The following is a 72,089-nucleotide window of genomic DNA, read 5'->3' on the forward strand; positions in this document are numbered from 1 at the left end:
TGGAAGACAAAGAAGACCAGCTTTCCCTTTGCAACAAGTCAACATTGAACAACCATTTGAGCAATGGGGATTGGATATCATTGGCGAAATTACTCCACTTTCTTCCAAACAGCATAAGTATATCCTTACTACTACTAATTATTTTACTAAGTGGGTTGAAGCAATTCCTTTAAAGACAACAAATTCTGAGGCAATTATTGAATTCATAGATCAATTCATCATTACCAGGTTTGGTGTCCCAAATGCTCTTGTTTTTGATAATGCATCTTATTTCTCAGGCAATGCTATGATTGATTTTGCTATTAAAAGAGGATTTAACTTAAAATATTCTACTAATTACTATCCCCAGGGTAATGGTTTAGCAGAGTCTACAAATGAAAATCTGATTAAAATTATTAAGCGAACTATCGAATAGAATCATAAAAAATGGCATAAATCCTTAATATTTGCACTATGGGCTGATAGGATAACACAAAAAGCTCCCATAGGTTCTTCTTCATTCAACCTCGTATATGGAAAAGAAGCAGTGCTACCATCAAATCTTGTCCTTCCTTCTCTAGCCCTAGTTCAGTTTATTGAGGAAAGCCCTTCTTCTTCTATTCAACTTAGACATGACCAAATTTTAAAATTAGAAGAAGAAAGAGAAAAAGCCAAGGTTATTCATGCAAAACATCTGCAAATCATCAAGTCATCCTTTGATTCAGTCTCATCTGGTTCAAAACAATTTCAAGTCGGTGATTTAGTTCTGAAATGGGACAAAGCCCATGAGGACAAGGGAAAACACACCAAGTTCCAGAAGATGTGGCTTGGGCCATTTCAGATCTGTGAGAAGATAGGCCATTCGACCTTCATATTACAAGATTTATCAGGTTTGAGAGATTCTCTCCCTGTTAATGGCCTTCTCTTAAAAAAATTCTTCAATTGAGGAGGTAACCCCTTCTCCTTTTTTTAATATAGAATTTTGTAGTTTGTAGGATCATTAGAAAATAAAGTTGTAAGGTATCTTCCGTTGACCTTTGCTGTACTTAAAAGTTGCTCAAAACAAGTAGTGTTGATATTTGCTTTTAAAATAATAGAACTCTTAAACAAAAGGGATAATTTCTAGGAAATTAGGTGTAATTGCATTCTGAAACCACACTTCAATTTTTGTGAATGCTTCTCAAAGTTTAGAAATATTGTAAATCATTTTATGTTTTCATATTGGTCACAAAAAAGGTTATCAATATCAAAATAGGAACTAATCCAACTTCAGCATCTTTAACTCTTACCTTGTCATCCATTTACTCTTAAGGAGAAAAATTGTCCATCCCACTCACCAAAGCTTATGATTACTCAGAGTGTAATTCCAAAATATTTGATATAAAAGATAAGAGGTCTTATTACAAGCCTGCTTACCATGATCATAAGGAAATAGTTTAACCGACATTACCAATACTGCATACCAAAACAGGGTAATGGCTTAGAATTATAAGACAAGGGGTCTCATCACGAGCCAGCTTGTTCGGTTAAATTACTACCAGTGAATGGCATTGTCACTCAGCTGGTCACCAAACCAGGACAATGGCTTTTTATCTTACAAAATAACAGAAAAAGTAGAAAAGAAACGAAAAATATGAAATGAATTCATTGTGTTAATCATACTCTGAAATGAATGGGACAATGGACAAAAATATGGTTAAAAGGTATCCCTGTCGAAACTATGAATGTTTGCTGGCAGCAGAGGCTCTACCTATGACAAAGGAGTCAATTCTAAAAGCTGATTTGGAAAGGTTTTCTGTTTTATCATTATCAACCAATAGAGGCCTATTTAAAACTTAGAATGTATCTAATTTTGAACAAGAGAGGAAATTAGCAAAGATAGTTTCATTTTATTTGGAATGCATATATACCTAGTTATATTAGAATTTTCCCCTTTGATGAGAACTCTATTTTGAAAAAGTTTAAGTATTTCCGTACTTTTCAGAGATAACTGTTTCTTCCAGCGAATCGCCAATTGTTGTGCTCTACAACAAACACCCATTTCATATCATTTTATTCACAAAACTATAATATGAAATGGGTCCCTTTTTATTTTAATTGGTATCAACTTTGTATTATTCAAAAAGGTCCGAAAACAAAATGAAAACATTATAAAACCTTTTTGATAAACCAATTATTTGGTCTTATAATATAAATGATTAATCTCTTATCATTGCAATAAAGCGATCGCAAGATCGCATGTCGCAATGAAAAAGGAAGCATAATTTAAAGACCCATTGGTTTTCTCCGACGTGACAACATGCAATAGGCTATTGGATATCGGCAATTATAAGTTACCATAACAAAAGTACCTTTCGCTTTGATACGATGCGATAAAGTCCCTTTCACTCTGATGCGATGCGATATCGCTATCGGCGATTGGGGATGTACCATGCATGATTTTCAAAGTGCTCAATTAATACCCCCAATGCAATGCGATATCGCTATCGGCGATCGGGGATTCCAAAAGGAACCAATATAACGATTTAATTTTTCCCCTGACGCCCGATTGCGATAAAGCCAAAAGCACAAACTTCAAAATTTGTTAAAGCGGGGATATTATGATTAATTCATATTAAAGGCCTTATCTTCCAAACAGTGATTCACTTGCGCTCAACCGCCAAAAAATCCAAGGCACACTTAAACAAATCATTCGGCCAATAAAACAACATGATGGGCATTTAAAGGATTGGCAGGTTTTAACGGCCATTTAATGAAATAGTAAGCTTAAAAATCTTTTCACAGATTGTATCCGCGACCACTTTAAGTTAATCCTTCATCGTGCATTGATCAATATATCTCGCTCGTATTTGGTTTTCGCTACCAATTCTCTATATTACGTTCATTTTCACTCTTGTGCAGAACTCTTCCGAAGTAATAGATTCAAGCAGAATGGGGAAGAAGTCTAAGAAAACTGCAATCGCTTCCGCTTCACCAGCCCCAGGACAACCCGTCGCTGATCCAGGAACTAAAAAGAAAGGGTTGATATCTGATACTACATGTTCAGGACTCGGCAGAACTACTTGGAAAAGTACCTATAATTTGATTGAGGCCGAAGGACCAGAGGTGACAACAGTACAAGCCACAACAGATACCAATCGAAAATCTGATGCTACTTTAAAGGACTTAGCCGACTCTTTCCTTCATCAGATAGCAGCTCGGGAACAAATTCTCCCATATACGGATGTAGTGAGGTGGGCAATTGAGGAAATCCCAATCACAGACAGAACCTTCTGCACCAGAGATGGGAGAATCTTCGGTTCATTTCAGGCTAATGATTTGAGGAAAATGTATCATTTGCCTGTGCCAAAGAAGAAGTACAACAAAGCATTTCTGGAGAAATTCTGAAATGAGAATGAAACTGAATCCGAACCCATTCGTGATAGGAGGCAAAATCCAACAAAACACAAGCATGAATCTTCCAGCAAGTACTCTGTTGATTCCCTATGTTCTCCTTATTGTTATGTTGGGATAATGATGTGTAGATTGTGGGGGTTGCACAATTACGCTAATTTCACTATAGAAATGGTTCCCTTGATGGAAGCAACATGTAATAGTGAAATAATGGATTGGGCAACTATACTGTCAGATAAGCTAGCAACAGAAGTTCTTGATTTTAGAACCAAAACCCGCGTCACTGAAAGGCTTATTCCCCCATTCTACTACAGGGCTTATGTACTAGACACCCTGTGTTTTAATTCTGAATTTCCCGTGCTCGGCTGGAGGCGGACTTCACAAGACTCCATGCCTATTCACATATACCATCATAAATTGTGGAAAACTTCCTATAAGCACCATTTATACCAAGTCTGCAACAACTTTATGTTACCCATTCATTACTCTATTTTTGATAAACCTGCTCCCAAGATTTCTTACCAAGCAGGGATTGATTTGACATCAATAGGAAGATGGTTCGGAGAGGAAAAATTTACTTATATAAGAATTTTCGGCAGCCAAGCCAAACCTCATGTCCTTCCCTTGTACATACCTGATAAACTGCTGGCGAGGGAAATAGCCTATCAGATTATCTCCGAAGGAGTTACACAAACTCTAAAGAAAAATAAGAAGCAGGTCTGGCCCTCTTTTCCTCTGAGATGTGGTGTCTACACTTTGCATGATTTCAAACATGCAGAGAAAGAATCTACAAAGATGAAGTCATTAACTCTAGAAACTCTCCCTAATAGGCGATTTGATCCCAACAAAGTCGCCTATAATGCACTTGAACAGGCCAAATTGACAAAGTTTGACCATAAAGAAGATAAGTTTGATGACCTGTTCTCCTCAGCTGAGTCGATGTCCCAAGTTAGATCGCTGGCCATAATGGAATACAAAGATGAAGGGTTAGTTGAATTCAACAGACTTAGAGAACAGAGGTTGCAAACTCTGCCTCTAGATCTGTTCGCGACAACCTCAACAACAGAATCAAGGGAGCCTGAACAACGACATACTAAGGAACCTCCAGTTACATCAAAATAACAGGAGGAAGTGCATATGAAAAGACAAGAGGAAACCCAGACGAAAGAGCAGGAACAGAGCAACATAGAGGTGAATGTAGATACTCAAATTGACCAGAAATTGCTCCAGAAATGGCAACAATTCGATTCAATTATCAGTAATCTTGAATGCTCAAAAGATGCCGAGACATCAAAAGCAACAAATACACAGGAGACCACTTCAAAACAGGTTCCAAGTGGAACCAGCGGCCTACCCAGTTCGAAAGAAGTAGAGATAATCCCAAAGGATCCCTCCGATCAGATTATTTTGCAAATAGAATAAATTCCTCCCTTGGATGTCTTCTATAGCCCAAGACACAAAGCTGTGGTAAAACGACAGAGGAAGAGGAGAAGGACTGATCAACCTTCCCTATTCCCAGAACAAATGGTGACGGGAAACGTGGTTTGGAAGGAGCAATTTGACCCCTCTGATGACCTAACAAAACTATCACAATATGCTGGAGCCTATTCGGCAGCAACAATAGATAAGGAATCAAAGGTGAGTCTTTTATTGAAAACAAAAGACCAAGAGATCTTTTCATTGCAAGCGCAACTATCAGAAGCACAGTAGAAGGCGGAACATGCAGAGCGACAATTGTTAACACAACATCAAATAAATAATCAATTAACTCAACAATTGCAGGAAGAGAAACAGAGGATTGATCACAGTGCAGTCCAAAAGCAGAAAGAGCTGTCTGAGGCATTGGAACAGCTGAAAGCAGCGAATGAACAAATGCTGAAGTCAAAAGATGAGCAAATTGCTCAACTATCATCCCAGCTAGAGAAAACCAAGAATCTTCCACAGATAGCCGAATTCAAAGTAGAGGCATTACAGATAAATAAGGCATTAATAACACAAATCAAGCTTTTATGTCAACAAATTGCCCAGGCGAAACCATTATGCGATTTGACGACATCAATAAGTGTAAAATCAAAAAAAGCTAGAACAGACTTGGATCAGGCTGATGAAACATTAACTAATTTTCTTGAGTGGCAAGATACCGATCAGGGACAGGCGGCTAATTTACCAAAGATTTTAGAATCACATAAGGAAATATTATTTATAGAATGGCAGTCCCAGTTAATGAAAGAAGAGAGAGCAATTTCAATATGCAAATCAACCACAAGTAATTTGGTTGAATTGGTCAATAATACTCTCTAGTTATCTAACATGATTTCCCAATGTACTCCAGGTAAATTGACAGCGGCGAAAACATTGGTGCAGTCATGTTATCCAGAACTAGAGAAAAATGGGAGATTAATCTCAGGAATTAACTGTATGACATGGGATGCCTATTGGTTCTTCTTAGTCAAACCACACAGCCAGAGATCTGCCCTCAAATTCCTTACAGATGCAATTGAGTATATCATTCCCGATATTCAGGATGCCACCTATGCCGCCGAACTCAAATCTCGCCTCAACAGACCGCCCGAAGTGGAGCCAATGCTTGTGATATGTCAGCTCAGGTTTAAAGGCAAACAGCCTAAATGATGATTCATCTCGCTGACTTCCAGATTGCTGTGAAGGAGATATTTAAGATCAAATTGATACCAATTAAGTAGGATTTCAGTTTCATAGATAGTTAGCTTAATTAAGTATTTATAGACCCTTTCATTGTATTTGGAAAGGGTCGTAAGTTTTGTACATGACTTAAAGCCTGAAGTTGCACTACTATACTTCAGGCATATTCTTTTATAAAACTGGACCAATTATTCTGATTTTGACAAAGAAGCTTTTATGGGAATGTGCACTACTGTCTTTGTTTGAAAGTATTTCTGCGTTGGAAGAAGAATTTCAAATAGCGATTGATATTGGGAGTGCTAAGCAGCTCATATGGTACTATTATCTATGTCTGAATTCATTCTTTTTATATGAATTGTCATTTGATCGCTTTTGCTATCATCAAATATATGTATGTGTTTTAACAGCATTCTTTATTCTTTCCACTATTGGATGTTTATATTATGCTTTTCTTTTGATCATATATGTATCGATGATATAAATGATAAGTGTAGCCATATTGTGTTAATCACTTTGCTTAACTATTTAAACAAAGTAATCATTGAATGAATAAATGTCTATGTTTATTAGATAGAGTCATCTATATGCGTATCAATAGACATAGATCATCAAGCAGTACATTTCAAAGTACAATAGTTCTCGGGATTAGTAGTAATTCTTTTATTCTGCTGATAGATTAAATTATTCGCCTATCATAAGATTAGATAATCAATCATTCATCCACCCCTTTTTCATTACTGGAAAATTGGTCCCATTATCCCCAGTCGGAGCCACCATTCCAAACGGAAAAGGAGTTGTATTAAGGTCCGAACCGGGTGGTTATCCCACAATGTTGTTGCAGCGATTTTTGAGGCATCAATAGGGCCCTACATGCTAGGACATATGTATATAGAGAACAGAGAATATCCGTTTGACTCCTGACTATTTTTAGTCTATTCCTTACCTCTTCAACTTTTTCTTCTGCCTTCTCACATTTATTGAAGGCTTCTTCCTCTGCTACATTGATGTCCCTTAATTGCTGCTGTAACGCTTGGTATTTCTTCTTAGGAACAATCTCTTCTTTAAGCTTTTCTATAGTCTGCTGAGCCTTTGCCAGATCCTCTTGTAGTTTTACTACACCAGGGTTGTTATCCAACAACACACTTTTGGGTTGAAGAACTGCCTGGGCTTTCTTATTATGATGTCTAGTCCCTACAGTTTATGTCTCTTTATCATGAAATTTCGGGTTGGCCATACAACTGGAGGACAATGCCTCGGTCTAAACATATTTATTGCAAACTTGTGCATTTTCTATTTGGGTGGCTATCTATGACAAATGTGTGTTGTTCCTTGCTGTCTTGAATGAATATTGGCCGGTTTGAGTCTCTGTGGCCCTTATATTATGGGGTTCAATTTGGATGGATGCATCCCCTATTTTTGGGGTTCTTTTAGAGATTCCCCCCCTTTTCAGGACGCTTATATTCTGTCTAAGTTGTTTTACTAAATTTTAGAATCTTTTGTTGTTCCTTCCGTAGCTTATTAATTTTATTCGTATTCTTCTTTTTGTTCTTGGGAGGAACAACTATTTCCTTTTCTGGGCTTGGCTGCTCATCTCGGTTTTGTTCTTCTGGGACTGTGCCCTTGCCCTAGCTTGCCTCCATATTCTCTGTTTGGAACACATATTCAGTGTTTGTGTTATCCTGACTAGGTTTCTCAAGGGAGTATCCCTAGTTTTCTCTGCCACTTCCTGGGAGGCTTTTGCTTCTACTTCTTCCTCCTCATGCATTTCCTCAATTGTTTCCTTGCTATGGGTAGAGTGTTCCTGTGATTGCTCTGCCTCAATATTGAGGTTGAGCAGGCTCTGGGGTTGAATATAATCACCCATATTGGCAAAGATTTGGGCCAATTCGTCCTCCTTCAATGGGTTCTATGATGGACTTGCACTAGAGGTTATAGGAAGTTCCACTTCCTCCCCTTCTTCTTCACTGGTGTGCTCAGTTTCTTCCTCTTCCTAGTCTCCTTCTTCTTCGAGTTGCGGGGGTCACTCATCTCTAGAACTATGTGATTCCAAGGGTTCGCTCTTGCTACCCTGGAGACTCTTAAACATTCCCCTGCCTGTTCTTAATCTAGAGGACTATCTGCTTTTTTGAGGTCTCGATGTTGTGCTGGTGGTTCTTTTTCATTTCGGGGCAGGTAGGGCCATTCCCCCATCTATTGAAAATACCAATTCTTCCCAACTAGTTTACTGTTGAGCAAGACTATAACTATCGAATTAAACAATGGTGGCTTACTATTGTTCCTATATGATGGGATTTCCTTATGCTCCGAGCAGCGTCATGCAGTAAAAAAATTAAGTACGCAGGTAAATTTACAACACATCTCTGTTTTAGTACTGCTAACAATTTGAGGTGGTGTGGTCTTACCACATCCCTTCTCCCATCGTAGGTGATGTAGCTCTACACTACTCTAGCTAGTTCTATCCATGGTTCTCCTAGAGTTGCGGGTTGGACTCCTTTTCCTTTGACAGTTAGGTTCTATCCCTCGTCCCAAAAGATGGCCATGGCATCTTGGAGTCTCAGTTTCTTATGTGTCCATGTGGGTCCAACTGCTGGTAGTCCAAATACTTCTACAATTACTACATCTGTTACTGTTATTCACTTTCCTTTTACTATGGAATGGTCGTCTTGCAAATTCTGCAAAAATTCGATGGCCACAGTTTCATGGGGCTACTGTAATTGTGTAAGGTAGGCAATCCATCCTGCTCTCACCAAAATTTCTCGTGCAGTGTCGGAAACTGTTAGTACTTGTGGTTCGCTGCGTACTGATCGACCTCCCATTTTGTTTAAGCTCTGCACACTATTAATTCTACACAGCAATACATAGAAATGACAATGGAAAAACAAACTATGCATATCGGAAAATATCAATACTGTTAAACTTGCTATTTCCAAGATCTAATGAAGTCATAGTACCTCCAAATAGGGAATTGACACATATGCTAGTGTATTTTGGAATTCACCTGTGCCCCCTGAAATATGATAGGTCATCCTCGACTGGAAAATGGAGGAGCAGCGTACTGGACAACAATCGTACAGTATATAAAAAAAGGAAAGGTGTACGTATCCATGACATGATTGCAAAAAGTAGCGAATTGTTGAAATCAAAGCTTATGATGAAAATTGTGAATAGGTATGGAAAAGCTATGAAATGATGTGAAAAATAGGGAAGAGGACAGTTGAGGTAAGTAAAAATGCTTATGCCGTCATTATTCACTTGAACCATTATGATTGATTTTTAAACAATATTTCATGTGTAAGAGGTTCGAAAGGGTTTCGAAGCATAATCTCATTTGAAATCAAGATAGCGATATAATAAAAGGGTTTATAGTTGCTATTGATGTGTGAAAAATATGACTCCAATACCATTAGCAGAGCTTTTTTCCCACAGGTGTTTATAACCTTGACAAATTTGCTTTTTACCCTTGGAACCATAATCCTTTATGTATGCCTAGGAAAGTGCTTTGTGCTGTGAGGATGGAGGTCATTGTGTTGGCTTGGTAACCAGATGAATCACAATGCCATTCACTAGGAAGGAGTGAAAGGTGGGCAGGTTGGCTTGTGATGAGACCTCCTGCTCCAAGGACATTTTATTTTTCTGATGTGCCCCTTCGATCATATCCCTGGTGTGGTGGCCATAGTGGGAATGCCACTTCACTGATTCCTTATGATCATGGTAGGCTGGCTCTTGATGAGACTCCTATCCTTCATCTGACAGATCATAGAATTGTTAGTAATCATATAGATAAATTTTTTCTTTTATATAGCACTTCCTATTTATATATAGACGATGGCTCAACACTCCTTAAGGGTAGGGATGGTGGAAGAAGTATAAACATCTCAATAGAGGAAAATATGCCCTTATTCTTATTCAATAATAATAATCAAAGAGAATTATGAAGATTTGGGGAAGAACCAACATGATAAAAATAATCAATCAAATTAGTTTTAGTGAAAATAAAGCCAACAAAGTAATATAGATAGTTGTGTCCTTTCCTTTTTTCTTATCAAATACAAAGCAATTTTATTTAAAGATTAAATTTTTTCTTTGATTTGTTGATTTCAGTAGCCTCTAATTTTTGTATCCTTGCATAAATTTGTATCTTTGCCTTGAAAAGATAATGAAAAGTGAAACATTATTCACAAGGAAATCTTAAAAAAGTGTTGTTCCTTAAGAGAAACAACGAAAAATGCACTAAAAGAAGTGTTGTTCCTTATATGGAATAGTTGTTGTTCCTTAAGAGGAACAACAAAAAACATCTACATGCAAAACTGTGGTTTCTTTAAGAGGAACAACAAACTAAAGAAAATGATACAGGCAAAACTGCTACTCCTTAAAAGGAACAACAACTGTTCCTTAAGCGGAACAACAAATAAAGCAAGCGAAAAATAAAATGTTGATCTTTTGGTAGAACATCCTAAAAAAATACAAATCGAAACTGTTGTTCCTTAGAAGGAACGACAGAAAGTAAAAAAAATGGCGGAAAGGTTGTTCCTTTTGAAAGGAATAGCAAAAAGCAATTGGGCGGAAGTGTTGTTCCTTAAGAGGAACGACTACTGTTCCTTAAGAGGAACAACAAAAACAATCGGTAGGAGTGCTTTTACTTTAAGAGGGACGACTGCTATTCCTTAGGAGGAACAATTGTTGTTCCTTATGAGGAACAACAAAAACAATGGGCTGGAGTGCAGTTCCTCTAAGAGGGACGGTTGTTGTTCCTTAAGAGGAACAACAACTATTCTTTAAGCGAAACAGTAATAAGGTAAACACGTAAAAGCACTGTTCCTTAAGAGGAACGGTTGTTGTTCCTTAGGAGGAACAACAACTGTTCCTTAAGAGGAACAACAAAAATAAAAATGCAGAGATGTTGTTCCTTAAGAGGAATGGATGTTGTTCCTTAAGAGGAACAATAGTTGTTCCTTAAGAGGAACAACAAGAAGATAAACATGTGAAAATGTTGTTCCATAAGAGGAATGGCTGTTGTTCCTTAAGAGGAATAGCAGCTGTTCCTTAAGAGGAACAACAGATGTTCCTTAAGAGGAACAACAGTTGTTCCTTAAAAGGAACAACAAACAAATATAAGCACGCAAGATTACTATTCCTTAAGAGGAACGGTTGTTGTTCCTTAAGAGGAACAACAGTTGTTCCTTAAGAAGAACAACATGAAAAATGAAGGCACGCAAAATTGTTGTTCCTTAAGGGGGATGGTTGTTGTTCCTTAAGAGGAACAACAACTGTTCCTTAAGAGGGACAGCATGGAAAATAAAAGCACACAAAATTGCTATTCCTTAAGAGGAACAACACGAAAAATAAAAACCTTCTACTATTTCTGAAATGGAACGATTGTTGTTCCTTTGAGAGGAACAATCGGTGCTCCTTAAATGGAACAATAGTGAAAACCTGTACAAAAAAACCCTAGTTTATACAAGCGAAATTAAGGAAAAAAACTTATGTACAAAACTCAAAAAGAAAGGAATTGTTTAGTGAATTAATGCTGAGGAGGGGTGATCTTCCTCAACAAGAATCTGCATAGTGGAATCTTCCCATAATTGATGGTAAAAGGATTCCCAAGTAAGCGGTTTATGGTAAAGTCGCACTCAATGACCATTTCCTTTAAAGGAATGTCCAGATCCATCAATGGTAGTCAATGTAATGGTGCCATTGTCATGTACTTTTCGTATCTCATAAGGTCCAAGCCATCGTGTCTCGAGATTTCCGGGGAAATCCTGAAACTTGGAATCGTATAGGAGTGCACAATCTCCTTCGTGGAAGATTTTATTTTTAATAAGGGCGTCATGCCATTTTGCTTTTTGTTGTTGAATTAATGCAGTATGTTGAAAAGCTGAGAGCCTAATTTCATCTAACTCGTTGATTTGTTGTAATCTGTTAATCTAGGCCTCATTTAAATTCAAACCCACCTCCTGCATTGTTCTTAATGTTTGAATTTCAAATTCTATTGGAAATATGGGTTCTTTTCCAAATGCTAACTGATATGGTGAATATCTGGTGGTATTTCTCCACATTGTTCAGTATATCCACAAGGTTTCCGGCAATCTTGAAGCCCAATCACGTCTATGTGATGCAACTATTTTTGTAATTATTGACTCTATCACCTTATTTGTGCTCTCTACTTAGCCATTTTCCTGTGGGTGGTATGGGGTTGTAATTTTGTGCCGAATGTGGTAATTCTTTAATGTTGCAATGATTTTATTACTTACAAATTATGGCCCTCCATCTGTAATTATGTCCCTCGGGAGGCCATATTGCACAAATATTTGGAAAAGGAAATGTATTACAGAGTCCTCTGTAGCTCTTGGAAGTGCCTCTGCTTCAACCCATTTGGTAACATAGTTTGTTGCAACTAGTATGTATGTTTTCTGATTTGATGATGGGTTAATAGGGCCAATAAAATCGAGCGCCTAATGCTCAAATGGCTTGATTACTAACTGTGGATTCAAAGGCATTTCATCAGACTGTCTAGGGCGTCTTGCCCTTTGGCAACTATCATAGGCTTGAACAAACATTTTAGCGTCTTTCAAAATTGTAGGCCAGTAATAGCCTGTTTGTAAAACTTCGTGACCAATCCTGTGGTCTGCAAAATGTCTGCCACATAGCCCGTCATGGCATGCTTTCAGAATGTCAAATATTTCGTCTTCTCAGACGCATCGTCTGATGTGCATATCTGGCCCTGTATGAAATAGGTAGTCCCCAATCCAAGAGAATCGGGTACTGTGCTGCATTATCTGTTTCCGTTCATTGGGTGTTAAATTTTTGGGTAATTTACCTACCAATAAATAATTTGCGACATCATCATACCATGGTGTCCTGACAGTAACAACAAACAAATATTCATCTAGGAATTGATCTTCGACTGCTTCTACGCCCACTGGTTTTGGCATTCGTGAGAGAAAATCAGCTACAGGATTCTCTTTTCCAGGTTGATCCTTTATTATGATGTCAAATTCTTGCAATAAAATCAACCATGTTGTTACTCTACTGTTTGTAACAGGTTTATTTTCCAATTATTTTATGGCAGAGTGATCTGTACATAAAACTACAGGATACCCAATTATATAATGTCTAAACTTATTTACAGCATGTATTACAGCTAAAAATTCTTTTTCAGTCACAGTACAGTTTAATTCAACAGGAGATAGATTCTTGCTAATATAATAAATTGCATATGGTTTTTTATCTTCTTCCTGCCCAAGAACTGCTCCGATAGCTGTGTCTGAAGCATCAGATGAAATTTGGAATGGAAAATCCCAATTTGGGCCCCTTAGCATGGGGGTTGTTGATACAAGCTTTTTCAGATCCTCAAAAGCACGATCACACTTATATGTCCAAATAAAATCAACATTCCCAGTTAGTGTGTATAGAGGTGCAGCTACTTGAGAAAAATGCTCTATGAATCTTGTATAATAACCAGAAAAACCTATAAAACTACGTACCTCTGTTTGTGTGGTAGGAGTAGGTATTAACAAAATTATCTGAATCTTAGCCAGATCTACCTGTATTCCAGCTGCTAAGATATAATGACCTAGGATGAGTCCCTCGGTCATCATCATATGACAATTTTCATGGCTCAAGCAGAGCCTGGTGGCAATACATCTTTGCAACACCTTTTCCAATGTTTCTAATGTTGGTTCGAAATCATCTCCATAAGGTGTGAAATCATCCATATATACTTCAATCCCTTCATTTATTAAATCTAAAAAGATGCTGAGGATGGCCCTCTGAAATGCGGCAAGGGCATTGCATAGGCCAAAGGGTAAGACTCTGTAAGAAAATGTTCCCCAAAGAAAGGTAAATGTAGTTATATCCTGATCTTTAGGGGCAATCTGAATTTGATTGTATCCACTGAAGCCATCTAGGAAAGAAAAGAATTTCTTTCCCACTAATGTGTATAATACCTGGTCAATGAATGGAAGGAGAAAGTGGTCTTTCTGGGTTTCTTTGTTCAATTCTCTGTAATCTACACATATCCTCCACTTTCCATTCTTCTTTGGCACCACTACTAGTGGAGAGACCCACTTGCTATTAGATATTGGATAAATAAAGTTTACAACTAAATTTTTTTATAATTCAGCTTTCACAATATCCTTATGATGATGGTTTATTCTTCATTGGGGTTAGCGAATGGGTCTAGCATCCTTTACTGTATAAATGTGGTGTGTACATAGCCGGGGATCAATTCCTTTCATGTCTGGGTAATCCCATGCAAAAGCTTCCTTATATTTTCTTAGTAGTTCGACTAGCTATTCTTCTTGTTCAGCAGTCAGATTTTTGTTAATGTTCAAAGTTTTTCCTGGTTCAATTTCTATAGTTTTGCTATTGTAAATAGAGGTGGTAGGTATTGATTAATCATGAGTATCTTTCAGGGGATATTCTTCTTCATTATCAAATGCTGCCTCAATCATGTGACATTTCAAATGGGATCTTGTTTCTGGTTGGTTAATGAAGTTGTTAATGATGTCATCCTCTATTTGGTTTTTAAATTCGAGGGCATCTTCTATGGTTAATGGTGATCTAATGTTTTCTATCAGGTATGATACATGTTGTTTATTTGTTTTAATTATTGTGAGGCTAGGCTGGGATGGAGGGTATAAGGCTAAATTCTTGACATTACTCCCTCTTGCTATAGTCATGCTGCCTTGTCGACAACCAATGTAAGCATTATTAGTTGCTAGCCACGGTCTACCTAAGATTAAAGGGTGTCCATCTAGTCGGTTTTTGGGATTTATAATCAGAAAGTCTGCAAGGTATTCCCAGGAGTCTACAGATACCATTACATCATGTAGTGTACCTTCTGGTCTGACTACCAATCAGTCAGCCAACTCCAATAAGGTTGTGGTTGGATCTAATGATGTAATGCCAATTTTTTGACAAGTGGTTTTTGTTAAAATATTATTTGCAGCTCCTAAATCAACTAAGGCATTTGGGAAGGAGCATTCGTTGATTTGCACCATAACTATAGGATTCCTTGGGTCCTCATATTTTACAGGTTCTTCTCTTCCTAATAGTAAGTTAGATAGGGTGCCGACTACTTGGAAAGTTGGGTTAGTTGTTATTCTCCTCTTTGGCTTTTTTATACATAATTCTTTGATGGTTTTTGTGTAAATTGGGATATCTTGGATAGCTTGGAGGAGTGGAATTTTTATACACAATTTTTTTAGTTCTCCCAGAAGATCAAAATCAAGATGTTCTGTTGGGCAAGGTATGATTAGTCGTTCTGGGAATGGTGGAGAACAGGTGGTTGCTTCTTCATGAGTTTGTTGTCTAACCAAATTCTCTTCTTATAATGTTTGTTCTAAAGGTAACGAATTTTCAACTTGAGCATTTTTGTCTACCTCTGATTCTATTATGCACCCAGATCTTAATTGAAGGTTGTTGCACTCCCTTAACTTGGTTTCTAATTCTGGTGCTTCAATTATTTGAACAGATTGAACCAGTCTATTATTAGGGTTCGGGTTGGGTTGGGCTCGGAGTTGCGGTCTTAAGTTGGTCTCGGGGTTTTGTTGCAATGTATATGGTGTTGGCATTATGATTCTGGTTTGGCTCTATGTTACAGGTGTTGTACTTGATGGCAACTCATTCAAGTGGCTAAACTCTATTCAGGCTCTCAAAATGATGAAAATGATGAGGTTCACAGGTGAATGGTTCAAAAGGTGCGGACCCGCAGGTTCGTCGTTCATGAAGTGCGGTCATACTCGCAGGTTACCCGTTCAGAAAGTGTCGTCCCCCAGTTCACTAACATCAAGGCAGCGAAGTGCGGTCACGTGGGGTTTCTTATGTTTGGCCCGTGGTATTTAGCCCGTCGTTCATGATCCTATGGTTTTGGCCCGTGGTATAGGATCTAATTTAGCCCCGGTTTGGATCCCTTGTATTGGTTATTGATGGTTTTGTCCCATGGTGTGAATAAGGGCTTGACTATAAATAGGGAAGGAGATCACTTGGTTGAGATATCTTTGAAAGTTGAATATCTTAAGATCTGAATTTTGGGTTATCAGTTTTAAAAGCTAGATCTAAATCAAGGTAAAATTTGAAGGTGAATCTATTGCTAAGTCGTGATCTCTCGGGCGCATGATCAGATCTGTGGATCTGACTGTCTGTGGTACATTGGAGGACTGTTAATTTGACCCTAATCAGAGGTTCACAGGCGATATACAGTGAGAGTGCGGGGGTACGCAGTACAGAAGAAGGGGCAGTGCGGGTATACGCAGCGCAGCTAAAGGCGCAGTGCGAGGTACGCAGTACAGAGGAAGGCACAGTGCAGGTATACGCAGCGCAGCTGAGGGCACAGTGCGGGGTACGTAGTATAGAAGAAGACGAGGTGCGGGTATACGTAGTACAGCTGAATGTGAAGTGCGGGTATCCGCAGGCTTATATTGGTGAAGTTGCGGATCTGTTTTGAAATATTTGTTGTCTGCCTGTTTTCTATTTGCTGCTGTGTTCTGGGTTTAGGTTACTGGTGTTGGTTTTCTGTTTACAGCATTCTGATAAGTTTTGGTGGCTCATTGGTTTGATTGTATAAAGAGAAGGTTGTAGCCTTCAGTAGGCCAACACCTACGTACTAGTATCTTGGCTAGTACAAGAGCTAAGGGGGTTGTAGCTCCCTTCCAGGAGAGACTGGAAAATGAGAGAGAGTTGTAGCTCTCTGCAGGTTGCAGCCTGCATACTGGTAAAGGACTGCACCAGTACAAAATCATTGTAAAAGGAGTTTCTAATTGAAAGAAGATAGAGACATATTGCAGCAGGTGGTTTTCACCCACATTGGGTTTCCACCTTATATCTGGTGTTCTTTGGTGTGACTATCTGTTTTTCTTGTTCTGGTACTGACATACAATATCTGAAGAATAATTCAAAGTATAAATATATTGAAAAGAATTTGATAATACTGATTCACCCCCCCTCTCCGTATTATTTCCAACAATTGGTATTAGAGTAGGTCCTTCTCAAGGAGCTTGATCGCTTGAAGGAAGATCTTTCATCATGAGCAACTACGAGAGGGAAGCATCAATCCGGCCACCGATTTTTGATGGGACAAACTTCGTGTATTGGAAGGTAAGAGTTACTGCCTATCTTCAATCTTTGGGTACAGAAGTCTGGGACATCATAGAAACAGGGTATACTTTTCCATCAGCTACTCCTACAGACCCAGCTGAGAAGAAGAAATATGAAACAAATGCAAAGGCAGTCAATACTCTTCTAGGGTGTCTATCTCAGTCAGAATTTGTGAAAGTTATGCAGTATAAATCCACAAAAGAAATATGGGACAAGATTTTTCTGAGCTATGAAGGAGATGATCAGGTAAAACTTGAAAAACTTCAAACCCTCAGGATTCAATATGAAAATATCAAGATGTATAATGATGAAAGTGTGGCTAACTATTTTCTTCGTGTGGATGATATTGTTAATTGTATGAAAAATTTGGGTGAAGAAATAAAAGAGGTTGTTGTGGTTGAAAAAGTTCTAAGATCTTGGTCACCTAGGTTTGAATCTAAAGTTTCTGCTATAGAAGAAAAGGAGAATCTACGACATATTAAAATGTCACAACTGCATGGAATTCTAACTGCTTATGAAATGAGGAAAGGAGGTCCATCTGACAGGAGAGAAGTTGCCTTCAAGGCTTCAGGCAAATGAGAGTACTATGAATCAGGACATGGGTTAGAAGAAGAAGAAGAATCAAACTTTGTCAGAAATCTTCAACGGGGTGCTGGACGGTTCAGAGGTAAATTACCCTTCAAATGATTTGCTTGTGGAAGAGTAGGTCACTATGCTGCCAAATGTCCACATAAGGATAAGATCGACAAGGGAAAGGAACCTATTAGATGGAACTAGAAACATAATGCAAATGAGAAAAGCTACTACACTCATGAAGACAATGATGGTCTATCAAATAGTGATGAAGATGAACGAGGTAATGACTATAAACTTTTAATGGCCTTTGAAGATGATGATTACATGGATGCTATAGATGTGGATAGTTTCTATGAAGAGATTTCTAGACTCAAGACATGTATAGAAGAAAAGAATGTGATCATTGATACTCTACAATTTCAAATTGATGAAAAAGAAAAATTTCTTGAAAAGTTAGAATGTGAAATTGTTGGCCTTAGAAAAGAAATTGAGAAAACAAAGGCTATTAATCTTAAGTTTGTCAAAGGATCTGAAACTCTGGATGAGATCATTAATGTACATCGTTCTCCACTAAACAATACAGGTCTGGGGTATAATGGAGAAACATCTCAAGCATCCACCTCAAAGAGTTATCTTCATGCAGCAAGAAGGAATGAGCAAAAGCACAATGGAGATCACCTGGTAAAGTAGGGACGAATTACATCAAGAAGAAACAAAGACTACCAGGTAAACCAAGGGCAATCTGTCTGAAGGGTGAACAAAAGCTATAACCAGCCACAGGTAAAATTTTCTCAACTTGCTTCAAGAATGGATGACAATAGAAATTACAATCATTTGGCCGGTAGATTTGATAACCGTAAAAGCTTCCTCAATGGCCAATGTTTCTCTTGCCATAACTTTGGTCACAAAGTAGCTCAATGTGTTGCATATAAAACAATCATGACTAGAGAAGCTCAAAAACAAAGAATTATGACTAGGATTACAAAAAGGACCTATAACAACTTTTCGGCTCTTGAAAATGAAATTGAATGTTCTATTTGTAATAACTTCGGTCATGAAGATTCTAAATGCAGGAGAAGGTTTTAGCAGACAAAGGAACAAGTCTCAAGCAACAGAACATGGAAAATAAAGGAACCACAATCAGAAAGATGTGGGATAGCCTTTTATGCAGAGGGACAGGAAAATCTATGGTACATTGACAGTGGATGTTCGAAGCATATGACAGGTGATAAAGAAAAACTTGAATCATATTCTGCTTTAGAAAAGGGAAAGAAAGTTTCTTTTGGAAATCATACTCCTGCAGCTATAAAAGGAAAAGGCATAGCTCAGTTGAAAGAAAAGGTCAAAGCTAGAAATGTTTTGTATGTTGATGGCTTGAAGCATAACCTTCTGAGTGTTAGTAAGATGTGTGATCAAGGAACCGAGGTAATATTTCGATCAAATGGATGTAGTGTTCGTGATCTTGATACAGGGAAAACAATGATCAAAGGTAGAAGAAATCCAAATAATCTATACATATTTGAAGAAGGACAACAACAATGCTATTTTAGCAAGGATGATGAACATTGGTTATGGCACCAGAGGTTGTGGCATCTAAGCTTTTCACAAATAAGGAAGGCATGCAAATATCAGGTAGTTCGTGGTCTTCCAGATATCAAAATTCCAGACAACACCATATGCAAATCATGTCAGTTTGGTAAGGAAACCAGAACCAACTTCCCAGAGAAGGAAGGATCAGCCAGCAGGCCTCTTGAAGTAGTCCATACAGATGTATGTGGTCCTTTCAGGACAAGGTCACCATGAGGAGAAGAATACTTGATATTATTCATTGACGATTTCTCCAGGTTTGTTTGGTTAGGACTTTCGAAGCACAAAGACAAAGCATTCGAAAAATTCAAATCCTTCAAAGCCTTGGTTGAAAATGAATCAGGTTACAAAATTAAGTGCCTCAGGTCCGACAGAGGTGGGGAGCTTACCTCAAATGAATTTTTCAATTCCTGTGAAGAACATGGGATAAGAAGGGAATTCTCTACAGCTATAACACCTCAACAAAATGGAGTGGTGGAAAGGATGAACAAAATAGTCCAACAAATGGCTCGTGCTATGCTTGATGAGTCTGGAACTCCCACAACTTTCTGGGGTGAAGCTGCATATGCTACGATTGTTATTCTCAACAAAACAAATGTCCGAGTAAACAACACTAAAACTCCTCATGAGCTCTGGTATGGTGAGACTCCTTCGGTAAAGCATTTCAAAAATTTTGGGAGAAAATGCTATATTAAGAATACTGATGAGCAACTTGGCAAACTTGAACCTAGAGCATATGAAGTTATTCTTCTTGGTTATTCTCCACAAAGCAAAGCATATAAGTGCTACAATAAAAGACTTGGGAGAATTGTTGACAACATTGATGTAGTGGTTGATGAAAAAGGATACATTCCTAGGCAAGTAAATCATGAAAATATCGAAGAAAATGAAGGCTACCCTCAAAGACAGAGTGATGAAGAAGAAGAACCTCAAGGAGCACTAGAGGAACAGATAAGGATAGAAGAGAAGACTCCATCCAGGTATGTTCAGAAGAATCATCCTGAATCTCAGATTTTGGGGCAGAAAGAAGTAGGTGTACAAACAAGAAGAACAATTGCAGAAGCTTCAAGCTATTTGGCACTACTCTCCTCCACTGAACCAAAAAATGTAAGAGAGGCATGCAAAGATGAATGTTGGGTCAAAGAAATGGATGAAGAACTTGAGCAGATCGAAAAGAATAACACTTGGGAGTTGGTTCCTAGACCAAAGGATAAGAATGTTATAGGGACAAAATGGATCTTCAAGAATAAGTTGAATGAAAATGGGGAAGTAATTAAAAATAAGGCCAGACTTGTGTGTAAAGGGTATGCCCAGTAAGAAGGAATAGATTTTGAAGAAACTTTTGCTCCTGTTGCAAGACTTGAGGCCATCCGAATGTTCCTTGCTCTCTCAAGCTTCCAAAAGTTCAAAGTATTTCAAATGGACTTGAAATTAGCCTTTCTGAATGGAGACTTAGAAGAAGAAGTATACATTGAGCAGCCAGATGGTTTCATTCTTGTAAATGATCCAAATCTTGTATGCAGACTAAAAAAGGCTCTATATGGTCTTAAACAAGCTCCAAGGGCTTAGTACTATCGTTTGGACAAATATCTTCATCAACAAGGTTTTTCAAAAGGATCAGCAGATAGCAATCTTTATATAAAAATTGAAAATGAAAAATTGCTAATACTTGTTGTGTATGTAGATGATATTATCTTTGGCAACAATGAAGAAGCTATGAGTCAAAGCTTTCCTTGGTGATGCAGAAAGAATTTGAAATGTCTTTGCTTGGAGAATTGACATATTTTCTTGGATTGCAAATCCAACAAAATGGAGGGATCTTCTTGTCTCAAACCAAGTATCTCAAGCAGATTTTAAAGAAATATGGTATGGAATATGCAAAACCAGTATGTACACCCATGGTCACAGGATGTAACCTTAGTGCAAATGATGAATCAGCAGCAGTGCATCAACCAACCTACAGATCTATGATTGGAAGTCTACTTTATTTGACAGGTACCCGACCAGACATCATGCATGCAGTGGGAATAGTTGGAAGATTTCAGGCAAATACAAAGGAAACTCATCTTCAGGCAGTGAAGAGAATTTTCAAATATCTTCAAGCAACTCAAAACTATGCCTTATGGTATCCTAAAGATACAGATCTCATACTTCATGCTTATACAGATGCAGATTGGGCTGGAAGTGTGGATGACAGGAAGAGCACAAGTGGTGGTGCATTCTTTATGGGTTCCAGATTAGTATCTTGGTTTAGCAAGAAACAGAGTTCAATTGCTTTGTCTACAGCTGAAGCGGAATATGTGGCTGCTGCATCTTGCTGCACTCAACTCCTTTGGATGATGCAGACCTTGCAGGATATTCAAATCACTTTTACACCACCTATTTCCATCTTATGTGATAATACAAGTGCAATCAGCATTTCAAAGAACCCAGTCATGCATTCAAAGACCAAGCACATACCAATCAAGTATCACTTTCTCCGGGAACAAGTGCTTGAACAAAAGGTCAAGTTGGAGTATGTTCCTTCTAAGGAACAAGTTGCTGATATACTCACCAAACCATTGCCCAGGGAGACCTTTGAATACCTTAGGCAAAAGATGGGGGTTGTTGATGCATCATCTTGTTGTTGACTCTCTTCTGATTGTTGGTTGTACACAAGGTTCATCTGGGGTATATGCGTACATTTGCTGAGTTACGGATTGGTCGAAGATCGAATGGCACAGGTTTAGGGGGAGCATATAATGCATTGTTGGCATTATGGAGGAAGTACAGAAGGATATTGCTGCAATATGTCTCTATCTCTTTCATGGTCATTTATGGTGTTTGGTGGATTATGGTTCTTCTTGAAGAAATTTATTTCCTTTGCAGATCTGGTTTATAGTCAGGGGGACCATGTTCTTAGGGGGAGCATAACCCTTTGCCCTTGATGTCAAAGGGGGAGAATGACGTTGAGGATCTTGAGGTTGCCATCAAGTCCAAAGGGGGAGATTGTTGGCATTATGACTCTGGTTTGGCTCTATGTTACAGGTGTTGTACTTGATGGCAACTCATTCAAGTGGCTAAACTCTGTTCAGGCTCTCAAAATGATGAAAATTATGAGGTTAACAGGTGAATGGTTCAAAAGGTGCGGACCCGCAGGTTCGTCGTTCATAAAGTGCGGTCATACTCGCAGGTTACCCGTTCAAAAAGTGCGGTCCCCTAGTTCACTCACTTCAAGGCAGAGAAGTGCGCTCGCGTGGGGTTTCTTATGTTTGGCCCATGGTATTTAGCTCGTCATTCATGATCCTATGGTTTTGGCCCATGGTATAGGATCTAATTTAGCCCCGGTTTGGATCCCTTGTATTGGTTATTGATGGTTTTGTCCCATGGTGTGAATAAGGGCTTGACTATAAATAGGGAAGGAGATCACTTGGCTGAGATATCTTTGAAAGTTGAATATCTTAAGATCTGAATTTTGGGTTATTAGTTTTAAAAGATAGATCTAAATCAAGGTAAAATTTGAAGGCGAATCTATTGCTAAGTCGTGATCTCTCGCGCGCATGATCAGATCTGTGGATCTGACGGTCTGTGGTACATTGGAGGACTGTTAATCTGGCCCTAATCAGAGGTTCACAGGCGATCTATAGCGAGAGTGCGGGGGTACGCAATACATAAGAAGGCGTAGTGCGAGTATACGCAGCACAGCTAAAGGCGCAGTGCGGGGTACGCAGTACAGAGGAAGGCACAGTGCGGGTATACGCAGCGCAGCTGAAGGCACAGTGTGGGGTACGCAGTACAGAAGAGGACGAGGTGCAGGTATACGCAGTACAGCTGAAAGTGAAGTGCGGGTATCCGCAATCTTATATTGGTGAAGTTGCGGATTTGTTTTGAAATATTTGTTGTCTGCCTGTTTTCTATTTGCTGCTGTGTTCTGGGTTTAGGTTACTGGTGTTGGTTTTCTGTTTACAACATTCTGATAAGTTTTGGTGGCTCATTGGTTTGATTGTATAAAGAGAAGGTTGTAGCCTTCAGTAGGCCAACACCTACGTACTAGTATCTTGGCTAGTACAAGAGCTAAGGGGGTTGTAGCTCCCTTCCAGGAGAGACTGGAAAACGAGAGAGAGTTGTAGCTCTCTGCAGGTTGCAGCCTGCGTACTGGTAAAGGACTGCACCAGTACAAAATCATTGTAAAAGGAGTTTCTAATTGAAAGAAGATAGAGACATATTGCAGCAGGTGGTTTTCACCCACATTGGGTTTCCACCTTATATCTGGTGTTCTTTGGTGTGACTATCTGTTTTTCTTGTTCTGGTACTGACACACAATATCTGAAGAATAATTCAAAGTATAGATATATCGAAAAGAATTTGATAACACTGATTCACCGCCCCTCTCAGTATTATTTCCAACATATGGTACTGCCGGTGTAGGTTGAGGAAGAGGAATTGTTCCAGCTGGCAGATTTATTGGTCTTTGCCAGTTCGACTGCTAGGTTTGACTCTGCAAGGTGGAGGGTGACCATTGTGTTGGATATGCATTGTTTTTCCAAAATGGTCGACATTAAGGAAAGTTCAGCCAATTAGTATGATTTGGCCATGGTGATGTGGAAAATGGCTGCTGTGACCAACTAGGGAAAGGTGGCTGATTTTTCCACATTCCATTATATTGTTGAGCATTATACTGAGGAGACTAAAAAGAAGAGGATGGATCAACAGGCATACCTGTTTGTCGTGGCTGCCATTGACGACGCTGATTGAGTAGGTACATTGGTTTTGTTTCTTCTTCTGCTTCCTTGTAGACTGCTTTCAATCCCGGGAGTGAGGGGCAGCTTTCTATGGAGTGATCTTTCATGCAGATGGTGTACACATTGACTGTATCTAGCGGGAATTCTTTATGGTTGTGCTTCTTTCTTCATCTTGGGCAAAATATTGCCAGATTATGCTCTGCTTCTACTTGCTTTTGTTTAGCCTGCATAATGTCAATCTGTGTTGTTAGATTCCCTAGAATATCAGTTTTGAAATCTTCTAGTAGATTGCCGATTTCTGCGCGGGTTACCCCTCCACCGGAGATCTTGTTATCCCTTGTGATCATGTCATGCTCTGCTAGTTTTAGTCTTGTCCTGCCTCTCAAACTCCTGATACATAAATCAATAATGTCAACAAAAGTTTCCTGATATATGTCACCTTTGCCTATAATGTTTAATGTTTCAACCCATTGTTCCTTCATTCCTTTAATTAATGTAGTTTTTAACACATTATCAGGTAAGGGTAAAGATGCATAAGGTGATGTCTGGAGGTTGTATTGAAGGTGTTCTACATATTCTTCTAGTGTTCCATTAGGTCTTGCTATCATTTGAAATATTTCATCCTTTAATTCTCTCGACCTACAATAATCTTGATATTTCTTTAGAAAAGAACCTTTCATATGATCCCAGTGATTTATAACACCCCTACCTAACCCCATAAACCATTGTAAAGCTACTCCTTTTAATGTGGAGGGAAATAGTTTTAGCTTTTTGGGATTAGTGGTATAGTCATACCCTCGGCATAATACATCGAATTCAAACAAAAATGCATCTGGATCTTCTGATTTTAAGATCCTAGAGAGGAATGGCCTTCATAGGCGCATTAACTACAGTGTCCACAATGGGATATTGCAGTGTGGAAGTTTGGGGTGTTTCCATGTTCTGGACCATTTGATCAAATATGTGCCAATATCCTTATGAGATTTCTAGGGAGTTATTCCTAGGCTGACTAGAAGTAGGGATGACTTTAAGAACACTTCATTTTTCTGGGATAATGAGTGTTCCTTGTTGAACTATTATCTGGGGGGATTCTTGTTCTTCATCTTAGTTTTGGATGATCTTGGCAACACTTTCCTTATCTCGGTTGCTTAGTGTTTTAACTACTCCAAGAGGGGATCTTGGTTCTTCTATTTCTCCTGCTTCTCCTCCTCCTTCGCAGAGGTTACTAGAGTTCCCTTCCTGTAAAGAAATTGGGTGATAATTCTCAATTTCTTGAAAATCTTTCTCAATTTGTTATGTTTGGCTATGCACCTCAAAAAAGGCTACAGATGGTGATTCTGTGGCCCGAAGGGAACTAGTAGGTTGCCTAGAAGAAGTTTTCCTAGGGCCTACTGATGGCTGAGATTCAGCTTTCTTAATGATATCGTCTATAAAGGTAGATCGACCAAGGGTAACTAGCCCCTTAGCTTTGTCAGGCTTGGGTAATGGTTTTGGATTATTTTTAGGTTTTTTTATGCTTAGTCATGCACACAATGCAAATGTTTATTTCTACCCAAAAAAATAATTAACAAATCTGCCAGAAAGCAGGTGGGGGAGCAGGGTTGTTACATGCTCCGTACGCAGGTTCATACCTTCCATTTTTAATACCCAATTCTCTCCTAGCAGACACTCATCACACTACTCTCTGAAAAAAAATAAATGGCTATACTCTCCCTGGCAATGGCGCCAAAATGTTGAGGGATAAAGAGGTGTCTTTTTAACCCCTATTTATCCTACATTAATTATCAATCCAAGTATGATTTTTTATTTCAAGAGTGTACTCAGTCTGAGGCGGGAAACTTATTCCAAGAGTAATTTTTTGCAGTACAGTGTTTCAAATACAAAAGTAAACAGATGCTTGAAACAAATCTAAGTGCAATTACAAGAAACTTAATGCTGTCAAACTTAAATCATTCACTTAGAAAATTACAACAATCATTAGTCAAGGATGCAGTAGTAGTAACTCTTTCCTCTGTCAACTGATGTAAATGAAATTAACCATAAACAAGATCCTAAATCTGAGAACTTAGACAATAATAGCCGATGTCCTTGTTGGTACTATTTTATTGCCATACTTTTCTTCTAAAAATCCATCATTTATCTATCCTTTTCCTCCATAAACCCCTCATAGTCCATTGAAATTGATTAATGAAGCATTATAATTGTTATTTACATTAAATTTAATTTGTGGATTTTTATGTTAAAAATTGGAAATTTTCAACAAAGTTACTGGATGTCATGACTTCCTGTAATTGGTTTATGTTGTGACACATGGCATGGTAGGAAAATCAGAATAAAAGATAAGGATGTGATCTAGGATGTACATACATGGTGAAAGATCTATTCAGCATCGAATCTCGAGCTCCTGAATACGTGGTCAATGCTGGTCAAACCCAACGTTTTTGGTTGTAAAAGCAGCAAAAATCTGAAGTTACCTGAACTAATTTCATTTTGTTTTAGAAATCAATTAGGATTAGAAAAAAATGAACCTAGCCTTTTTTATTGTAAAAGAAAAAACATCTAAAGTGATAATGCATGTACGTTTGGATGAAAATTGTAATAACTAGGAGGAATGCTAGTGGCGAAGAGGTTAGACAAGAGCAAACTTAAGACTGCGTATTCCAGAACTCTGTTTTGCATGTAATTGATTCTCAGAACTTAATCACAGACAACGTTTCATCAATTGTAGTGTTTATGTGTTAACGTTTTTTATCATCTGAAGTTTTCCTAAGTGTGCCATCAACGCGTGGACGGGCCCTACGTGAAGATTGGTATACTTTCATTTCATTTTCATAGGATTTAGCCTTCAGATCTGAATAGCGTTTGATGTTATTTCCTTGCTTATGAGTTTATTAATTTAATTAGAAGTTCTGGCAAGTGTTATTGTATGATTCATGGTGATAGCTTGAAAATTCAATTGCTAAATTATTGAACAAGATCTTGTAAAAGGTTTAATTGAACATTGAATTTCAAAGTATCTCTATGGACTCTGTTTTCATGAATTTGAGTTTTAGTATGCTTAAAAGAGTTTTTGGTTTTCATGAATGCTTAGTGTGTTAGCTAGAAAGAGTTTTTGTGAACTATATCCTTGTAAGAGGATTGAAGACTCAGACTAGTAACACTCTGTTTTAGAATAGCTAATTAAATTAGAGGATATAGGTGTTTAAATTGTGAAAGGAAACATATTCCAATCTCTTGTAAAAGAGTGTTGTAGCCTGCCACAGTAGACACTTATTTAGATAGATGAGATCCGTTTAGGTCTATAAACTTTAGACACATGCCTGTAAGTTTACTTACCTTGGTTGACATTAAATTTAGTCTAATCTAGACCCCTCGATTGGTAACTACATTTTGGCGCCATTGCCGGGCAGGCGCAACTAGAGGATTTCTAAAAAAAAATAAAAATAAAAATAAAAAAACATAAACAAAAACAAACAAAAACATAGATTTAATTTTGATTCATCATTTTAGAAGTCATGTTTACTAATGTCTAGATCTAGAGATGATAAAGGTAGATTCATAAATACCCCCCGTCCAAAAAATAATTCACCACTAGGAGCAAACCCTTTAGGAAAAGTTGAACACACAACACCAGTTGGGAAAGTCACCATACAAAAATTAGAGGATAAACTGAAATCAGGGCAAAGACTCACATTCATTGAGAGACAAATTCTATTGGCACATGAATCACAGAAGAAACATCTCCCTGTATCCTCTATAAAAAGAGAAAGTAGCACAATAACTCAACAATCTCTCCTTGAACCTACTGACTTTGAAAAATCTCAAGAAGGAGAAAAATCACTAGAACAACTTCTCTTTGAAACAAGTGACACTGAACAAGAAATTAAATCAATAGAGGAACCTATCAAAATGGCTGAGGAAGGAGATGGATTAGCAAGAGGACCACAAAATCAAGGTCGAAGAGAGGAGGAAGAGTCAACCTTTAAATTTCCTATTCAAGAACTAGGAGAAAATTATGATGAGGAAATAAAAGTGAAAAACATACCTCCATCTGTGCTACCAAAATTTTATGGCATGGCTTCAGAAGATCCAGATTCATTCTTGTTTGAATTTGACATAGTATGTCAAACATATGGTTACACAGATGACGCCCATAGACTTAGACTCTTCCCAACAACATTAAAAGCATCAGCATTAAGATCATTCATGGGACTTGGTGAACATGCAATAACTGATTGGGATGGCATGAGAATAATATTCCTAAAGAAATACCAACCTTATTGCAGATCGAAAGATTCTAAAGATGATATCTTTAGGATGAATGAACAAGAGGATGAGAATTTAGAGGAGTATTTGGAATGATTTGTTTACAATTTGCAAAAATCAAAACATAGGACCATGTCTCTTGATCTGATTCGAACAATATTTTTGAAGGGCATTCGAGAGGAATATTTAGATGATCTTAATTTGATGGGAAAATGTGATATTTCCACTTTACCTTTCAAAGAAATTGCTGATTTATGTGAAAAGTATTCAAGGAGCAAAGCCAGATATGGAAAAAGAGCTCTATCATCTAAAGCCACAAAATCTGCTTCAACAAGTGTCACAAGGGCTGAAATAGGAAACATGTTAGAAGAATTCAAAACAGATATATGAAGTACCTTAGGAACTCAAATTGACACTCTGAAAGCCAAGAAAAGACAATAAGAGGAAGATCAAATAATGGTTGTCTTTTGTCCAAAATGTCGGAAGGAACATGCCTTAAAAGACTGCCCATTAGAAAACATTCAAGTTTGTGCCTTTTGTACTGAAAATCATGATATATTTCATTGCTCTAAAGTCAAGATTTTGCAGACAACTAACATAGATATGGAGAATGTGTATTTCATGGGCGCTAAGAGACCGTGGAAACCTAGACCTCCACCTCCAGGTATGTTTCCAAACCAAAATTTGCAATTTCTTGCACAAGATCAGATGTATGCTCAGAATTCTTGGAATGTACCCATGCCATGGCAACACCAAAATTACCCACAACAACAATGGAGACCATCTCAGCAATACTCTCAACAATATCAACCATATCCTCAACCATACCAACCATATTCTCAGCCATATCAACAGTATCATCAGCCATATCCACAATATCCTCCAACATATCAACAATATCCTCAACAACAAGTTGTTTATCAACCCCACAACAATCAAAAAGCATTGCTTGCTCCTCCATCAATAAATCCACCTCACTTACAACTCCCATCTAACCAACAACCTCCTAGACCCACTCAGATTCCTGCTCAGCCTGTACCAAATCCAAATAACATAGCAAAGAGACCAGCTTATGATGTACATGAGGGACCATCATATCCCACATTAACTTTACAAAATATCAATTTGAGGTCTAGTAAGGTACTTCAAAAAGAACCTCCAATAGCTAAAAAACAAGAATAAAATGAAGAAAATGAAAATGAAACTCCAACTCAAAGGAAACAAAATGATGACAATAAAAATAAACAAATGCAACCGTTGCATCCACCACCTTTTCCAGAACGATTGGTCCAAGCAAAACTTCCCATGTCTATACCACAGTTTGATGTTTTAGATGAGCTAAAGAATGTCTATATAAAAATTCCACTACTACAAGCCATAAAAGACATTCCCATATATCCTAAAGCAATCAAAGAACTGTGCCTTAAGAAGCCTACTAGGAAAAGAATTGATCCACAAACTATTCATGTTATTGGACATTTAGTTGGCCTTATGACAAACACCTTTTCAATGGAAAAGTATGTTGATCCTGGTATTCCCAGAGTCACTACAATCATTAACAACATACATATTCCAAACACCTTAATTGACCTTGGGGCTGCAATAAATGTGATGACTCTTGAAACAATGAAAACATTGCAGCTCACAAGCTTGCAACACACAACAATTGTTCTAGAACTAGCTGATAGGTCTAAAGTGATTCCTGAAGGGATTTTGGAGGACATAATTGTTTCACTGGACTCTTGGGAGTATCCAGTGGACTTTTTAGTTCTTCAGCCAAAATCTAATTTAGGAGGACACCCGATCATCCTTGGTAGACCATGGTTAGCAACTGCTGATGCATTCATAGGATGTAGATTGGGTAATATGATTATTTCATGAGGAACTGAAAGAAAAAAACTCACTCTTTACCCATCAGCACAATCACCAGTAGTAGCACACAATTTATGGCTTGATGATAAATACAATGATAAGGAAGAAGTTCAATATGTTTTCAGCATCAATTAAATCTATGATTTTCAAGAACATAATAATGATGATTTGGTAGAATTGTTCCTTTCTCAACGTGATATTTCTGAAGAATTAAGAAATGAACAATACCATGCTGCAGATGAACTTTTGGCACATCATTTTCAAGAAACATGCACCATTCATTCCTTGCAAACAACACTTCAGAACATATTTCCCATTCAATCTATCACAAACACACAAAGCAAGACCATAGAGATTAGTCTAGGAAAAACTTTGAATACTAGCCCTCACCTAGATTCATCTCAGGAGGAAAAATTGATTCAATTATTGAGAAAATATTAGAAAGCATTTGCTTGGGACTACACCAATATGCACAGAATTCACCCTGAAACATGTACTCACCATATTTACACGGATAGTAATATCAAACCAGTGAGGCAACCGTAGAGAAGAATGAATGCCATGCTTCAGGATATTGTTAGAGATGAATTACAAAAACTATTGAAAGTCAATTTTATTTATCCTATCTTTGACAATCAGTGGGTATCCCCATTGGTAGTAGTGCCCAAGAAAAATGGCAAGTGGAGAATTTGTGTTGATCACAGACAATTTAACAAAGCAACCCTCAAAGATTATTTCCCACTACCATTTATCGACCAAGTGCTAGACACATTAGCTGGAAAATCATCATTCTCTTTTCTTGATGGTTTTAGTGGCTATAACCAGATCAGGATAGCCTTAGAGGAACATGAAAAAACCACTTTTACTTGTCCCTAGGGCACTTATGCCTATAATGTTTTACCATTTGGACTTTGCAATGCTCCAGCTACATTTCAGAGAACTGTATTAGCTATTTTTTCTGATTTAGTTCATGAATGTGTTGAAGTTTATATGGACGATTTTTCAGTGTATGGTAATTCATTTGAGCGTTCATTAGAAAATATTGAAAAAGTTTTGAAGAGATGTATTGAAGCTAATCTGTCCCTGAGCAATGAAAAGTGTTTTATGATGTTAAATGAAGGGATAGTATTGGGTCACTATATTTCTTTTCAAGGCATCAAAGTTGATCCATCAAAAATCCAGATCATTGTCAATTTTCCAATTCCGAAGACTCAAAAAGAGGTAAGAAGTTTTCTTGGGTATGCAAGCTATTACAAAAGGTTTATTGAACATTTTAGTAAAAAATCTTTGCCTCTGTTTAAGCTTCTAGCAAAAGATACACCTTTCAACTGGAATGAGAATTGTCAAAAAGCTTTTGAAACACTCAAAGAAAAGTTATCAACCACACCAGTCTTAAAAGGACCTAACTGGACCCTACAATTTCACATCTTTACAGATGCATATGATACTGTAGTAGGTGCCTCATTAGGCCAAAAATAAGAGTCTTTCAATTATGCCATCTATTTCATCAGTAAAAATCTAACACCTACAAAATTAAACTACACAATCACTAAAAAAGAAATTCTTGCAATCATACATGCTGTGAATAAATTCCGACATTATATAACTAGTTATGAGGTTTTTGTACATACTGACCACTCTACCATTAAGTATTTAATGAATAAACCAATCACTAATGGCAGAATTACCAGATGGCTGTTATTATTACAGGAATTTAATATTATAGTGTTAGATGGACTAGGTAAGGAGAATCAGGTGGCAGAATTTCTTTCTAGACTGCAAAATTTAGGTGAGGTTGTTCATGTTGAAGATTCTTTTCTAGATGAAAATTTATTTGCTATTTCAATAGTGAATCCTTGGTATGATGACTTAGCCAACTATTTGTCAATAGGAAAAACACCTCCATATTTTACTCCAAAGGAAAAGAAGAGGTTGATCAAACAAAGTGCTAGATATTCATGGGTTAATGGAGATTTATTTTACACCGGTTATGATATGATTATTAGATGATGTGTAAGAAATGATGAAATAATTTATATTTTAAAATATTGCCATGATGAACTGTGTGGTGGGCATTTTGCAGCCAAAAGAACAGCATTCAAGATTCTTAGTCTTGGATACTATTGGCCATCTATTTTTAAGGATTCCAAGAAGTATGTGAAAAGTTGTGATAGCTGTCAAAGAATGGGCAGACCAACAACTATAGATGAAATGCCACTTTAGCCTCAAGTACATTTAGAGCCATTTGAGAAATGGGCTCTAGATTTTATAGGACCCATCAATCCAACCTCAAAAGGTAAAATGTACATCCTAGTATGTATTGATTACGTGACAAAATGGGCTAAAGCCAAAGCACTAGTTTGGGCAACTGAACAAACAGTGGTAAACTTCTTTTTTAAAGAAATTTTTGTAAGGTATGGAGTACCAAGGGAGATAGTGACGGATCAGGGTACTCAGTTTTCCTCAAAGCTGGTCAAAGATATCACAGAAAAATATAAAATCAAGCACAGGAAAAGTACACCTTACCTTCCACAGGCCAATGGCCAGGTGGAATCTACCAATAAAACATTGCAAGGAATTATCACTAAGACAGTAGCAATGAACAAAAATAATTGGGAAGAGAAGCTCAAAGATGCACTCTAGGCTTACAGAATCACATGGAAAAAAACTACAGGATTTACACCATATCAGTTGGTGTATGGAAAAGAGGTAATGCTTCCAATTGAATTTCAAATACATACTTATAAGATGGTGGAAGATTTAGGAATTGATCTTAATGAAGCCCAACAGGAGAGAATTCAGCAATTGAACTAGTTAGATGAAATGAGGCAGCAAGCAGAGGAGACAACAATCCTAATGCAGAAACAAAGGAAGCAGTGGCATGATGCACACATTAAAAGGAAACAGTTCAAAGAAGGAGACTGGGCTTTACTCTTTGAATCTAAATTCAAAGATCATAAAGCCAAATTTACCACACATTGGATGGGCCCATATGAAATAGTTCAAGTATATGAAAATGGATCAATAAAGCTTACTACCATTGATGGAGAAGGCAACACCTTTCTTGTTAATGGCCATCGATTGAAACTCTATCATAAGCCCATCAACAAGGAAGATTTTATTCACACTGTATCTCAGCAAAGGGAGGTTGAGATATTGCAGCCTTCAGTTGTGATATCTCTACCTTAGTTCATTCAATTTCATTTTTTCTTTAACAATAAAATTAAAATATATATATATATAATAAAAAAAAATACAAAATAAAAAGAAATAAAAAATAATAATTTGAAAAGATAATAATGGTTTAGATGTGAAAACCAGCCTCTGGCACACTCTAAACCCGAAATTTTGTTAGAAAACCAATCATTTGGCTGGTAAGAATTCCTTTTTCCACTTGTTTACTGTTTTTCATCCATTCAATAATGACTTGAGGACAAGTTAAAGCTTTAGTGGGGGAGAAGAATCAGCAAGAATCAGCATTTTGTTTTCCCTATCTCATCTCCTCATTTTTATACCTTCAAGGAATTTGTTTCAGTAATTTAGTATTTCAATAAAAGAGTTGTTTTGGATAGTGAATATCAGTCAGACCTGTATAAATAGATCAGTCCTACCTGTGCACGCCAAATCAACATTATGTCGACCAACAAGTGTAATGTATTGATGAAATTTTTAACATTTAAAATTCTTAAATTATTTTAGTGTTAAAAATGATAATTATTATTGCTTGTTATCAATTTCAAAAACCCCTATACCCATCACCCTTGTAATATTCCTAACTACTCATCTCATTATCACTCTGCTATCATTTCCTATCACACCTTAGCCTATTGCCATATTCCTACTATGATTTTCAAACCTTTTCCTACACCGCTCTTCAAACCTTGTCATCAACTCATCATTTTTAAATCGGCCTTCTGGCAATCAAGTACCAACAATTGGGATACTCAATGTACAAGTCTGTGCAATGGAAAGACAAGTGTTAAACCATTTATCCTCAAATGAGTTCATTCATTTTGACTGCTGGAGTTATAAAACAATATTTTGACCCAAGTATACTCATGAAATATATATTTCCGTTACCATCATACGATTTGTATATGGTGTTCTCATGATTATACCTCTGCAAATTAGTACTGCTCCTCTGTCTTCATGATGTGAAGGCACCTTCCAACTCTGCATTGTCATCATAGTAATTGGATGAAGGTAGGTTGTTGAGCTTTCATTTTATAAAACTTTGAGTTCATAAAGTGCGTTACCGTGTTAGTGTTCAGACTCTGTGTTTCTCAAAGAGGGCCGAGATAGTAGGTGCTACAAAGGGAGAGAATAGCAGACAGGCTTACCCCGAGTTTTTACTTCCGCCCATAAATTGAGGACGTTAACTAGGTTGCTCACTCAAGAAATTGAAGAATTAAACTCATAGAATCAAAGACGTTACCAGATCAGCTCAGTGGAACACAGGAAAAGAGGTAACAAATTGAAAGAAACCCTGCTTAAATTTTTGAGCATAAACAAAAGGGTTAGAACAGAGATTTTTAATAAAATGACCAATAGAGTAGAGCCTGAAAAATTTGATAGCTCACAATATCATGAAGACTGTGTCATGATTTTGAGGGAAAAACAATGGTTGTCTTTTCTAGAGAAATTCAATGGAAACAATGAAGAAGTTACAAAACAATTTGCATTTTCCTTCAATGGAGAGAAAGATTTAATAGGAAACTTCTCCTTTAGAATTTCAGAGGATACCATAGCACAAACATCGGGAATCATTCCAGAAGGGGAAAATTATTTCAAAACCAAGCAATTTAGAGAAAAATCATGGACTCGGTTTATGTGTAAGTCGAGGGTTTCCTCTGTCAATTGGAAAAAGGGTGTTCCTAGATGTTGGCTAATTCACCCATGGGATGAAATGATGTACATTATTCAAAAAAAATTTACATGTGAAGGACGTTAAAATATAGTATACCTATATCACATAAAACTTCTGTTGCACTTAAAAGGTCAATGCACTATCAGTTTGCCCTACTTCCTCTTACAGAGTTTGACTAAAATGTCGAAGACCATTCAGAAACGAAAAGGTAATGAAGATAAGAGTTTGTATCATTTTGGTTTGATAAAAATTCTAATTGAATTTGAGTTGCAGAGGGGAGGAAAAACATGGAAAGAATTTTTAATTGCCAATCAAATTAAAGAAGATGAACAGGAACAGTAGCAAGAACACATAGAGTTTATGCTTGATATTGATGAGGAAATCCCTGAGTGTAATTCAAGCAATGTTCCTCAACCTAGCAGTGGTGTAAGGACAAGAAGGATGAGGCAAGAAACTGCCAAGAAAATTGAAAAAGATAAAATCTTCACTACTTATAAGAGAAGATCAAGGAGAATAAAAATGAATCAAACACAAGATGATCAACGAGAGCCGAATGCAGATGCACCAATGGACATTTAAAGCAATACTAATTCACAGCCAGAACAGGAAGCAGAAATGGAAATCGAGAGTAACAAGGAAGAAAGGAAAGAGACAATACCTACAAACAAGAAACAAAGAAGGTTAGAGAAACAAATTGAAGAGCTAAAAGAGAAATTGATGGTAGAAAACATGTTGGAGAAGGTCATAAAGAAGGAAAATGAAATGTTGAGAGCTCAGAGCAAGAAGATTCAACAGAAAAATGAGAAACTGAAGAGGAAAATCAAAGAACTTACGACTGATCAAACTGAAATGTGTAAATGGGCGACAAAATGGTACACTCAGAAAAAACTCTCAAAGAAAAATATAAGAATCTGAAACATGAGTTCCAAATTCAGAAGAATGCCCAAGTTCAGAAGAGTATAGATGTCTTGCTACAAGCGGCAGAGGCACAATCAGGAACAAAATATAAAGGGAGCACATCAGGATTAGCATGAGGACATGCTAAATCATTGAGCTTGGGGGAGATGGTACTATTTTATTGCCATACTTTTCTTCTAAAAATCCATCATTTATCTATCATTTTCCTTCATAAACCCCTCATAGTCCATTGGAATTGATTAATGAAGCATTATAATTTTTATTTTACGTTAAATTTAATTTGTGGATTTTTATGTTAAAAATTGGAAATTTTCAACAAAATTACGGAATGTCATGACTTCCTGTAATTGGTTTATGTTGTGACACATGGCATGGCAGGCAAATTAGAATAAAATATAAGGACGTGATCTAGGATGTACATACATGGTGAAAGATCGATTCAGCATCGAATTTGGAGCTCCAGAATACATGGTCAATGCTGGTCAAACCCAGCCTTTTTGGTTGTAAAAGCAGCACAAATCTAAAGTTACCTAAACTGATTTCGTTTCATTTTAGAAATCAGTTAGGATTAGAAAAAAAATGAACCTAACCTTTTTGATTGTAAAAGCAGAAACATCTGAAGCGATAATGCATGTACGTTTGGATGAAAATTGTAATAACTAGGAGGAATGCTAGTGAAGAAGAGGTTAGACAAGAGTAGACTTAAGACTGCGTATTCCAGAACTCTACTTTGCATGTAATTGATTCTCAGAACTTAATCAAAGGCAGCATTTCATAAATTGTAGTGTTTATGTGTTAACGTTTTTTATCATCTGAATTTTTCCTAAGTGTGCCATCAACGCGTGGACAGGCCCTACGTGAAGATTGGTATACTTTCATTTCATTTTCATAGGATTTAGCCTTCAGATCTGAATAGCATTTGATGTTATTTCCTTGCTTGTGTGTTTATTAATTCAATTATAAGTTCTGTCGAGTGTTATTGTATGATTCATGGTGATAGCTTGAAAATTCAATTACTAAATTATTGAACAAGATCGTGTAAAAGGTTTAATTGAACATTGAATTTCAAAGTATCTCTATGGACTCTGTTTTCATGAATTTGAGTTTTAGTATGCTTAAAATAGTTTTTGGTTTTCATGAATGCTTAGTGTCTTAGCTGGAAAGAGTTTTTGTGAACTATATCCTTGTAAGAGGATTGAAGACTTAGACTAGTAACACTCTGTTTTAGAACAACTAATTAAATTAGAGGATATAGGTGTTTAAATTGTGAAAGGAAACATATTCCAATCTCTTGTAAAAGAGTGTTGTAGCCTGTCACAGTAGACACTTATTTAGATAGATGAGATCCTTTTAGGTCTATAAAATTTAGACACGTGGCTCTAAGTTTACTTACCTTGGTTGACTTTAAATTCTAGTCTAATCTAGACCCCTGTATTGGTAACTAAAGTCCTTTAGAGTTGTTGATATTACACTCCACACTAAAGTATCTGATTGGAAATGAGGACTTAATTAACTCAATAATGCTGCTAGAGAAAATGAAAAATATGTTCACTGCAATAGCACTTAAAACAATAACCAAATACTTGCAGGAAATAAATGAACAAAAAAGGACAACAAAGCTATCTTAATCGAAATGAACAGCAAAGCTATTTTAATGGAAATGAAAAAAATCTATAATGAACAACGAGGATTTCTAAATTAAATGAATAACAATGTAAGTTGTAAAGGATAATAATCTTGTTATTATGTAAAGGAACAACAACGCGATTCAATCACAGCTTATGCACTAAACGATTCCATAAAATGTTAGAACAGTAAAATGTAAAAATAAGAAACTGTAGAGCAATGCAATTCAAGGAAATGAAAAGTAAATCAAACCATCACACGACTGGAATTGTAAAGTAATGGTACAAATAGCAAGTGGATCCACCAAGGCCGGACCCTTAGCCACTAGTGAAGCACTGCCAAACTATTTCAATATGCAGGAATGGAACAACAACGGACTTACATATTGATCATGTGAAAACGTTTACAAACAATCGTAATCTATTTTGATTAACGAGAGTCAATGATCAAAGTAGCAATACAATAGTAAGTTCTACAAAATGACAATACATGCTCCCTGATTTCTACAAGTGTTGTCCTTTTATAATAGCCCGGCGGACAAAACAAGAATATAGATGAGCTTTGAAGTAGCGATCCCTCAGGATCAAACGATCTCGAGGGATTCTCTCTATCTTTTATCTCCAGTTATCTTTTTGTCTTCTTGTGCTGATGTCATGCTTTCCCTTCTTTTCCTTGACTATGTGCTCCGATCTCGATCTTCTTGTTTGGATATGGCTTCCTGGTGAAAGGACAACAGCTACTTTTTCTCTGTCTTTTCCTCTCGAATGGTGGCTTTCCATTTCTTCTATTTTCTGTATAAAAGAAAAGACAATAATTCATTAATTTTAACAATCACAAATCTCCTTAATTCTACCATAATTATTTGATATATTACCATCTTAGAATATAAAGGAGTTATGTTTAAAGAAAAAGGTAAAGAAATAAATGTAAAATTCATAACTTTTCCATGGCTCAATAGCTACAACCATAACCAACCAACCTATTCTTCTAAGAAATGATGCAAACACTAATCCTCTTTGGCTAGATGACGACCTTGTTTTTGCTAATAGCTACAAAAGAAAATCTAAAGACCTGACTAAGATATTATTTCATACTAAGTAATCAATCTTTACAGTTCTTAAGACCTTATAATTTAATCAGGTGGCCAAACTCCGAAAAGATGAATTGTACTCATTTCCTAAATCACAATGTCATGGATTATTTGATATCTACTATCCATGTTTCCAATCAAATTGTAAATTTTGAAGTCTTAAATGATCATTCTCTTGACTCTGATCATAGACCTTTAACCTTAAGTCTAAATTGTGTCATGCACAGAAGCCACATGTAAGAGAATTGTGAGAATCAAAGGCTCTTGTTTTTCAAGAAAAGTAAAATGGATCTCTTCTTAAGGGATTTAAATAATGATGTATACATCTTAACTTATAAGAATAAAATTGAAAACCTCTAGGATATTTTTTATTGCAATCCTCTTTATTTATGTTAATAGATTCTCTATTGAGGTGTCATATAAAAAGAATAATAGAACTACCAATTCTTGGTATGACAATGATTGCAAAATTTTTAGAAAAAAAATTAGCAATGCTCCTAAAAATTTTTAAATCTTGATAAGAAAAATATGTACAAAGCTCTTATTAAAAGGAAGAAAGTGTACTATATAAATAGAGAACATGAGTATTTGTTGCACCTGTTTAAATATGATTCTAGAAAATTTTGAAGAAAATTTTAATTCATAAAACTAAATAAAATAGTAAGATTCTCTTGAATAATTAGAATATACCTTAAAAAACTTCACAAATCCCCTAAATTTATGGAAAACATTTTTGAATGCCCCTTATAGAGCATGATATCTTTTCTATAGTAGATATTAAGTTTGGATTTAAGGAGCTCACTAATGGAAAATATAATGACATTGAAGACTATTAAATTAAAATTTTTAACATCAAAGGGCATATCCTCATCACCCACATGCATAAACTCTTCAATTTGGTAGTGAAGCAAGGCTTTCCTAAGACTTGGACATGGAGCTTCCTTGTTGCTATGTTTAAAAGTTGGAATTAAATAATTCCCTCTAATTATAGGGCCATTGTGATTAGACACATCTTTGCCAAGTTGTATGGAACTATTTTTGGAAAAGAAGATTAACTTATGGTCAAAACTCCATGGTTAAAGAGAAAAAGTCCAAGTTATGTTTGGGGAATTTTATTCAACTATGTAAAACCTTGTTACACTCAATATCATTGTAGAGTAATGATGAAATAATAAAACTAGTCTCTTCTATTGTTTCGTTGATTTTAGAAAATCTTTTGACATCATTTCTAGCAAAGAATTGTTGAAGAGGCTAGAAGAGATAATGGTTCCTCTCAAGTTGAGGGTTGTTGTAACAATGATGTATAAGAATGTTATTAAAACATTTAGAACCATTGAGGGTTGGTAAAATCAAATTAAATGTAATTAAATATAAATTTAAGTAATGATGTTCCTTATTCGCTACAATTTTTGACACATACATTGATAAGCTAGAAGAGTGTTTGGAAGATAGAAGTCGTGTTGGCCCATGCTCACTAGTATAGTCATAACTTCTGTCCTTTACACTAACAATATTGTTCATTTGGAAAGGAACCATTATGCTCTTGGAAATAACTAAGAATCCTCTAATATTTTTTCTCTAAGATGGGTATGGCTATTAATTCTGACAAAACTAAGGTCATGATAACCAAATATAGAAAGATATCATATGATACTTTCATATATGACAATAACTACTAATTGGAGTAAATTCATACAAATATATTGGAATTGATATCCCTCATAAGTTCAATAGGAATTATAACATTGAGAAAAGGATGATATTTTTATAGGCTTGAAAACAATTGTAATTCAACACATATTTAGAAATGGAATTGAAAAATAACTCCTCTTTAAGACTTGTCACTTTTGTTATTTTATATGGATTTGAGGTTTTTAGTTACAGTATATTCACAAATTCATGGTGGAAGATAAAATGGATCAAAAAGTTATTTATAACCTACAATATCAAGATTAAAGAAAATACTCCCTATCATGTCCTTTTGATTGAAGCAATCCTTTTACCCATTGATAGCAAGACTATGAGTAGGTATCTTATGTATGAGAAAAATTTAAACAACATGGAAACCAGAGGTTTCCAAAAAAAATCTAACTCTAACCAAAACCCCCACCTTTGGCTCAAGCACTTGGATGACATAATGTTTCCTAGCCTTGGATACACCATTGGAGGATCAAGGAGGAGATCATTTTGCAAAATAAGGATAATAATTAAACAAGTGTATTATGCACCATTGTTTCTTAGTACCTTCCTCTTATGCGTGTATAAAGTTGGAGACTAGAAGATGGAGGAAGCCAGAGTTCCAACAATTAGCTATTCTAGAAACTACACTACAGCCTAGTTTAGGGTTGGTTTTGATGCATATGCTAGCCCATGGCATGGGGAGCTTGTTCAAATTTTCTCTCATGGCCTCTTTTGTGGCTTTGACCTTGAGTATCGCCTAGTCCAAACTTGCTCTGCACCAAAGATCATTGATCATAGATGTGACATAGCCTCACTAGGTTTTGTCTCATTTTGGAACTAGTTTTTGTATGTGGAACAATACCTATACCCATATTTGTGCCCCATAGAGGCATTTGAAGTTGATATCTATGAATTGTTATGATTAGGGCGAAGGGGGGCGACAAAACAAAGGTTTGTGCTACTATTTTTGGTTTTTTTATTGTTTGTAATATACTTTGTTGGGCGTTCATGGAAGTTCTAGGTAGATAAATTTTCCTAGTTTATAATCACAATAAGATAGATAAGCATTGTCCTATGGGTGATATATTTAGCAGGGGATCCGTCCTTTGTGCCCAAAAGGTTTTACGACCCACATAGAGCACCTTTATGCCCTTTTGGGTATTCTCTACCAGTGTCTACAGATGCAATGGAGCAGGAAAATTTCAAACATTTTATAAATAATATGAGCAGGAAGACCTGCTCCATTTGGACCAGCAATTCTACTTCCGTCACCTTTTTAAAGTAGAAAATTAAGGAAAAATACGGATACCCTACATTTTGTCATAATTTTCAATTTCAAGGGAAGGTGCATAGTGATTCTCCCCAAATACAAGACTATAATATCAAAATAAACTCAACTATAACCTTGAACATAAGGCTCAGAGGAGGTTCATGAGGAGTTGGTGTCTTAGGTTCCAGGAATCCAAATGGAAAATATACCTCCTTCAAAGATGTTGTGAAAGGAAAGTCTCCCTCCAAAACAGAATAGATACAAAGCATTCCGAGCCCCTATAGTATTGATCAAATGGAACATTCTATGGCCATGTAAGTTGACCTTACAAAGGTTAATACACTTTTCTCATCTTTGCAATCCAAGGAAGTTATTTTTCAATTTATTGGTTTCTAGCCCAAAGCATAAGCCTTACACCAATGGATATTTTCCTCTTGGATCCCAAACTGTGATTTCTATCTTTGTTTCAAGGGTTTTCTTACTATACAATTTGATACACATAAGGACTATGGGTTTGCACTAAATGAAAGGCTGTGGTTTTGGAGAAAAGTAGGACTCTTTATCACTACATTGTTTCCATAATTTGATGCAACGAATATGATAGTCACAACACTACAGGTTTGGGTAAGGCTCCAAAATCTTCCTCTTCCTTTTTGGAACCCTCAAGTCCTAGAAGGTATTGGTAATAGATAAAGAAAATTCAGAAAGAGGGACATGGAAAGAACAAAGAAAGGCATATTTACTTTTGCAAAAAATTGTGTGGAGATAGATCTTGGCAAAGGTTTGTTAGATCACATTATATTGAAACATAAATTTTTTAGTGGACTCAAGTTCTAGACTATGATAATACAACACTATGTTATTGTTCTTGCTTCCAAACAGGACATCTATAGAATGCTTGCCCACAAGTAAAAAAAAAAAAAAAAAAAAAGGATGGTAGTTTAAAGATCCACATATTTATGAAGATGAAGAAGAAGACATAAATAATAATTCAACGAAAGAAGATGGGGGCACCTAGGAAAAGAATGGAAATACTACTCATGTCTAGAGTGGGACAAATTCAACAGCTATCTAGGACTCAGATCAACTAAAAAATATGGTTCATAGTGAGGATGGCATGGTGGGAACAAAGTGTGAGCATGTAGCTGATAGCTCTGATTCGAACAAAGAGAATCATCTTGAGAAACCAAGAGTGATATGGCTATGGTTCTAATGGATCCAAAAGCCGGGGATTTGAAAAAGCTCTAGAAAAAGAAAGTAAATAAGGAGAAGATTAACATTTTCTGCAACAATTGATCTTCTCCATTGTCTTGTATTTCTACTTTTCTCCTTTTTCGCATTTTTTGCTCTACATGGCCATGTTTGCCGCTAATTTCTAAATGCTTATAAGCATATGTAATGTGATTTTTTTTTACTATGTCTGCTACACATGGATCAAGGTAGATCTTGGTGAATGCACAAGTTGTGTGTATATACAAAATGTATTTTCTTTCAAATATAAATGGAAATATGGGTTCTTTTCTCGGGAAAATATGCCTACCTCTTGTGCAAAAAGTAATTAATATATAATTGATTTTAAATTACTATAATAACAAAATATAATATAAAAATTTAACATAATAAGGGCTTAATAAACTTCATAAAATCTGTTTAAATTTTTCAAAACTAATAGAAAGTAAAATGTTATAAAATAAAATTAAAATAGAATATATATAAAATATTTTGATTTTGAAATGAATTATGCTTTTTGGGTAAGTAGTATTGATAAGATATGGTACTGGCCCATGGTATTGTAACAAAGCCTATTTACAAGCTAATAATATCCATGGTAAAATGCGGTAAATATTCATGGTTAAAAATCTTGTTATATTGGAAGTATTAAGTTTAAATTTAAAAAATGTTATAAAATTAAATTAAAATAAAATATTTATAAAATATTATGATTTTGAAATATATTTATTGTAACAAAGCTAAATTATTATCGCACTTGGGGAATAGAACTTTTATAAGATTTTTTACTTTTTAATATGGTTTTTAACAATTCAATTTAAACATCATAAACATAGTCATCAACTAATTAGAAAAAAGTAATTACATTTTTAAAAATTATTTTTTAATTTTTAGAATTCTTAGTTTAATATTTATTTTCCAAAACTTCAATAAACTTCATAAAATCTGTTTAAATATTTCAAAACTAATTGAAATTCAAAGCTTTTTACCCAAAAAATGTAACCTCTTTTGTTAGCTGTAGAATATTATTACTTCAAAATTTAAGGAGAATAAGAATAAGTTCTCATGAACTCCATAGTGAAATTGGGTATTAGTAAATTTCCAAAACAACATGGGATGAAAGAACCTATCACCTTTATGACATTCAAATAGTTTAATATGAAAAACACTTTCTCTTACATTCTCCATCTCATAAGAAAATGAATATTGCTAAAATAAAAATAAATTCTTATGAGCTCCATAGTGAAATTGGGTATTAGTCAGTTTCCAAAACAATATGGGATGAAGAACCTATCACCTTTATGTCATTCAAATAGCTGAATATAAAAATCACTTCCTCTTAAAGAGTCCAACTCGTACTCATATTCATATAATTTTCACAATATTAATCATACTATCAATCTTCTTAACTTTTTAAATTAGAAAAACTATAATTATCTTAAAATAATTTCTTAACTTTGTAAAATCTAATATACAATATTAATCTTAACAAACTTTAATTATTATCATCCCATGATATATATATATATATATATATATATATATATATATATATATATATATATATATATATATTAATTTTCTTTCCCATAAATTCCATTATTTATTATACTTAATTTAAGTAAACATTTAAATAAGTTATAGTAAATTAAATCATTTCAAATTATGAAATATTATAAAATTTCCACATTTAAAATAAATAATGAATTTTCTTTCCACATAAATTTAAAAGATTCTCGTTACAACACTACTAAATTTAAATTTAATTTTGTACTATGTCATATCATTGCCATTCATATATTAAAAACATTATGATGTTAACTTGGTTTGTATCGATTATTTTTAGTTTTTAACCTATATTGTTTGTTTCTTTATCATGGCTTATAATGAATTAGGGTTTAAATTTAATTTATTTAATATTATTTATTTTTAATGTATACAATAATGAATATAAATTTATGGAGTAATACATAAGTATACATCATAGTAATTTTTTGTTTATTTGTTTTTTTTTTAAATAATAATATTTTAAAAGTACATTTTATTACGGATGATTCTATAACTTTGAAGGGAACTTCCAAAATAATGAACTAAATAATATCAATTCTTTGTTTATATATTTAATTGTTTCGTTTGTCTAATTTGAAAGATAGAAACCTTATATATTTAATTGTTTCATTTGTTTAATTTGAAAGATACAAACGTTAATGAATTTTTAATTTATGTAATTATATATATATAGATATAGATAGTTGTATAATTTATGTGAGCTGTAAAATGGATACATATTTGTTATTGTATATTATTTGTTTACTTTTTTATTTAATAAGTTATATTATTGTTTATAGGACAAATTATAGTTTAGGTTTCATTTCTAGTCATACAAAGGAATAATGGAGAAGAGTGTGAAATATTCCACAATTTGTTTTAACCCCTTGTTACAGATGGAATCCTCCAAAATCTGGTATTTTTGGTACTCATTTATGAATTCTCAAAGTCATGGGAAGTCAAGGGGACAAATGATTTCATGTAGCGTTGGAAATGAGAATTTGGTGAGGGGTATTAGGAGACTCATGGAGGTGATGGAGTTCAGAGCAAACAAGGAAACTTTCTCCATGATGGGATGGTTGAAATATGAAGGTATATATTCTCTCTTGAGCCTCAGTCATTACTAGGTGTATTTCATGGTATGATCATTCCTTTGCATCATTGAATTGCTACTTTGTTTCTGAGCTCTTCGGTTAATGTATTTTTTTCAAAGTGGAATAGAGGCACTCTCATCCATGAGACCCTTATTGCCATGGTCCAAGGACAGACAAGCCTCTAGCTAGTGGGTTCACTTTACTCTTCTTAGCCCCTTTGTAATTTTTTTGTGGTAATAGATGGAGTGAGTGTGGGATACTATTATTGGGTCATTTCCTAATTTTTCACCATAGGATCATAAGATGTTAAGGGTAGGAAATAGAAGGGATGAAGCAATAATGTAATGTCTATGTAGGGAGAGATTCCTCCTCTACTCATCCTACTCATCATTCTTAGGCTATTGGAGTGGCCTAGGAGGCAGAAAAATGCTACTATAGCTAGTGCTTAATGGAAGCATAAAGAGTTACAGAGGTATTACCCCAATTTTCTTCAAGGGTACATATAATTTCAAATGTAGAATTCATCACCATTGTAAGCTTAAGGTCACAAGTCAAAATCCATGTAAAATCCATGCAAGACCCTGTATTATGAATGCTAGACCTATGTCTTTCTCATTTAGTCTATAATTAGTTGATTGGTTAGGCCATGTCCTATGCCTTGAAGTTCCACATAAGGTCTCTTTCATCCCCAACCAGATTGGATGGCTTTAGGAAAACTCTCCTATGGACTCATGGTTTTATGGTAGATTGCATTTGTAGGGGTGATCACTCGTGTATGAGCTAGTTTAGCCCTTGTCAAGGTGCACCTATGTCATTCCACATGCTTAGAGTCTATTGAGTTTGTATGTTACCTTGGCCTTGGTGCAATATTCGTTATGAAAACTCTTAGAGTATATGAGTATCTTTTGAAAACATTCACATTTCCCGAGGAAGTCCATGGTTCCTGACACAAAGTAGTCTCCATGGCCAAAAATTCAACCTAGTCTCAAATTGTAGAGCATGATTAGAGGATTCCATGCCATGTGGAATTTTTAGATTCAATCATCCAATGACTAGTTACAACTTGGTCAAATATAGTCAAAATATTAGGAAATAATTACAAGGGAATTTTAGGTAGAGTGTTGTGGAGAATCAGACATGTATTATGTCAAAAGTGGTCAGCATGAATAGAGAAAAAATATTCGTGTTAGTTTGTAGATATCATCTATGAAATTAAATATATAGGTCATAAGGTTAATGATGTGGTATATAGAGTGATGATGTGGAAATTCCCTTGACGATGTAAAAAATTAAGGACATACCTAATATAGATCAGGACAACAAAGAAAATCCTAGGTTCCAAAATTGCCAAGTTAGAGAGGATGTTGGAGATCCAAAAACAAGGTGGCCAATTTGAATGGTTAAAGGAAAAGTCAAAGCGAAGTCAAGTTGAACCAGTCGTTGGAGGCAAAACTATCTGTTGTAGTTGACTCAACTAGCCATTAAAGTCAATATGGATTGGGAAGTTACATGATCGACCAAATAGATAGCCATTAAAACTAAATTATTCTTCAAAAGGACCAAGTTGAGGTACAAATGAAAGTCATACCACCTTCTAAAGCAAGTCAAGTTGGGTAAAGGACAAAGGAAGGGGAATCTTGGAGTATCAAAGCCACTATCTTTCACCTCGACAACCAAAACTTACTTGCAAAGGGAATATGTGGGCCTACTTTTGGAATCTAAGTTAATTCAACCCCCTTAGAGAAATATGAAATCTTTTTTGTAATATTTCAAGGATTAAAAAAATGGTTAGTTTCCAACTTGTGAGTCACTAGAAATATTTTATTAAGGAGAGTTTTACTAGTTGTTTATTAGCAATTATATATTTTTCTATAAATTATCGGTTCTTTTCATTATAAAAGCCGTTGTTTTCAATTGAGAAAAGTGATATCAAAACAAAGAGATCATATTTCACAAAGCACACCATAATTTTTTACATTGGTGGACTAGTTCTTGTTTTTATTCTTCTTCTTGGTATGTGATTCAAGGATAATTATTATAAATTATTTATGTGATTAACAAAACTATTCCAAGACTAACATTTTTTTCCATTCAGGTGTTTCCTAGTCACATGGAAAGAATTAATTAGGGGACAAGGTGACTTGATTCTTCATGGTTTTACAAGTAGCTTGATCCAAACACTTGAACTATCTATTGAGGGAGCTTCACTTTGCCTTCAATATTTCATATTCTGTTGCACACAAAGATCAAAGGTTGGAGAAACCACTTCAAGAACATGTCACTCGTAGGAAGGTTCAAATGTCATCAAGAGGGTTGAGCAACAATGAGAGTGATTTCTATTTCAGACATAACTCACTCCCTTAAAACAAGCCATTAGTATTGACTTTAGAGGGGTATGGACATCAATCTCAGTAAAAATGTTAGACTTAAAAGGGCATTGGTATATCATAACGACCACATATTCTCAAAAATCCAAAAAAATATTTTACATTTCTGTAGTTAGATTAAGATATTGACTTGATGGATTTCATGTTTTCATCTTTTTAGCAAGTTAAAACATAGATGAATTTTGATTTAATTAATAGATCAGGCCAAAATAGGATATATGTTTCATTGTATGTTATTTTTACACTTGTATCTAGTCATTGGAATTATATATCTATGTCTTTTCAAGTATGTATTAAATTGTATCTATAAATTACAACAAGGTTTATAGCCGTCCAAGTAAAACCAAACAAGAACCTTTCCATTTACTATAGATTATTTAAGAAGTGTTATTTTCAGTATTTAGAGTAACTTCATTAATTTCCATCCATAATTAATTGTCAAACCCAAATCTAGTAATTTCTCAGTATGTAAACACACGAAAATGTCACCCATAAATTTGAAAAGTAATTTCAACTTATTGGAATTTAATTTTTTAGCTATATTTGGGTTGACGAGAGGCTCCAAAAGCTTTTATATTCGTGCTTATATTTTTTCCACTAGTAGAATGACCATCTAGAGTTTTCAAGGCACATGTAGGTTGGCTAGAACAACAAAATCAAGATGTTATCTCTATGTTTTATGCAAACCCTATAGTCTACTACATAAGAAAACAAAAAAATTTGACTCATACCACCTTAACCAATAAACAAAACTAAGATATAATTATATTTCTAGTTAGTATTATTAGTGTAGACTAAAATCCATATGTTGCATGCCATATTTTTAGTCAGTTTTTGCTAGTAATTTTTATTGTTTATATTTTTGTTACTACATAGCTATTTTTATGGCAAGAAGTAGGTATAAGTGAACACCTCTAGCTTAAGTGACTCCATATAAGGAAATGGTACTGTAAAAAAGTTATTTGGCATAAAATTAGGGACTCCTCCCTTGGATATTTATGGGTTGTTGGGCCTAAATAGTGGGGTCTTTGGTCAAGCTGACAGGGTGTTCCTCCTTTTTGTGTGCCCATCTAGTATGTTTTCAAGACATTAGCAACATTGTTGATTTGATCAGTAACATTTTCCAATGCCATTTCCAAGGACAAGTTCATTCTACTTAGTCATATATGACTTCACTCCACTTTGGAAATTTTTAATTCGTGTTTTTTTCATGAGATTATTTGTTTGAAGGACTAATATGTAGGATCTTAGTTGGTGACTCCAATTGGGAGAACATCAATAGGGCTGAACCAAAACAAAATGAACGCAACAAAATATTTTTACCAAGGTGACTTAGTATTTGTTTCCAAACCTAATTTATTTTATCAACAAAGAAAAATTAAAGTTAAGAGTAGGGAACATAATTTACTTGGATATTAATTTACATTACTTGTACTTAAAGAATTTTTTTAATATCACGAACCTTCAGTCCCAAGTACAAGAAGTCAAAAACACATCTCATATTAATATAATGGAATTTCCATGGTTAATTTATCTTTACAAACCCCTTGCTTTTTCACAAATAACTAGTCAACCTCATGCTCTCCCTGATTCCTGAGACAAATTACCTTCATTTAACGGAGATTAAGCACAAATTGTACAAGAATTTTGGGAAGGATTTGCTAGGATAATGCATGGAATGAAAGTAGAGAATGTATATGTAGTAATGAAATGTTATTTTTTGCATTAAGTGGTGATGCATCTAGATGGTTTTCTAATCGTCTTGATAATACCATTAGTGACTTTGATCAATTGAAAACGTTTTTTCTGAAATATGATCACAAAAGAAAGACATTAAATTTTTATTAAATTAATTGATTGAAATAAAAGAAAATATAATGAAATATTAAATAAATTTAATTTTAGGTTTGATAGAGTGGCCCAAGAGGACCGTCAAGATAATAGGCCACCTAAGAAAGTATCCTTACATATTACCTTAATTGCCTTAAAAGAAACTATACATTCTTTCTTCATATTTCACAACCAAAAACTAAAGCTAAATCTAATGCCAAGGTTATAGATGATAGTATGGCATTATCTAGAAAATTATACTCAATGACTCCATTTGAATCAAGAGGAAAATCCCAAATTAAGACATTTGAAACAAAGGACAAATCTTCAACTTCTAATTTATATGACTCAATATGCTAGTTAGATAATGAATGTAAAGACTTCCATTTAACCATGAAGGAAATTATGCAAGGCTAGAAAGCATTGCAAAACAAAGTCATCTAATTAGAGAGAAGTCAACAATACCTCCCCCCTAAAAACAACTTCACTCCTAAATAAATTGTAAACCGTCATTATCAAGGTCTTATGCCTCCAAACCCTCTAGATTATAAAAACGATTTAGAGTAATTCAATTCTTATTTATATAGGGTGTGTGATTCCTTCCGTTCAAATATCACTTATAAAGCCTTTGTAGAGGCATATAATGAAAATAGAAACAAGGGTCCTAGTTTTCCAAACACTTTCACTTTATCCTTCTTTTTGTGGATTGGTGGTTTGTTTTGGGAACTAGAAATTGATGACAATGAAGCTGAAGTCAATAGAGCCACTAGGTCATTTGGAAGGATTCCTCTTTCAGTCAACCATCTAATAACACATCCTCTTCCTCCAAAAGATCAATTGATCAGCTAAAGTGCTTAAACTATGGAGAGCCAGCTATGAACATTTCTAGTTGCTCCAACAATGTCAGAGTTCTTATTCCTTAGACAAAAAATTGTCAATTTCCCTAGCTTTGGAATTCATATTGAAAATTATTTATGTTTCAAAGAACCAAAGGTCTAGGACATGGCAAGAGATAAAAATCTTAATGTCAAATAAAGTGAGGACCCCCTTTTTTTTCTCACATTTATAATGTTCAATAGACCTAGAAATAACCCCTTAAATGAGCCTTTTTTAGTATGATTGGTTGTGAACAACTAGATCCTTCATAACTACATGATGGATTTGGGGCTACAATTAATGTCATGGTCCTTCAGGTGGAAAATATGATGGGAATTAGGACTTCATTGCTGAGATGTTGTCATTGTTGGGAAATAAATGGCTATGAGGAGTTTTGCTCAATGATAGTAGAGCCAAAGTGGGGTTCAACATTGATAAGTGGATTGCATGGTTATACATGCTATTTAGTCTTCTCTATACCTTGGAAAAAGATACCAATACCTTTGACATGAGTGTGGTATCTATGGCATTTCCCTGAGCAAGTTAAGGATAATTATATGCACAATTTTTCAATATCATGAAGAGTAAGTCCATCTTATTGGATGATGCTTTACCTACCAATATTGAGCTCTTGAGATAGAGGGTTATATAATTTTCTGAATATCAAAGAAAACTCGATTCTTTGATTGACGCATATGTAAGTCTTGGTTTAATCTCATATGTTGAACGCACGAGCATTTGAATAATATAAATATCTTAGGCAACAATAAAAATCCAAGTCATTCTAGGCAATGATCATATGCTATAAAATACCACTTCTGCAAATGATTATTTGGTAAGTGCAAACCATTTTTCAATTAAGAGATTGTATGTGAGGTTATTTTATTATTTAAGATGAAATTTATTGGATGGTACCCTGATCCATATCGAACTTGGTTATGAAAATTAATTAACCTCAAGTCAGCACCTAGTTAGACAAATCTTTATTTTAGGTTGGCTCTTTTATAGTCATATCTTTTCAAATGGTCAAGACAACCTCATATTAGCCTTGTTGAACCACTATATATTACATAGTCATGGAAATATTTGTAGAATATTTTTTCGTGGATTATTTGAGAAATAAAACAAAGCAAAAGAACAAGAGAACTCAGGGTTTAATGAATAAGGTTCATATCTCATGAACCTTGAGTAGAACCAAAGGAGGTTGCTCTTGAAGATTAATTATGTTTTGACTAAAGGTTCTTGGAGGATTTATTGGTAGAAATTTAAGCCATCTTTTATGGAGAATTAAACCTATTTGTAGCAGATTTCTTAGCCCTCTTGTGGCTCAAAATTTGGCTCTCTAAGAAAACTTTACTCTTGCAGATTCAGTCGTGAGGTAAGTACATAATTCAGCCCTATAGTAGGAGCAAATTCCAGCCCTGTAATAGGAAATATGAGGAAGTATTGACCCTGTATCTAGGGGACATATGAGGTGTAAATTAGGCCTACATTTCAGCCTCCTATGGAGAGTCATAGGTCAGCAACTAATCCCCCCTCTAAGAACAATATTTAGCCTTATGAAGAGCAAGTTTCAAAGTGAATTTTGGGTATGAGATAGAGCATGAATTTATGATAGAACTCGGCCTATGATAATAACTTTTCCTTGTGACAGAGCTTGCCCTGTGGTGACTATTGCACTAAACCTAAGACCAATATTGAAGAAAATTTTGGAGACCTCCTAAGGAGACCTAGAAGACTTTAGTGCAAAATTTAGAACCCTCTTGAAGAAGACCTTGTAGCACTTTTGGAGTAGTCCATTGTGTACATTATTTAAGACTTTTAGAGTAGTCTCAAATCTTATTAGAGCAGGCTTAGACCAAAAGTGACTTTGATAGCATACTTGAAGACCTTCTTGAGAGGATTTATAGATACCTTTTGAAGTGGAATTCAGGCCATATCCTCGAGTAATATTTCAAGAGTTTTCGAACAACCCTTGGAGAAAATTTTGAAAATTCCTTGAAGAATATTTTAAGAGTTTAATATTGGACCATGCCTTTAAGAATCCTTGGGTTGTTTTTTAAGTGAATTAAGAAGAAGTCTTGAATTCACCCTTGGAAGCTATCCTTGGAGTAGCCTTTGGAGACAATTTGAAGAAATAATTGAAGTATATTGGAAGTGTTTTTTCAGGTTGGAGTTTAGGAGGATAGGTTTCCTCATCGAGAGCATGATGGTTCCGTAATTTGTATTTGAGGATTGGAGTCCTCATTCAAGGTTGGAGCCATGAAGAGTCTGGAGATTTTCTTGTATAGGTTGGAGCCTGAATTTTGTAAAAGAGGATTGGAGTCCTCATTATTGTATTCAATAATAAAATTATTTTTTCTCTAATATATCTTGTGTTTCCCATTATTTGGTAATTTAATTAACTTTAAATTACTTGCATAAATTATCGACCAGAGCTAGTAAGTCGATGAAGTGTAAATGCACTATATGTGCTAGAAGTCCTTGATTATTCACACCTCTAAATTAAACCGAGTTATTGAAATATAGATTCTAAATTAAGTTATTAGAATGCACTTGAGTAGAGTAGTTTCTCCTAGAAAATAAAATGGTCACAATCTTTTATCAATTGCTTCAAAAGAAAATTTCACAATTCTGCATAAAAGGAAATAAATCCCACATTTACGAAAATTAATTGCACTCTTATAAAGGTTATATCTAATTATGAAATCCACTCAACTTATGAAAACATCATAATTATGAACCAATCTCACACTTGTAAAATGAAATTTAACTCATAAAAACACACACTCTCTCCCTCTGCTATATGTCTGACTTATTCTTTGAAAGAAACTTAATTCTATAAAGGAATAAAATAATTTATCATAATTACACACTCTTACATGAAAATCCAAAATGAATTGAAATATATTCTCTCTTGCTCAAAATCATAAATCACTCTTGCTTGAAATAAATCCTATAATCAAATCCTTTGCTTTTAAGAATTAAAATTTTAATCTAAATCTAAACTCTCATTGTTGTTATCGTTACTCATTAAACTAAATTCATGTGCTTATGTGGACCAAGGAAACTTGACTTGCATGTATGGGCTTCTTTTTCCTGGAATATAAAAAGTAACATGAAAAAAGCATCCCTAGATTTTATGGAGCTATTTTTAGCAACTGGAGGTTACATGCAAAGATAGTTTTAGAATCCTTCCTCCAATTGTCACTCTTTCCTAGATTTGTGGCATGTGCATCATGAAATTCAAACTTATTCATTAGACACTTTAGAGCTCATTTCTTCACATCGATCTTGGAGCTCTGACATCCCACAGAACATCCAGGACTCTTCGACACATCTAGCTCAGCTATTCACAGGAAAGTGGTCTCAATTTGTCTTTTGAAACATTTCTGTCGCATTTTGTGTTTTTTCTTGTGTGGGTGTTGTTTTCTTGATTTATTTAAATGAATTTTGTTATTTACATGCATACTATCTTGTACTAGCACCATTCTAGTTTTTGTTAGCATCTCACTGTTGACGCATGCATGAAATTGTTTCACACGAATGACCGCCGATTCGGCGACCCGCTTCACCCACATGCATGATTCCATTTTCTGAAACATTCATTCACTGTTTGCATGCACGATCATTTTCTTCTACTTACACTTAATATTGCCATGCATTCACCATCACATTTGCTTGTAGCTGCCCATCGATGGGTCTTGGCATCCTTGGCCTGGACTCTTCCTCACCAAGACAACATTGCACAATCTTGAGAAGGAAGGCTCTATCTTCCTCTCAAGAAATGTGCATTTCTACCCAGGAGCTATCCTATAGGATTTCTTTGTGTAATCCTGAGGGACAATGACTATTGGCCTAGAAAATTGCACAATTGAGTAATTGAGACTGCAACCATTGCTAACTAAAATTGCACATTGCATAATTCCAGTAGCCAATCAGCCACCCTGGATTGCGCATTGCACAATTCCAATAGTCAATTAGCCTCCCCAAACAACCTAGACTACCTTTTGAGTAGTTCTGGAAGCCAATCAGCCAACCTCGCAAAAGAAATTGCACAATCCTTTCCTATTAATCCCCAGGTATGTTGCATGTCTTTCCGCAAGTTTTCTTTGGTTTTTGTTGGTAGATTTCTTTCCATGCATGTCGCATTGTCTCCAGATCTAGCAGGTGTTCATCCATATCTTTGCAGTTCAGGATCAATGGCCTCTGGGAGAGTAGGATCAAAGGACACTAACGGAAGTGAAGCTGGAGCAGCAGTTAAGCGAGTGTCCGCAAGTCTACCAATCTATGAAGATAAAAAGCTAACTCTAGACAAGGACATCAAGTTGAAATGGCAAGAGGTCAATGATGCATTTGCAGGTGCATTTCGAGAAGACCTCAAAGACTGTCGGGTGTATGTGAACATCCACAAGTCTGACCCGTACTGAATTTCATGTAGATACCATGCCTTCCCATGCGTGGGCATGATACATTGGATCATCTTGCACACCAATCCCAAGATGATGACATTGAGCAATGTCAGTGGGATAAAGATTGCTACCTTCAGGACATAGGATTATGACGAGATGTATAAGATGTCGGAGCCCGTGACCATCATGGAGACTCTCTTCAGCTTATCCAGTAGCAATTCTAACTCCAGAGACATTTTGAAGAACTAGGTGAAGGAGCCAGCTAAATTCTAGATGACAGCCCAACAGGTCTACAAGATGAAGATACTATGGAAGGTGTATCAATACTTGGTCATCTTTGCATGTCGATTGTATGGCCAAGAAAGCACGAAAACCTTCCCACAGAGTTGGGTGATCATGCTGGACCAACTCGCTAGAGAGGGAAAAGCATGTAACTGTTCTGACATGTTGGCTCATCAGCTAAAGGAATAGGTAATAAGGGCTTTACAACTGCCTAATGGTATGCAAGCAAAGATCTACATGTCTGCCTACATCTTGGATGCAATCTATGCCCGACAGGAGTTCTCAAGCTTGAAGTGGGCATGGACACCAGTAGAGACTGTTGTGAACACTTATTGTAAGATGTTATCCAAATGTAGCTTCAGAGGAGTTATCACACGACTATCTGATTATTTTGTCACCCCATTTTACAAGATGATATTCGAACAGGATCCACCTTGTATGTTGAAGGCAATAATGGAGACACTGATAAACATTGCTGATTGGTATGCCTCACCGTCCAGCACCTTCTTACAGATGTACAACGTGGAGAAGCCTCCACATGTTTTACCGGAGTTTTCCTTGGACATACTCGTCATGCAGGAAGTATCATATCACATATCAGCAGGATTGACAACTAGGCTACACCGGAAGAAGAAGGCACCTTGGCCCACTCTATCGCTACGCATTAGGTTATACAAGATATGGAGTTTCAAGCATGCAGATGTCGAAATAAAGAAGATGAATAAGTATCCATTCGACCTCTGAAGTTACAATCCGTATGACCCACATTGTCTTGTTAAAGATCATTGTACAAGAGTACAGTTCAGCTGGATCCACTAGGCATGTCATTCGATGGAGGAGGACCCATGGAGGTATTGTTACAACTCCTCCATACTCAATGAACCGGTCGGCTTTGTTGTGGAATGGTTGGCGAAGAAACGTGAAGCCGAATCCTAGAGAGCACCAGAAGCAGCAACAGCAGTAGAGGTGAACATACCAGTGTGCAACAAGGGCAAGAGAAAGATTGTCGATCACATGGAAGAAGAGCAAAGATGCAAGTTCTGAGCATATCCACTTGTGGAGAAAGTAGCTATGGATATAGAAGGCAAAGAGGCAACACTGTGATAAGAAAAATGTGGAAAGCCAGGGAGAGAAACAAAGAATGGAGGAAACAAAGAAGGAGTTGCATGAGTTGAAGGAGAAACTCCGGAAGGAACAGGAGTTGTGCAGATAGGAGAAGGAAGTGCAACAAGAATAGGTACAACAGGGGGCGCATCTTGTGAAAACAGATGAAATAATGCCCATATAGGTAGTGGACTCATTAGAATAGCTAGCATCATGCAAACATGGCGAACCATCGTAGGAGTAGGACTTTGCTCAGGAGATAGAGCGAGCACTTGAAAAAATGGATACAAATATGGAGCAGAAGGAATTAGAGCAAGACACTGACCTCATGCCTCACAACCAAGAGGTTGACCTACCAACTTCACCGCATCCAGAATATGAGCATGTCCCAAGCAATCAAGGAGACACTAAGATCCTTGGAGATCAGTTGGAAGGAGAGATGCACAACATTTCATTCGACGAGTCTCAACATAGAGTTGTGCAATCTCGTAGGGTGTCGACTCCGAAAGATCACACATCTCCTACACAGTATGAGGAATGAGTGATCATGTTTGACGTGCATAAACATCCAGCTACATTGGCCAATGCTACTAGAGCTTTTGCCGAAGCCACTAGCTCAAGTGTTTGCTTTCTAATAGCTGAGAATGAGGGAATGATAAATGAGCTACAAAAGACCATGCAGGGAGGAGAACTGGTTACAACATCCACCCAAGTAGAATTGAAGAAGGCAATACTAGATGAATTATTGTCCCTTGACACAATCATGTGGGCGTTGTATTCCAAGTTTGGTACCATGCATAAGGTAGTTGTCCATCTCAACAGATGGCAGTAGCGATGTGTTAGAAGAGCACGTATATTTTTGAATGTGCATGTTGTTGTTGATTACATGCAAACATAGACAATGAGATACAAGGGAGCCGCACTTCACTTACCTAAGATGATGAATCCTAGAGCGGCCTCTTCACCTAGATTTTCATTGATGTCAATATGGCAATATTTTGGATGAGAAAACAATGATGTGAGGCCAAGGAGAAGTAGAGCAAATCTGTGAAGAAACAGGAGCAAGAAGCCATGAGGAAAAACCAGAGGAAAGCCAAGACAGTCAAGCCATTGGACAGAATATTGGAAGTCATAGGAGCTATCAGAGCAGAGCTATCAAAGCAGAGAAGAGTTATTGGAGTAGTATCGGAAGCAACAGGAAAGCCAAGTAAGTGTAAGAGCAGGAGATTGAGGAGGAGCCATATTGGGAGTATCGCATGTAATATATGCCAAAGAAGTTAACAGAGGAGCCAAAAGAGCGGAGGAGGATCCAAAAGAGTGGAGGAGTATATAATATCGACAGAAATCAAGAAGACGGATGAAGAGTGAATTCACGTGGTTATATTCCAAAAGGTGGGTTTGTAATAGTGGTTGTGGTTTTTGGGCGGACGCTAGGTGGTAAGTGGTATTTAGAGGAGAGCGACTGATTCCATTAACCGAGTGACATGTAGCATGAGGGTGGAGAGAGAAAATTGCTTTATCGGGTGGGTAATCTCCATGCTATTTGTCTACTCGAAATCTCTGATATCCGTTGGATCTAACGCGAGTTAATCTATGGTGGAGAATGAGTCTGATAAAGGTAAGCATCGATAAATGTGCCAAGGCTATGGAAAAGCGGAAAATGCAAGTTCCCATGTGTTTATGTATATTCCCATTATATGAGGGTTATAATAGAATTAAAGGGGATAAAGGGTTATCGGTTAAGTCCGCATTAACCAAAGTTAAGAATGGGGGAGTATATATATATATATTATATAGATGCGATACAATACATGGGCCCGAGGATTCCATTGTAATACACTTTATAGTTACATAGCATCCACCATATCGCAAGCCTCTTTAAAGCCTTGCCACATTAAAATACCGATTGCGATACATATGTGGACTCGTTGCAACGTTATAACATGCCCTATTGTAATATCATGTCCATCACAATATCGCAAGCCTTGTTAAAGTTTTTGCCACATTGAAATCCGTCGATTGCGATATAATTGTGGACCTGACTACACCATTATAGTGTGGCTTAATCAAATGTCGCATCCATGGTAATCACAATGTACAAAGGAATGTCAATCCGGGATTGCGGTAAGGGTATGGACCCGACAGACTTATTAATAACTGTTTAATACCATATCACATCCACTCCGTCGGCAGTTGGGAATAGGCTATGTTATGTGCGAACCTCCAAAAGTGGCGATTGCTATAAAAGGATGACGTGCCATGTGGGACCTCTATATGGCTATAGTCTCTCTTATATGGTTTCCATGAACAATTAATATACATTGTATGAATATTAAAAAGGACCTCTGATATTTTTTAATATGCAACACTATTGTAATTTGGCCTCTCTTCCACATTAATGTGTCCTATGTGTATTGATGGATTTGAAGAGACAGAGGAAGCCAAAGAGTGAGCGTAGAGGAAGCTAAAAGATCAAGCGAGCATTGAGGAAGCCGAAGAGCCAGCGGAGAAAGGAAGCCAAAGGTCAAGGGTATCAGGAATATAAAACAGAGAACAAGGAAAGTTTAGGGTCACTGGAAAACTGTAAGAAAATAAAGGAAGCCGAAGCTCTGGCAGAAATGGAAGGAACAGGAGGATAGAAGTAAGTCATAGGCCTAGCAGGGTTGGGAGCAAAGAATTACAACCAAACAGATCCAGACAGTTTACAACAGAGGGTTGGAGCCCTTGAGGTTGGTGCCTCAAAACTGAAAGGATTGGTGTCCTGGGAGTTGGTGCTCTGGAGGTTGGAGCCTCACAAAGAGTCCAAGTTGGTGCATGGAAAGTGATTAAAATCATATATATATATATATATATATATATATATATATATATATATATATATATATATATATATATATATATATATATATATATATATATATATATATATATATATATAGAGAGAGAGAGAGAGAGAGAGAGAGAGAGAGAGAGAGAGAGAGATTGTACTTGATTTATTGCAAAGATCACATTAATAAAAGTATCTATTCTTGTTATCTATTTCTGTGTTCCAAATATAAATGTTTTTAACTGATAAAATTAATAATTGAAAAAGAAATATTGATTCACCCCCCCCAGTATTTCCAACAATTGGTATCAGAGCCGACTTCTTCATTTTAGCCTAACAGCTTGAAGAAGGATTCTTAGTCATGATGAGAAATCAAGAAGTGTCAGGAAGACCTCCTCTATTCAATGCCACAATTTTTGGTTTCTGGGAAAAGAGAATGTCCTATTACTTAATGTCCCTTGGAGCTGAAGTTTGGCATTCGGTCTTAAATGAGTACATAGCTCCTTCCACTCTTCCAACAGATCAAGACGAGATGAAAGTCTATGTTGCAAATGAAAAAGTCTTAAACTCCATCACTAGTGGAATCACTGATTCTGAGTTTACAAAAGTCATGAATTCTAACTCTGCCAAAGAAGTATGGGATAAGCTAATTAGCTTATACAACGGGGACTCCAAAGTCAAAAAGGTAAAGCTTCAAATTCGTAGAAGGAAATTTCAAAGTCTGAAAATGGATGATGAAGAAGATATTGCATCATACTTTCTGCGAGTCGTTGAAGTGGTAAACTCTCTTAAAGGATTGGATGAAAACATTGAAGAAAGCACCATTATTCAAAAAGTCTTAAGATCTCTCCTAGACAGATTTGACTCCAAAGTAAGTGCCATAGAAGAAGTGAAGGATCTAGAAACTCTCAAGATGGATGAACTCCATGGAATCCTCATTGCCTATGAGATGAGAAAAGGTTGCCCAAGTTCCAAAGATGCAGTATTCAAGGCCTCAAAATCAAAAAAGGGGAAAGAAAGGAATGTCAGTAGTGATGACTCCGATTTTGAATCCGAATTGGTGCAATTTGTACAAAGACTGAAGAAATGATCTAAGCTAAAAGGTAAACCCTCGTATTTGTTTCAAATGTGGAAAAATAGGTAATTATGCTACAAAATGTCCTCATAAGCATGATAGTGATGATGAAGAAAATTCTAAAAGGATGGTATACAAAAAGAAAGGGTTCAATAAGAAGAATTTCCTCTGTAAGCAAGATGAGTCTGATGAAGATGAATTTGTAGTCATCAAAAAAAATCAACTAACTAGTTCCCTCACTGCAAAAGAGGTAATGAAGAATCGGATGAATAAAATGATCATGCTGGAAGCCAAGAAGTATTACTCATGGCATTCACAAATGATGATGACTTAGGGCTAAATGGAAATGTAGATGAATTGTTAATAAGTGCCATTGAAGAAAATGAGAAATTACGGAATAAAATCATTTCCCTCAAGGTAGAAAATGAGGAAATAAAAAGAAGGGAAGATCTCTTGAAAAATAAGCTAAAATAAAAAGAATAAGCTTTCGAAGAACGTGAAGCCGAAATAGTATCTCTCAGGAAGGAATTGGAGCAAGTTAAAAAGGGTTGGAAAAGCTCTCGAATACTTGACACTATCCTAAATAATCAAAAACCTTAACATGACAAATCTGGAATAGATTTTAAAGGAGAATCATCAAGTGCTAAGAATATTGCGAAAAGCTATGCCGACATACTTTCCAACAACCCAAAAGAAGAAATATTATTTAATCGAAGGCTCATCCCAGATCCAAAGAATGAAGAGATAGTAACTCCAAGGAAGAATGTTGATTCGAATCATGTATGTTACAACAAATACAAAATAGTATTTCATCAAAGTCCCATCTCAAATCCAAAGAATAAAGCAGGAGTAACTCCAAGGAAGAATGTTGATTCAAATCATGGCTATTACAACAGGTACAAAACTATCTTTTTTGGGCATTGTTTTCATTGTAAAAATTTTGGTCATCAAGCTAGACATTGCATGGCTCATAAGAATGACACATCAAAAATGAAGGATCAAATAAACAAACCATATGGCCCCAAAGGGAAAGGAAAAATCAAAACTTACAATTCTTTTGATCCCTTGGCCAAATTTGATCTGACTTGCTCATTATGTAACAATAATGGACACAATGAACAAAATTGCCCACTCAAAAGAGGAAAAGCAAGAAGTGAGAATCCCAACACAGATAAATGTGGCCTAGCTCTATGTGCTCAAAATGCTGAAAATCATTGGTTTGTGGATAGTGGGTGCTCCAGACATGTGACAGGGGACAAAAGGAAGTTTGTCTCATTGAACAAAAAGGAAGGAAATGTATCCTTTGGAAGTGGATTTGCCAAAATTTGTTGGAAAAGGAATTGTTACTCTTATTAATGGAAAATGAAAAGCTCAAAATGCTTTGCTAGTAAACGGGCTCAAACACAACCTCCTGAGTGTTAGCCAAATCTGTGATCAAGGACATAATGTTGTCTTTAGCACCAAAGACTATGAAATAAGGAACTCTTCCTCAGGGGAACTTGTGGCGAAAGAGGTTAGAACACCAGACAACATCGACATTCTGAACAAGATTCAAGAAGACGAATGCTACTTAAGTCAAACAAATGAAAGTTGGTTGTGGCACAAGCACCTTGGACATACAAGCTTTGATAACTTGATCAATATTAGCAAGATTAAAGTAGTACGAGACACTCCAAATTTATTCAAACTAAATCAAGGAATATGTGGTCCATGTCAACATGGAAAGCAATCCCGAACCAGCCACAAGACCAAGAAATTTTCTATATCAAAGCCTTTGGAGATCATCCATGTTGATTTATGTGGACCAACTACAAATCCAACACTCCAAGGAGAAAGGTACTTTTAATTATTTGTTGATGACTATACTAGAATGATGTGGATATATTTTATAAAATATAAATCCGAAGCATTTGAGTGTTTTAAGAATCTTAAAGATCTTGTAGAAAATGAAAAGGATTCAAATATTAAGTGCCTCAGAATAGATAGAGGGGGAGAATTCACATCAAAACAATTTAATGAATTCTGTAAAATACATGGAATTAAAAGATAACTCTCTGCTGCCAGAACACCCAAGCAAAATGGGGTAGTTGAAAGAAGAAACCGAACAATTCAAGAAATGGCTAGAACAATGTTAATAGCAGCTGACTTACAACCAAAATTCTGGAGAGAAGCAGTCAGGACAACTGTCTATACCCTAAATCAAACTCAATTAAGACCAAATAATGAAAAGACTCCTTATGAATTATGGAAAGGAAGACCTATTTCAGTAAAATATTTTAAGATTTTTGGAAGCAAGTGCTTCATAAAAATCAATGATGGATCACCAGGAAAGTTTGATTCTTGGGTTGATGAAGGGATCTTCCTTGGATATTCTACACGAAGCAAAGCCTACAAGTGTTACAATAACTGACTATGGAAAATAGTGGAAAGCATTGATGTGAATATTGATGAATACTTTCCATAGAAAGAAATTGAAGAAGATGAAGTTGATCCTCTCATTGAAGAAGAAGAACCTAAAGAAGAAGGAAAAAATCAAGAAATACCCAAGGAAAAAGAACCATCTCAAACTCCTTCAAAGATGAAAATTCTCCAAAAATATCACTCGGAAGAGCAGATTATTGGCAATAAAGATGAAGGGATCCAAACCCGAAGAAGGATGACAGATACACCAAAGAAAACTGATATTTCTCTTCTATCAATGATAGAACCAAAAACATTGACTCAAGCAAGTAAGGATCCTCATTGGGTAAAAGCCATGGAAGAAGAAATGTCTCAAATTGAGAAGAATGAGACATGGGATATGTTACCTCGTGCAAAGGAAGTAAACATAATAGGAACCAAGTGGGTGTTTAAGAACAAAATGAATGAAGATGAACAAATCATCAAAAACAAGGCAAGGCTTGTTTGTAAAGGCTATTCACAAATTTATGGAATTGACTTTGAAGAAACATTTGCACCAGTAGCTCATGTGGAAGCTATCAGGATGTTCTTGGCATTTGCTTGCTCTAAAGGATTCAAAATCTATCAAATGAAAGTAAAATCAGCATTTCTGAATGGGGAACTCAAGGAAGAAGTCTACATGGAGCAACTAGAAGGGTTTAATCTAACAGAAGGAAAAGACTTTGTTTGTAAGTTGAAAAAGGCATTATATGGGTTGAAATAAGCTCCTAGAACTTGGTACGCAAGATTGGATCACTATCTACAACAACAAGGCTTCAAGAAGGGGGTGGCAGGAAGTAATTTCTACATATAGACAGATGAGGAAAAGTTACTAGTCACACTTGTTTAGGTTGATGATCTGATTTTGCTAGTAATAATGATGAGATGAGCCTCTCAAAATATGTCAAAAGAGTTCGAGATGTCAATGATAGGAGAGTTATCTCACTTCCTTGGACTACAAGTATCTCAAACCACAATAGACATGTTTATATCTCAAGCCAAATATCTTAAAGACATTCTTAAAAGATATGGAATGGAAGACTGTGCACCCACGAGAACACCTGTGACCACAAGTTGCAAATTGAGAAAATATGATGACTCCCCTCCAGTAGATGCAACTCATTACAGGTCAATAATTGGAGCCCTTTTGTACTTAATTGCTACGAGACCCGACATTATCCAAGCAGTAGGAATGGTGGGAAGATTTCAATCAGCTCCTAAAAAATCCTATTTGTTGGCTATGCAAAGAATTCTCAGATACCTGAAAGGAACTCCTGATTTCGGTCTCTGGTACCCTAAGAGCTCAACTCTTACTTTGACTGCATACATCGATGCTAATTGGGCCGGAAGTGTCGATGATCGGAAAAGTACTAATGGAAATGCATTCTTCCTGGGAGGCTGTTTAGTATCTTGGCTCAACAAAAAACAGACATCCATATCACTATCTACAGCTGAAGCTGAGTATATAGCTACTTCAGATTGTTGTACTCAAATACTATGGATGAAGGAAGCTCTAAAAGATGTTAACATAGGAACAAATCAACCAACTACCATCTATTGTGGTAACAAAAGTGCGATTAGCCTCAACAAAAATCCAGTGATTCACTCAAAGACCAAACATATACCAATCAAGTATCATTTCCTTCATGAACAACTAGCTGAATAAAACATCATCTTGGAATATATCAATACTAAAGATCATATAGTTGATATTTTCACAAAACCTCTTCCTTGAGAAGCATTTGAACATCTTCGTCAAAAGATGGGAGTTATCTCTTTAGCATCATTTAAGTTGATTCATAAAGATGTTGCAGGACAAGGGGAGTAGTTCGATATGAGGAGTCCCTGAGCACACCTTTTCCATTGATGTCAAAGGGGGAGAGAAGAAGAATATTGCCATCAATAACAAAGGGGGAGATTGTTGACCTAGATTGTCATTGATGTCAATATGGAAATACTCTGGATGAGTAAACAATGATGTGAGGCCAAGGAGAAGTAGAGTAGATCCATGAAGAAACAGGAGAAAGAAGCCATGAGGAGAAACCACAGGAAAGCGAAGACAATCAAGCCATTGGAGAGAATATTGGAAGTCATTGGAGCTATCAGAGCAGAGCTATCAAAGCATAGAAGAGGTATTAGAGTGGTATCAGAAGCCATAGGAAAGCCAAGTGGAAGAGTGGGAGATTGAGGAGGAGCCATATCAGGAGTATCGCACGTAATATATGCCAAAGAAGTTAACAGAGGAGCCAAAAGAGTGGAGTATATAATATCGGTAGAAATCAAGAAGACGAATGAAGAGTGAATGCACGTGGTTATATTCCAAAAGGTGGGTTTGTAATAGTGGCAATGGTTTTTGAGCAGACGCTAGGCAGTAAGTGGTATTTAGAGGAGAGTGCCTGATTCCATTAACCGAGCAACACGTAGCACAAGGGTGGAGAGAGAAAACCGCTTTATCGGGCGAGTATTCTCCGTGCTATTTGTCCACCCGAAATCTCTGATAGCTGTTGGATCTAGTGCGAGTTAATCTACAGTGGAGAATAAGCCTGATAAGGGTAAGCATCAATAAACGCACCAAGGCTATGGAAGAGCGGAAAATGCAAGTTCTCGTGTGCTTACATATATTCCCATTATATGAGGGTTGTAATAGAATTAAAGGGGATAAAGGGTTATGGGTTAAGTCTGCATTAACCAAAGTTAAGAACAAAGGAGTATATATATATTATATAGATGCAATACAATACACGGGCCTGAGTATTCCATTGTAATACACTTTAAATTTACATCGCATCCACCATATCACAAGCCTCTTTAAATCCTTGCCACATTAAAATGTCGATTGCAATACATATGCGAACCTGTTGCAACGTTATAACATGCCCTATCATAATATCGTGTCCATCACAATATCGCAAGCCTTGTTAAATTTTTGCCACATTGAAATCCGCCGATTGCGATATAATTGTGGACCCGACTACACCATTATAGCATGGCTTAATCAAATGTCGCATCCGCGGTAATCGCAATGTACAAAGGAATGTCAATCCGGGGATTGCGATAAGGGTATGGACCCGACGGACTTATTAATAACTGTTCAATACCATATCGCATCTACTCTGTTGGAAGTTGGGAATCGGCTATGTTATGTACGAACCTCCGGAAGTGGCGATTGCAACAAAAGGATGCGTGGCATGTGGGACCTCTATATGGCTATAGTCTCTCTTGTATGGTTTCCGTGAACATTTAATGTACATTGTATGAATATTAAAAAGGGCCTCTCTGATATTTTTTAATATGCAACACTATTGTAATTCGACCTCTCTTCCACATTAACATGCCTTGTTTGTATTGATAGATTTGAAGAGACAGAAGAAGCAGAAGAGTGAACAAAAAGGAAGCTGAAAGATCAAGTGAGCATCGAGGAAGCCGAAGAGACAACGGAGAAAGGAAGCCAAAGGTCAGGGATATCAGGAATATAAAATAGAGAACAAGGAAAGTTTAGGGTCACTAACAAACTATAAGAAAATAAAGGAAGCTGAAGCTTTGGCAGAAACGGAAGGAAAAGGAGGATAGAAGTAAGTCATAGGCCCAGTAGGGTTGGGAGTAGAGAATTACAACCAAATATATCTAGAGAGTTTACAGCAGAGGGTTGGTGCCTCAGAACTGAAAGGATTGGTGTCCTGGGAATTGGTGCTCCTAAATTCAAAGTTGGTGCCTTGACAAGATAGAGCTGGTGCTCTGGAGGTTGGAGCCTCACAAAGAGTTCAAGTTGGTTCTTGGCAACTCATTGAAATCATATATATATATATATATATATATATATATATATATATATATATATATATATATATATATATATAATATATATATATATATATATATATATATATATATATATATAGATGTATATATATATACACATATGTATATGTATATATATATATACATATACATATACATATACATACACATATGTATATGTATATATATATATATACATATACATATACATATATATATATATACATATATACATATATATACATATCTATCTATCTATCTATCTATCTATATATATATATATATATATTGCACTTGATTTATTGCAAATATCACATTAATAAAAGCATCTATTCCCATTATCTATTTCTATGTTCCAAATATAAATATTTTTAACTGATAAAATTAATAATTGAAAAAGAAATACTGATTCACCTACCCTCTCAGTATTTCCAACACAGTCGAGTTGAAGTCACGCATCCGGAGTCAGATCCGGAACTATGAAGAGCTCCCAGAGCTCATCACTAGTCCACAGGCTTCCCGTGCACGTGTATTCAAGAGTATGGATATTGTGGTGCACGCACATCTGATCTCGTCTATTAGGACTCTCACCCAAACGAAGACAAAGGCATAGGTCCGGCTAGATCTTGACTCATAATTTGATGAGTTGATGCACATAGCCACTAGCCCATACTTTCCAATAAGTGCAAACATCATGCACAAGTATGTTGCTGGTCCAGCTGCGCTAAATACAATGATGCGCATGCTTTCAGACGAGTTGGAAAGTGGAGTCCAAGAAGTGTACCTGGATGCTATCTAGGCAAGAGTCAGGTTCCAAAAAGATGTAACCTTTGAGTACACAGATACCATCGCAGACTACTGATCTTGGCATCAGTTCACTACTGTCAATCATCATAGGGATGTCGAAGAGTTGGACTTCCCACTGTTGTCCGATTCATAGTGATGTCTTGCATGGCTTGCTCAAACCATTTTTGTCTAACATAGGTACATGTGCAATGTAATGCCTTGTCAAGTGTAAGTTCAAGTGTCAATAGTTGGATGTAACAGTCAAAGAGTAGATGAAAAGTCATGAGGGTAGACGAACTGTCACAAAGGGGAATGTCAAGGGTCACCCCACCCTTTGCTATAAATATTCCCTCATAACTCATTGTAAAGTTTTTCGGTTAGCCAAGCTTCGATAGGAGTATCTTAGAGAAAGCTTGGACAATATTGTAACGCGCCTTGGCTTCTCCAGTGCGCAAAGCTAGTATATCTCTTCGGAGGAGCAGGCAGTTGTGGCTGTAACGTTACACTATTGGAACTAGTGGTTGGACATGGATGTATTGTATGACTGGAACTTACACTTCTTAATATAATAGAGCCAATACGTTTTCATGCATATGTTGTTATTGTAGTTGGACTATTCTGGTTGTTGTAGCAATGTATGTTATTTAACTTACGCATTTGTGCATGAACTAATTTGTATGCAATTGTATGAATACTTGAACATAACACAACCAACAAATGTAACTGCCACAAGGACAACCACAACATAAAGGTAATACAATTTCCCAAAATATGGTTATGCCATGGCAATATTTTGATTATGAACTGGTTGTCCTAAATATGGTTATGTCAGTGCAATATTCTATTTTTTCATTTGTTTTTCCAGTTTGTTAAGCCGAGATGTCAAAATATAGTAGAATATGCCAAAAGTGATCAAATCTAAGGCCAAGAAACCTCCTCTAAGAAAACATTTTGCCGACCTTTTAAATATGCATTCACCGTTCATGATGATGGTTGTTTTATGATGTTCAGAACTCCCAATAATCCCATTGATAAGGAATCCAATGCCAAATAAAAAAGAAATCTTATAAAATGACACATAATTTGGAATGAAAATAAAAAAACATATATATATATATATATAGCCTCCAATGATTAAGAACATGGTGATATGAATGTGAAGCATATAATTATTTCAAAACATGTCAACATGAATATATTAGAATAGTGAGAGGAAATCATTAAATACCAGGAAAAAAAAGCAAATGATGACAAGAGCCTTCTTCTAGTTTGATCGATATTGAGCACCATGACAAATACAATAAGCTTCCACATTTACGATGACTTGAGCCACTAAAAGAGCTAATAATGAACCTGTTCCATAAAACTTTGCAACACTTTTTCGAAATAATCATGTGCTACGATCCCCTATGAGTTGAGCCTTATCATGAGCCTATTAAATGAAATCATTATTATTATATTGGCACATAAAAATTGTTTAAAGGAATTATTAAACACTAATTAAATTAAAAATATTTTTTTAAATAGTTTATTAATAATTATTATTATCTAATTTTAATGTCATAGTTAAGTTAGACACTAAATTAGTGTATGACATTTTTTTTATATCCCCATGACTATATGTGACTGCTACTTTTTCTGGCTTTGAACCAGTGACTATTAGGAAGAAACACATGCTCTTAACCATTAAGCTCACTCAAAGTATCTAACATTATCTTATTTAATTTTTCAATTTGATTATTAATAATGTCAATCTACCATTATATTTTTTTTGCTATTATATATTAGGTTTTTTTTTAATTTAGTTTTTTTTTTTTTTTTTTACCTACAATATAAGTTTAAATTTATACTATACAACATAGTAATATTTAAATTCTAACATTATTAAAAATATTGAAGTTTTAACATTACTAAAAATAATAAAATATAATTTTTGAAATAATGTTTAATAAACACCGTTAAGCTTATTTCATCATTCTATTAGAAATAAATATAAATAAAACAACAAAAATAATTGACAAAAATTAATAACATGAAATGTAGATATTGATAGAGAGATAAGAAGCCTTTACAAAGAATGTATACCATACTGAAAACTCTATAAAATTAGTTCAAAACTTCACTATTTTTTTTAGCATACCATAATTTTTTGGTGAAGTTTTTTGGATGAGATTAATAATCAAACCCTGTAAAGATATATTAAGTTATATTCATAGATGGTTATATGAAATGTTTTTATATATGTTTAGTTATGTGTTGAAATTAATTTTAATAAACTTTTTTCAAATAAAATGATTATTTAAAAAAAAAAAATTGTTAAAAAATTCATGGATCTAAACCAGAATTGGTTTTAGAATCCTTGAGTACAAATGTAAGCCTAAAAGACAGAGATAGGGGTTAGATTTTGATATAAGTTAGGCTATATAGATAGCAAAAGTGTGGTTTTGAGCCTACAGGCAGATTTGAAAACAAAAGGCCACTATAAAGAGAAGCCATGCCGAGAGATAGAGTCTCATTTTGTAATTATGTGTGGATTTATATATGTGTAGAGATTTAATTCCAAGTTGTAAAATGCATGATTGAAGTGTTGAATGATAATTTAAGTTTATCAGAGTTGCATAATATAAATATGTGCAAGCGGAGTCGAGGAAAACACATAGAGAAATATATGAAAAGGTGGACCATAATGGAGTCTCGAATCCATTACCATGATTAAATTTAAGCTTAGCAGGGAGTGCATAGTTAAAAAACTGAGAGATCAGAGTTTGGAAGAAACCCGAACTACAAAGAATAAACTAGAGAAAACGCGGAAAATTTATAAGTAAAAGGAAGAACAGAAGAAGTGAAGTTCGATGCTCAGCAACCGTTAGATCTCATAGATCAACGACTGAGATTTACCCACATCAGCAACAATCCTTTTAGAGTTATCGGAACCGAGGCTTAGAGATTTGCGAAGAGCGAGCAGTGATTAATCGTGGACCGTTGGATTGTGGCCAAATCAACGGTCATGATTTAAATCGCATATCGGCGATCAAAGGTGCCAAAGGTCAGTGGTTTATGAATGTTACGGTATCGTGACAATAATTTTCGACAATCGGAATTTGTGATAATCAGTGATCGGGGTTTGGGATTTATCAACGATCGAGAGTTGGGAGTTTCGGAGATTAGAGGATTAACATGGCGGAGAGTCTAGCGATAAGCCGAACTCGACAACATATATAAATGCATCTAGATAACATTTGAGTTTCGCATATATGATCCAGAACAGAAATTTCATGTATTTCATTTGTATTATGTTAAAAAATGGTGGCAAGTATTTTAAGGCTTAAACATGGAGATAACAATTCCGATAGTCGGGAGACCGAAGTCGGAGGGTTAACGAGGCATATGCATGTTAAAGACCTACGAAAGGAGCCAATAGCGATTGCAATGAGGTTTAGCCTCGAAAACCGTGACAAGGCTGTACAGTAGGCAGAAAGGTATGACTTGTATACGTTTCCCTTTGTAAATGGATTTAAAGGGATTTAGCACCGATATGTAAATTGTGTGTTAATATGTATTAACCAAGGTTATGAGGGGGTGGTTATATATATGTGGCTTATGGATTATATCAGCAGGTTAAGGGGTGATGTAAAGGTTTTGAAGTGTTTTAAAGTCCCGATAAGGGAGAATCAATGGGAAAATTTAACAAAGTCATAACCAAAGGCTTGAGGCCTATTTAAAGGTTCCGATAAAGATATTTGGCGGGGTGATTGGTTCCGATGACAATAGAACTATGGCTAAAAGGGGCCTTAATAATATAAAGGCTAAAGTTTTAACTGCCAGTGATAGTTAATTCCTAAGACAAGTTTTTTTGTGCATTTTTATGCATACTGTGGGTATGTGTATGAGTAACCCTACCTCAAGTTTGGTATCAGAGCAGAACTACAATCAGAGCTGATCATAAATGAAACATTTAGTATCAGGTAGAAGAAAGCAAATATGTGTGAAAGTTTCTTTGAAAAACTTGGAATAGAGATATGTGGAAAGTCATGCATGCAGGTAAGGGAGATCAAATTTTAATCTGACAGATAGTACGTGCACAGAGATGGCGTATAGCAGAATTTGCATATGAAAAAGACAGAGAGAAATCCATTCAAAGGGTAGAAAATGGTGGAACAAGATCATGCATAAGATCTTGAAGGTGAGATGACATATTTGTTTTAATTTGATTGAAGATTGGAGAATGTGTGTTTTTATATTAATGTACAGGTAGTAGCATAAAGAAAACACAGTGATGTTTGTTTTCTTGAGGAGGATGAAGATTCACTCGAATGTGGAGAATGGATGGAGACTGCTTGTGAAGCCATGCAGTAGCAGTGAACCTGAAGAATCCAATTGAAGGTTGGACAAAGAGGATAAGAGTATTCTCAAAAGGAAATTGAGAATCAAGCTTTTGAAAGCTTGGGAATGATCTTTGGCTTAAGTAAACAGAGGTATGAAAGTAGCAACAGTTGAATAGAATGCAAGTTTGGCACAGGACTACAACAGTGAGACTGTAGGAATAACTTTTGGAAGTTCTTAGAATTGTAGCAAAACCTTATTCCAGCTGAGGCTTGGAATAGATAAGGATAGAGGAGTCCTTAATAGTAGTGAGTGGAGAAACTAGAGAGAGAGAGAGCAAGATTGCTCAGTGCAAGTTCTAAGGAAGAGGACTTGGAGACCAGGCAGAGGAGAAGCTTGGTGAGAGATCAACTTAGAAGAGTTGATTGGTTGCAGGTGTAGAAGCTCACACTGAAGAGAAGATGGCTATGGAAAG

Source organism: Pinus tabuliformis, chromosome 7 (assembly GCF_031772625.1).
Source record: "Pinus tabuliformis cultivar Carrire ecotype Pingquan chromosome 7, CPIR1, whole genome shotgun sequence".
Lineage (NCBI taxonomy): Eukaryota > Viridiplantae > Streptophyta > Pinopsida > Pinales > Pinaceae > Pinus > Pinus tabuliformis.